This window comes from Camellia sinensis, chromosome 2, assembly GCF_055761805.1.
Source record: "Camellia sinensis isolate YWXY chromosome 2, ASM5576180v1, whole genome shotgun sequence".
In the NCBI taxonomy this organism is placed as follows: Eukaryota; Viridiplantae; Streptophyta; class Magnoliopsida; order Ericales; family Theaceae; genus Camellia; species Camellia sinensis.
The window spans coordinates 25,944,672-26,016,760 of NC_138962.1; the positions used below are offsets into that span (position 1 = coordinate 25,944,672).

Below are 72,089 nucleotides of genomic sequence, written 5' to 3' on the forward strand. Positions count from 1 at the left end.
TAAGATACCTAAGATGACTAACCATGAACCTCAAGCTGTTGACATACATCAACAAATGGATATAGTTCAGTTTGACGCATATTTCGACAAAATCTAATCATGGTGCATTAACTATCTCTCGCATATTTGGATTTCTTAAGAGGGAGGAGGTAATCTACATTAACAGATCAACTATTTACAACATAAAACAGAATGAAGGTAATCACACATGCAATTATAGCAGAAGGTCTACTGATTTGGAGTCACTACTAGACATATAGTTCATGTAGGTCACACAACAGATATAATACATATCAAAAATAAAATAAAAATTAGTTTATTTCACCTCTGTAACTTTAAAAATTGGTTTAAGAAAATACATTCAGAATATCATTTGGCCCAGAGGAAAGAAGAGGGCATCGACCCAAAGAAGAGGACATCAATCTGCCACCCAACGGTGCTGTGCCATTGGCATCCAACAGCTCGAGAAAGCAAAAGGGAGAGGGACTACATTCAACATATCAGAGATAGAGAAGAGAAGAGGGAATCGACCCAAAAAGAGGATGCGATCTGCCGCCGTACAGCGCTGCTGTCAACAGCGCTGCTGTCAACAGCGCTCCGGTGCCTTTCACATTCGGTGATGCAGCAGAGCAAGAGGGAGAGGGAGAGGGAGAGAGAAGAAGAAGAAGAGAAGAAGACATTACCTGGATCGACTTGTGTGTGCCGTTTCAGATGGAGTGAGAAAGTGAGAAGGAAAGTGATGGTCAATTGTTTGTTTATTCACTCAGTCAATTATTTTTGGCAATAAAAAATTAGGGTAAAGGCAAATAATTTATTGGCAACCAAATTTGGTTGCCATAAATATTATTCAAATTTTTGACGACCAAGTCATGCTTGTCACCAAATACATATAATTGGCGACTAAAATTTCCGTCGCTAAAAATTAATTTGGTCGCCAAATTGTTTTTAGCACTCCCGCGCAAAAAATAACTTGGCGCCAAACTCAATAGTGACCAAAATTTTAAATTCGTCGCCAAAAGTTTAGTTTTTAGTGACCACAACTATTCTGTCGCCAATGATGTATCTTTGGCAACTAAATTTTTGTTTGGTTGCTAAAAAGCGTCGCCAAAAATGTTTTTTGTTGTAGTGCATAATCTCTTTATTTTCAATCAAAAAAATCATTATTATTCTCATAATTTTAAAATGTCATTGACATTTAATTTTAAATAATATTTTTATAAATTCTTTTATTTAAAATATTTTCTTTATGTTTAAAAAAAAAATTCCCAAAACACAGGGGAGGCACGTGACCCCCTTGGGCTTAAGGTGCCTCCGCCACTGGCTGCAACCCATCCTCATGTTATGTATCACTACCCTTATGTTGTGTATCACTACCCTCACATCCCTTACCCACATCCTCACCCTCAACTACCCCTGTAATATCATCTAAGTCATTCCCAATGTCATCAACTATGATGTGAATATCAGACAAGTTTATATCAATAATGTCTATGTCAGTACCACATATGGCATTACCACCCTATTCTGTGTCATCACCACCTATGGCATTACCACCCTGTTCTGCACCATTGGAATCTGACAACAACTCACCATTGGACGACAAAACCATAATAGGATCTACACCCTTATCTACATAAACAACTACATAATCCAAACCCTTATAAGCCTCAAGCATTTTCATCACATTAGCATCAATGTACTTTGCTTTCAACCCAACATCTAAACTATAACTAGGCCATGTATAGTACTATCTATGTTTGCTCATTTTCCACCAACTAGGTCATAATAAAGGTCTCTTAACTCAAACATAGACATTTTGTCAAGGTCACAATTAATTATTTCATTCACCCTACCACCCTCATAAACAACATGTGGATGAAAGACAAAATGGCCCCCATGGTGCATTTGAATAGTTATGAATTTGTCTGACATTTTCAGCATTCATTCCTAAAGTAGAAAAGACTTTCATCAATACATTTTGGGACCACAACCCACAACACACAACCCTAAACAAAGATACAGTCATGCATGTAACCAACATAAACTAAAATAATAAATAATCCTTAATCCTCAAACAGATCACACAAAATAGAAACAGAATATAAAAGTGTAAAGTAATAGAATTAAAAAAACCTATTATTCAGGCATAAAGTTAAAAGTTAATTGAAGAAGGAAACAAGCAAAGTAATACACTAAGGATTAGGGATAAATTTCATCTTTTCAGTGCATACCCCACACAAAACACAATGACAATAAACAAACAAAGTAATACACTCACATCATTCACTACAAATAAACAAACAACCATAAGGGACTACAGTATATGAACTTTATATATACAAAAAACCACCATAGCAACAGGATATGGACAACTGCATCGCACACAGTGTCATGACATAAAGTTAACCACCAATGGTACGAAAAAGGGAGGCACGCAAATCCTAATATACAAAACATACAGAACCACAGTATACAGTAACAAAAAGTATATCAACTAACATTTTATATACATACATATATATATATATATATATATATATCAGCAAATCGAACCGAATGAAACACAAAATAAAAAGCAATGATCGAAAAAATATCCTACAACTTATTCTTTGTGAACTTTTGGCTTCGTTTGCTTCGAAAATCTCCAAATCAATGACAATCGAACAATCGAAGCCCTACTTTCTTAAATTTATACACTATTTCGTTCGATTAAAACCCTAATCCGTTCAATCGAACAACCCTAATTTGTTAAATTGTTCAATCGAATAACCCTAGTTCTTTTCACTTTCCTCTTTTCAGATGCACGACTTTTGGAAGTGAAACTAGTAAGCAAGCTTTGATATATATATATATATAAGGACAAATTAATCTTTTTACATATGTCATTCACTGTGTTAACAGTATACATTACTTCATTAACCACAGAAAAATTATGTGGTTATATAGAAAAATTATGTAGTTATATTTAAAAGTGAGGGATAATCCGCACGTGGGTTGAACCAGAGAGGGGGAGAAGCGAAGTTTACCCTTACCTAGAACCCTCACGCATCTTCGCAGTTTTTATAAAATTCGCACATGCAGCGAAAATGAACGTTCTGACAAAAACCTTTTGGGGCTTTCCATCAATGTCGAAACATTGAAATAGTTTTCTTCTCCGATCACTGAAGAAGAAATCGAAATTTAGAGAGAGATGGAGAAGGCTGTGGTGACCTTTGACAAAGGCACGACCTTTTCTTCATGGAACTACTGTGACGAGAGATTGGCTACTGGTTCCATCGATGGAACTTTGGTCATTTTCGACTCAGTCGACCCGCCTTCTTCGTCATTCACTTGCACTTCTACATCCAGGGTTCGTATTTCGTAAGCTTCGTTCTTTGTTAAAATTTGCAATTTGTGTGTGTATATATGGGTTTTGATTGGATAATTATCTGCAATCCTTTTAGGTATGTTTGATTGGAAGGATTAAAGCATGAGATTGGGATTATTAATCCGTGGGCCCAATTATCCTATGTTTGTTTTGACACTTTGGTTTAGGATTATTAATCCAATGGATAATTAATCAAACAAATTTATAGGATTATTAGTAATGGGGTAGGGGTGGGATAGTTAATACACACTAATTTGATAAGATTATTAATACTTCACTAATAGTGAAGTGAATCGAACATGACCTTAGTCTGAATTGAATTCGAAGTTTGGATAATTGGATTCCATAGGGTTTTTTTATGGCATTTCGAATTTGAGAATGGGTAATAATGGTGATAATGTTGAGGATTGTTTATAAACAAAGGCGATAAAGATCAGATAGGGAAGAGCATGTTGTCATTTATTGCATTATACACTGTTAAATCATTTTACATGAACTCTATGGCGGACCCAGAAATTGTGCAAGGGGGGGGGGGGGGGGGGGTTAAAACAAAATTATCTATATTTTAGAGAAATTGAAGTAAAATTATATAGATTTCGGGGACCAAGATACTAATTTATTTTATATATACACAAAATTACATGAAAGTGATGAGATTTTTCAAAGGCTTGGGGTGGCCAAAACACTAATTCATTTTTATAATTTCTGAAATTTGCATAAAAATAATGAAAATTTTCAAAATTTTGGGCAGCAAAGATAAAATTATTTAGATTTTGGATGGGCTGGAGTAAAATTATATTAAATTTTGAAGGGGCCAAAACACAAAACTATTTTATAAATATTCCAAATTGCATGATAGAAATGTGATATTTCAAAAGTTTGAAATGTTACTGAAAGTTGCTTCTAAAATTATGAGTATGTGACAAGGAAAGTGGCTCAAGGGAAGACTAGTCTAGTCAGTGGTGCATCATTGCTCATTGAGTATGAAGTTAAATTTGCATGTATTGATTACAGTTCTTGCCCTGATTATCTCATGTTTTTCCTGTATTCTCTCACACAATTATCATCTTTTTGTCATTCATGGTTATAGATTACAATTACATTTTGGTAATTGGATTTTTTAAACATGATGATGTGGCAGCAGAATTTTCATTGAGAGTCAAACTTCTCAAAGTTTCATATATGTTTCCTTTCTTCTTCTTGTTCCTCTTTTTTTTTTTTTTTTTTTTTGGTTATCATTTTCTTGATTTTTTATTTATTTATATGCATTTTTGACATTGGGCTTCTCATAGGTTCATGAAGTGAGCATTGTGAAAGTTGTTTGGGTTCCTCCAGAATATGGTGGGGGAGTTGCATGCATTTGTGCAGATGGAACTTTGTCATTGTGGGAGGAGGTTGCTGAAGGTATCCAATGAATTTTCTAATGCATTTTCTATGTTATTTACACCCAATATCATAGTCTAAAATTAGGCAGTGTTATACATTGGCCAATTCTTTTTTATTTGCATTTAATATGTTCATCTTAGGAACAACTTTGTAGGTAACTCTTTGCTTGGGGTTTCATTTTGGTTTGTTCATTGTTTGTTCTCTTTACTCTTTTCTCTGATAGATTTTTATATTCTTTTTTTTGTAATCTTTTCATTTTAAGCCAAAAACACCCATCTTTGTGGCTCATGATTAAAAATACCACAACCTCATCATTGTGGAGGAGTTTTCTGTTTAAAAATTCTGTTTGTGTACCATTTTCCTGTCTAATAATCAGGAAAAATATTATTCTAAGGGGTTATTTGAGATGTTCTAAATAAGTGTACTTTTTGACTTTTTATGAAATATGGGTTGAGTTTGAAGTGATGTGGTAGAGAGGTGATGTGACTTAAATAAGATGATGTGATTTAAATAAGATATTAACTTTTTGACTTTTTTAGGGGACTCCAAACCTAGCCTTAGTATCCTAGAGAGCCTCCCATTTTGTGACCTGTGAACAAAGCCTCACTGTTATTTTGAACATTGTTTTGTCATTCTATAGATACAAAACCCCTTCAATGGAAGCTTTGCAAAGGCTTTGAGACAAGTTCAAATCAAGTGCTAGATATGCAGTTTGGAGCCTCATTCACAAGTTTGAAGTTGGTAGGTATTGGCAATGGGTATCACCTCAGTTTTTCTTCATTTAATTTCTTAGAACTGCATATGGGGAATCAAGTTTGCTAGCCCTGTCAATGAAAATATGGTAATTTTTGTATTAATTTGTAGTAAAAAGAGTTTCCAAGCCTATTGATCAAAAAAAAAAAGTTTCCGAGCCCCTTTTTGGCTCTAAATGGCTTTGGGGTTTTCAAGCTTCTATATGTTTCTATATTTTAAGTTGCTTTTTAAAAGGCACTAATTTTCTCAAAGTTTTATTTCACTATCCTTTTAGTTGTAGTGTTCTATGGCAACACAGTATGAAAAGAAATTGTAAATTTTCATTTTGATGATGGCATATTTTGCTATGGTGTTTTGTTTGACTTCCTTTACAGGTTGCTGCATATTCAAACGGCTACGTGAAAGTGTATGAGCTCCTAGATCCATTGGAACTGAAGAATTGGCAACTTCAGGTGCTCTTTGTAATTCTATAATGTTACAACCTATATTACATGGACTCCTAAAAATAAATCAAATACTCATGTGACTTGTTGGACACCCAACACTTGGACAAGGGTGTGAGATATTCTTATGTATTTGTTAACCATCTCAGGCAACTAAATTCAGGTATTAAGTTGACGAACAGTGTTTACCAGGCATTGCCACCAAGCTGCTCTGTTTATGCTACAATATGTAATATATGTGATGAATGCACATACATAATACACATGTATAATGCTTATTGGTTTTCTTTGGTATTTTGACTCATACATATTTTAATATATGTCCGAAACTAATATTTTGTAATTGTTTCTCTAGGCAGAGTTTCAGAATGTTATTGATTCAGTCTCCAAATTTGGAAAGGCTGCATGCTTGTCTGCATCTATCTCTTGGACTGCACAAAGAGGTGAAAGCCAGCAATTGAGCTTTGTTCTTGGTTTCAATTCGAATGTAATGCAACTCAATTCTGCCAAGGTATGTTAAATTCGGTATGTCCTTCTTCGTTGATTCTTTTTGCTAATATATATAAGAGAGAGAGAGAGAGAGAGAGAGAGAGGGGTGACGAAAAGACTTTTGATTGGTTTTGATATATAGTGGAGTAAAGTTTTTTTTGTTTGCTTATAATGTTTTTAGGGGTGATATTTCCCTTACCAATAAGTTGATTATCTAAAAGCTGAATTCTACTTTTTTATTATTAGTTTTAACTTATAATAAACTGCACCAAACAAGACCCAAGGGAGTATTTCGGATTTGTTTTTTTATTATTTTTTTGATTTTTAGTATAAAAAAAAATCATTTAAATTCATACAAAAATTATACTTTTGCATTCCACTTGACTAGAAAAATGAAAAAAAGTAAAAATAAAATTTTAAAATGTCTACTAAAAGATGAAAATTTTGACTTTTTGTACTTTAAGAAATAAAATTATTTAAGTATTTTTTTCTTAAACAAAATTTGGAGTCCCGGCTATCATAGGGGTGAGTTTGGCATCTAATTAACAAACAAAAAAAAAACACATTTTAGCTATAAAACAAAAAGATCATATTTTTATCATTTTTAGTTATCGCTATAATATCTTCATATATTAATTTAGGAAAAATTATCCAAAAATTCCATTTGGGAAAATGTTGCTGTATTTAATCCTGGAAGTTTTCTTTCAAACCAATTAGTCCTTTTATTTATGGTATATTGCGGAGTTTATTTGTTTACTCTTGAGTGTTATTTTGGTTGTAATTTTTTTACTAATGTTTGGTTGGGTTGGTTGTGGCATGGTGTTAATTTTTCCATAATTTTGAAAGAAAACTTCCAAGACTAAATACAACAGCATTTTTCCAAATGGAATTTTTGAGTAATTTTTCCAGAAAGTTATAGAAGGCATATTATGTACGCCTTTTTAAAGGTGCACATTGTAACATTTCCCTTTTATCAAATGGTAATCTTGTGTTGTTTTGTTTTTGATAAGCTTGTGTGAACTTAAAGGTAAGTCTTATGGACCAACCATTTCTCTCATTAAATATTTATTATTATTATTATTATTATTATTATTATTATGTTAACCATATGAAAGCTACTCCAAAAAAATAAAAATAAAAATAAAACTCATGAAAGCTGCTTTAAGAGGATTTAATCTTCTTATAATGTCGTGGTTTTGGCTGGGTCGACCCTATTTATTTCAGCCGACTAAGGAGTGTTTGTTACACCCTAAATGATGGTTTATTTTAATTGAAAAGTTTGTGTTAGATTGTTTAGTGTAATTTTTACTTATATTTTATTAGGTGAAAATAGTTTAAATACTTTGATTATCTAAAAGCTAAATTCTACCTTTTTATTATCAATTTTAACCTATAATAAACTGCACCAAACAAGACCCAAGGGAGTATTTCATATTTATTTTTTTAGTGGTTTTTTTATTTTTAGTATATAAAAAAAATCATTTATTATACTTTTACATTCCACTTGACTAGAAAAATGAAAAAAAGTAAAAATAAAATTTTAAAATGTCTAATAAAGATGAAAATTTTGACTTTTTGTACTTTAAGAAATAAAATTATTTGAGTATTTTTTTCTTAAACAAAATTTAGAGCCCCGACTATCATACTGGTGAGTTTGGCATCTAATTAAAAAAAAAATAAAAAGAACACACATTTTAGCTATGAAACAAAAAGATCATATTTTTATCATCTTTAGTTATTGCTATAATATCTTCATATATTAATTTAGGAAAAATTACCCAAAAATTTCATTTGGGAAAATGTTGATGTATTTAATCCTGGAAGTTTTCTTTCAAACTAGTTAGTTCTTTTGTTTATGGTATATTGCGGAGTTTACTTGTTTATCCTTGAGTGTTATTTTGGTTGTGATTTTTTCCTAATGTTTGGGCGGGTTGGTTATGGTATGGTGTTAATTTTTTCATAATTTTGAAAGAAAACTTCTATGACTAAATATAGCAACATTTTTCCAAATGAAATTTTTGAGTAATTTTGCCAGAAGGTTATAGAAGGCGTATTATATACACCTTTTTAAGGATGCATATCGTAACATTTCTCTTTTGGCAAATGGTAATCTTGTGTTGTGTTGTTTTTGATAAACTTGCGTGAACTTAAAGGTTAGTATTATGGACCAACCATTTCTCTCATTAAATATTTATTATTGTTATTATGTTAGCCATATGAAAGCTACTCCAAAAAAATAAAAATAAAAATAAAACTTATGAAAGCTGCAATGTTCTTATAATGCCGTGGTTTTGGCTGGGTTCGGCCCTATTTATTTCAGCCAGCTAAGGAGTGTTTGTTACACCCTAAATGATGGTTTATTTTAATTGAAAAGTGTGTTAGATTGTTTAGTGTAAATTTTACTTATATCTTATTAGGTGAAAATAGTTTAAATAAGTTGATTATCTAAAAGTTGAATTTTACTTTTTTATTATCAGTTTTAACCTATAATAAACTGCACCAAACAAGGCCCAAGGGAGTATTTCGGATTTATTTTTTTAGTATTTTTTTGATTTTTAGTATAAAAAAAAAATCATTTAAATTCATACAAAAATTATACTTTTACATTCCACTTGACTAGAAAAATGAAAAAAAGTAAAAATAAAATTTTAAAATGTCTAATAAAGATGAAAATTTTGACTTTTTGTACTTTAAGAAATAAAATTCTTTGAGTATTTTTTTCTTAAACAAAATTTAGAGTCCCGATTATCATAGCGGTGAGTTTGGCATCTAATTAAAAAATAAATAAAAAGAACACACATTTTAGCTATGAAACAAAAAGATCATATTTTTATCATTTTTAGTTATTACTATAATATCTTCATATATTAATTTAGGAAAAATTACTCAAAAATTTCATTTGAGAAAATGTTGTTCTATTTAATCCTGAAAGTTTTCTTTCAAACCAATTAGTCCTTTTATTTATAGTATATTGTTGAGTTTACTTGTTTACCCTTGAGTGTTATTTTGGTTGTGATTTTTTCCTAATGTTTGGGTGGGTTGGTTATGGTATGGTGTTAATTTTTTCGTAAAGCCAAGAAACTTTTCCTCTTTCTCTCTCTCTATAAAGCCAAGAAACTTCTCCTCTCTCTCTCTCTCTCTAAAGATATATAACCATCTCTACATCTCTCTTTTTTCTCAAGAAACAAACGAACAATGGATCAGAAAATTCTTCAATCATAAACCCAAAACAATCACAAACCCAACATCTCTCTCGTAATGGATTGTGGGAGCTCGCTCAACGACTCTTTCGAGCTCAAATTCATCGAACGCCAACTTCACTCCGCCATTTCTTCTAAAACCCTCTCCATTCATCGCTTATTTGATCACCACCACCCGCCACCACTTCTGCCGCCGCAACAACTACCACAACCCATCTTCAAAAAAATCCTCAAAATTTTCTTGGTCGTTTCACAAACTTCTTCGATCCATTTTCAGCCTCAACAAGCGAAAACAGGATCGCAAGACCCATTTTTTGCTATTTTCGACGGGTCAGGCCCGCTTTCGACTATTCTAGAAGTGTTAGAGAGTGGCAGTGGCAGCAGAATTTCGCTAGAGTTTAAGTCGATGGCGGCCGCAATGGTGATAGGAAAGTCAGCATTTGAGCGGTTCACCGCCACCACTTTAAATGGTATTTCATGTGCTTGAAAGACCCCCAAAAAAAAAACTTTTATATTATTGTGTGTTCATATAGTATGTTTCCAATTATGTGTGTTTTTAGAATGTTGTTAATTATTATTTAATGAGTTTTAGTTGATTATAATGGTTTTCAACTTTGGTTTGTGATATGTGAATCTTTTCTTTTCTTTTCTTTTTAAAAGATTTGTGAATCTTAGTAATTATACGAAGAAAAAAAAAAAGGTTTTATTTTTTTACATTAATTTTATACAAATTTTTATCAGAGTTGAATTTTATTTTTTTTACCGGAATGATACGATAGCAACGTTATAATCATTAACAATCATTTTGGTCAATTATTTATTTCAATTACGAGGCCCACAATGCAATTACGTTACTTTGTACAATTTTTTTGAATATATATTTATTTGCATGATATTACTCAAATTATTTGTATTATATTAGTCAAATTTTTACTTTGTACAATTATCATTTCATGTCGTTTTTTCAAAACTAAACCTCTCTCTCTCTCTCTCTCTCTCTCTCTCATAGCAACCATTCCAGAAAAACCATCATCAAATGAGGCCAACATTTTGGCCTTAGTGAGCTTAACCCTCTCCGACTTCGATTGCGCCACCATTGGAGGACTCTGCTAGAAAAGAAAACCATGAGAGCCTCTCATAGCCTCAATCCGCCAAGAAATCCGCCAAGAAAACTAAGAAAGCAGGGACGAAAATGAAACAACAATAACAACAAAATCAATCTTTTGAGAAGGAGTTACAAGAAATGCAAGAAAAGCTTCAACAGTTGAGGATCGAGAAGGAGCAAACTAAGGAGCTATTGAGGCAAGAGATGAGACTTTGAAGATGAAGGGGAGGAGCTTGAAACAAGGGGGAAAGAGCGAGAAAAGCTTCAGACGGAGCTCAAGAAGTTGTAGAAAATTAAAGAGTTCAAACCCACCATGGTTCTTTTTTTTTTCTTTCTCCCCTCTTCAATACGATGTTTGGTTACTGAGAAAATGTAGGGAAAATGAAGGAACTTTAGAAAGGGTAATTTTCTTACATTTTCTCAGAAATTGAACCCAGATTGACGGTTCAGAGTTGATGATTCTTGGTTTAGTTTTCCCCCTAAATTTTCCTATATTTTCTCGAAACAGAACAGAGAGAGAGCTAGAAAAGAAAGACAAGAAGAAGAAAGGTTGCCCTCAAATGAAAAGGTCACCTCCACCTTATATCCTATGGCTCAAAGATCAATGGAGGAAAGAGCAGGAAAGAAAAGGATCTGTTGAAACCGAAGCAACCAATGTCTGCGTTTTTCGCGTTCACAACTGAAGCCATGAAGCTGTTGGAGGAAGAGCAGTATCTTCAATTGAAAACAAAGTAAATTCAGTAATTTTCTCTATATTTCTCTCTCCCTCCGTCTTCTTCTTCTTCTGCTCTCTCTCTCTCTCTCTCTCTCTCTCTCTCAAATCTTTGTCTCATTGAATTTCTACAGGAAAGAAAAGGATCCGTTGAAACCGAAGCAACCAATGTGTAGTGACCCTCATTCCTCACCATAGCCTCAGGCATGAGCATTTGTATAATCTTGTTTTGCTAAGTTGCAGTAGTGAATTTTCTTGACTTGTCTTAACTAGAATGAGATTTTGTCTTGGTTTGTACTTATGTGAAATCTACTTGTTGAGTCTTGTTCTTTTCTGATGAGTCTAGCCGAGGTCACCTTAAAGCCAGAACCACCTTGGAACCATTTTGGTTGACCTCTACCTTCGTCCTGGCATGTTGGCCGAGATGTCATTTTCTAGGCGGAGGTGTATCATCAAAGCCGAGAGGTGCATCATCTAGGTCGAGATGTTATCCTTGAACCCAAGTGATCTTGTTCCGGATTGGTGCGACCTAGACCGAGGTGTGGCACATCTAGGCCGAGGTGTGGCACAGCTAGGCCAAGTGTTGTCCGTCCTAGCCGGGATCATAGATACCTCACCCACCGGAGCCGATGTTTTCACCCGATGTTAGTACCTTGTCAGAGTGCCATGCCGCTTTACTTGTTAAACACCCTTTCGCCATACTTTGTCTGGTCTGTCAGCCACCTTTTCAGGGAGAGCCAACCAGCCGTTGCCACGTGTCCGAGCTGAGTGTTAAATCAGCCGGCAGTGAGTAGAACCTTATTTTTTTGTATCATATCTTTGCCTTGAGAGAGAGAAGCTCTAGAAGGAAGAAGGAGTCTTAGAGTGAAGGAGTGGATCTTCGAGCTTGATTCTTAGAGATCTAACCGGTAGATTCGTGTATTAAGGTTAGATTCTTGACCTACTCTTATTGTTCTTGTTAATCATCTAGCGACATTGCATGATCGAACCTGATTTGCAAGCCATGCATTGATTGAAAGTTGGTTTTAGAGAGAGAAAGTAGTATTCATGTGTTCTTGAATAAAAGCCTTGTTTGATCCGAAAGTTCGCATTAAGATTCAAGCTTTTGTGTTTGTTTTCATAAGATCTTCGAGTATGAGTACCCAGGTCCATGTTTTTTTAAAATTCATAGCATGAAGTTCTAGATTTCGTAGTGACAAGTTAAGATTGAGCATTCATGTGTTTCATGTTCTTCATGTTCTTCAGCAGAGGGAAACCCAGAGTTTCCCGACTTCATTTCCTTGAGCGTGGCCACCGGGACCACACCTCGGCAAGAAGGTGTGGGACCTCAGCAATAGCCTGGTTGGTACCCAGTATGTTTTTCCCGAGAGGAGAAACAGTGTTTTGTCTTGGTTCGACTTAGTTTTGAAGGAATGCCGAGAACATTTGCATCCATGTAAAACTTGTTTGAAAGTCCATTCAATAGACTTTGCCATGTGTTTGTAGGACTTGGACTCTCGCTTGACCCCGACATTAAAGAACTATGTGAGTGGTATTTTTGATAAAGCTACGTTATAAAGTTTTGATAAAGTTTTGCTTTGTTTTGAAAAGTATTTACTAAGCATGAATGACTATCCCTATTTGTGTATCAAGTATTAGCTTTGATCTTGACAAATCTTGAAAGTCCGTACGTGCTAGGGGACTATAAGCATTTGTAGCACAATCTTGAAAGTCAGTACGTGCTAGGGGACTATAAGCATTTGTAGCACAATCTTGAAAGTCCGTAAGTGTTAGGGGACTATAAGCATTTGTAGCACAATCCTTGTTAATGCCACCATGAAACTTGAAAGATTTTGATTGATGAAGCTCGATAGATTTGTTAGATGAACTCGATTTATCCCACGTTTGTCATAAGCTATGATTATGCATTGTTTTGTTAAAGATCTCGAATGTCATACATGCAAACCCTTTATTTCTTATACCATTCACTGAGTATCCAAGCTCACCCTCTCTATATATATATGTAGGTGATGAGCAAGAAAGCGGTGATGTTTAGGTGTGACTCGCGAGCTTGTTTTGGGTTTTTGTTATGTCGGCCTAACTTGTATTCATGTCGGTAGTCTTGAAAATTATGTTTCTCGGCTTATAATGCTTGTAATTTACACATGTCGGCTGGAGAAGCCTTTTGATCAAGATGTAAAATGTATTTTGTACTTTATTGTAATTGTATCCAAGTTGCAATATTATGTAGAGTTGTATGCCATTTCATTTGACTTATGCACCGCTCTTATGGACCACTTGTATTTTAGATTATTGCTTCCGTACTTGGGAGTCCCATATATTTATACTCTGATTGTGTGTGAATTTTGAGAGTCGGCCTTCGGTAATCTCGGATTACTGGCCATCACGGCACCAAGCTACTAGGGGCGGTTTGGGGTCATGACACAATGTCTGCGTTTTTCATGTTCACAAATAAGCGAAGAGCAACTCTGCTTGCAGAGAGCAAGAGTGTCTGGAAAGTAATTGAAGAGGCCTTACGTTCAGTTTCTTGAATTCTTGTTATTGATCATATGCTAATTTGTAAAATTGGCATCGTTTGACAGGTTGCGAAGATCACTGGTGAAGAATGGAAGAACATGATAGAGAAACAGAAGTCTTATGAAAAGGTTCAACTAACTCTGTCTTTCTCTCTCAATCTCTCTCTCTCTCTCTCTCTCTCTGTGTGTCTCTGTAACAACAATTTCATATTTTGGGAACTTGCAGATTACAAAGCAAAATAAGGAAAAGTATTTGAAAGAAATGGAGGCTTACAAGCAGAGGAAGGAGGAAGAGTTTGCCAATCTCAAAAAAGAAGAGGATGAGATGAGAATTCACAAGCAAGAGCCTTGCAATTGCTCAAGAAGAAAGAGAAAACCGATAACATAATCAAGGTTTGGCCTTAGCACAATGAATTGTCGATACCTTCTTGTGAAGCTTGGCTTTTGTGACTGCTAAATTATGTGCCTGTTTGGTAGAAATTATTTACAGCTTATTTCAGCTTTCAGCTTAATTTAAGCTATTTTGATGTGTTTGGTTTAGCTTATAGCTTATAACTTATAGCTTTGTGGAAGTCAGAAATCAGCTTATTCTTTGAGTGGGGCAGGAGATGCTTTAAGAATGAGTGGGGCAGGAGATGCTTTAAGAATAAGCTAGAAATCAGCTTAAGCTGAAAGTTATAAGCTATAAGCTGTTTAGGCATAAACTATAAGCACTTTCCCACAGCTCTACCAAACAGGGCTTATGTATGCTCTTGTTACAAAAAACGAAAGAGAATCGCCAGAAGAAGAAGAAGATTGCTGATCCCACCAAACCGGAAAAAACTCGCATCCTCATTCCTTCTATTCAGGTCAGTCATTTTAAAATATGTTATAAGCACCTATATATATATACCTAACAAGATTAAAAGTAAATATCTAAAATTTTGGTCATTTTATTTTTATTCACAATGATGCTGGAATTGCTAGTAGTCGCGGATTGGCCATATGGAGATGAATCAAAGAATTACCAGACATTTACAGTAACAAAATGTAATGAAATTTGCTTTATATTTTGTTATACTATGTTATTTTTGTTGATAATACAGCAAAGAGGCAAGGAAGAACTTGTTGGAAGAGAGGCCGAGAATTAATAACTCTACCCTTAATGCCCTCATTTTAATGAAATGGAAGGTGTGAAATTTAACTGTCTGTTTGGGTAATTCTTTTTTTGAAAATGTGAAAAGAAGTACTAAAAATTTTGGTTTTGTACTCGTAGGAATTGAGTGAAGAAGATAAGCAAACGTAGAATGAAAAAGCTGCAGGAGCCAAGGAGCCAAGATGGAATTGGAAGAGTACAACAAATCTGCAGCAACGGAGGAGGAAAACAACAAGAACCCACAACAGTAAAAAGCAAGCTTGAATATTGATGAAGGAGGCTCTACTTCTGTCAATGTGTTCAAAACTATTTCTTCTCGTGTTAACATCTGTTAACTACTACTGACCTCTCGGACATGTTAACATCGTTGATTTTTACTTTTGTTTTGGCCATTTGAATGTTGAATCTGTAGTTCGAGATTGAATTAGTATGATGATTCAAAGTAGTTTGCAAAATCAACGAAGTTGTGTTTTCCAAACTTTCCAACTTCTGTGTTGAATTAATTTGATGATTCAGATCAAAGTAATTCCCAAATCAATGAAATTGTTTTCCAAACATTCCAACTTGTAAAAGAATCTTCCAAGGGATGTTCAGACTACTATACAACAAAAGCCAAGACAATTCTTTTCGTGTTAACATCTGTTAACTACTACCTTCCAAGGAATGTTCAGACTATATATCAAAAGCTAAGTCAAGTCTTTTCTATGCTTTGGGTCTTTTGCATATATCTAAAGAGTTATCAAGATTAAAATTGCAGACTTGCTTTGTTCAATCTGATGCCAAACAAGAAAAACTCACAGCTAAAAACTCATCATTTAGGCTTCTAAATTTAGATTTTTCAGTAAGTATATGGACACAGCCATATAAAAAATATGGGTTCCACACTCTGATAATATGCATAGCAAGATTATGTCGTTTTTCATCGTTTTAAGGAATTTCAAATATTTTTCGTAATTAAAATGTGTTATGTGGGTATAAATTAAAAAAAAGAGAGAGAGAGAGAGACAAAAATTGTTAATGGCATCCCTCTTTCTCACATAAGCTATAATAGGTGGTATTGAAACAAACTGTTGACACCATTAAATGTAAAAAAATAAATGCAATTAATCGATATAACAAAGTGTTGACTTATTTAGTTTAGTTTATTTTTTAAATGTCATTTTTTTTTGGAAATTTCAACTGGCATCCATTTTTCTCATGTTCACTATAATAGGTATCGAAACAAATTGCTGACACCATTAAATGTAAAAAAATAAATGTAATTAATCGATATAACAAATTATTGACTTATTTATTTTATTTTTTAAAATGTTATTTTTTTGAAGCAAAAATTAAAAATTAAAAATCATCCATTTGAGAATTAACTAGTTTAGTTGGATTTTTTTTACCTTTTATGGAAGGACGGGCAAAAATAAAGAGAATGATATAACCTGTACTGCTTTTTGGCAAAAAACCAAAGTCCAAAACTATGGGTTATTTTGGAAAAATAAGTTAAAGAGGAATTTTTTTAAGGTTCCTATTATTAAGATTTTATAGCATAAAAGACATGTAATATTTTTATAGTGATTGCGGTCCCTCAACATTTTTCCAGAGAAATTTCAATTTAGAGAAATTTCAAACCAGAGAAATTTTTTGCTCAATTTCTTTGATTTTCTGTGTTTTGAAATTTCTCTGGGGGTTGAATTTTCTCTAATTTGCTCACAAATTTCTCTGTGATTTGCTCACAATTTTCTTTGTGTATTCAACTAATTTGCTCTGATTTGCTCATAATTTTCTCTGTGTTTTAACCAAATCAGAGAAAATTGTGTCTTTTCACAGAGAAAATTTACACAGTCCAAAGAAAATTCAACCTGATTTGCTCATAACAACCAAACAGAGTTCAAAAATCAATATCAAATGAAATAAGCAAAGTCATGAAGAACAATTCAAGAAAGTAATTAATCTTTATACCGATTTCAACGCCAAGGATTGTATCCCGGAGACAATGATGTTTGAGACAAAAAGTCACAGCATAGTCTCATGTCCATACACAACAAGCTGACGACTGTGAAGATCCTTGTCGATCTCTGGCAGATTTCTATTTCCCAAAGCCATCTCCAATTCGACGCTACTGCTGGTGCTGCTGTGGTTACTGCTGTTGATGTTCCCTATGACGCCGGCGTTGTTTTTCACATTGCCACTGTCGTCTCCGTCGTTCGCGGTGGCGGAGGCCAAACTACCGATTTGATGCTTCTTGATTAGAGCTCAAATAGGTGAAGCAGATAAAAAGAGCCAGGTAAGAGAGTGACCATGAGAGAGAGAGAGAGAGTTGAGTGGGTCAGTGGTACAAAAATGGATGAGGAACCTTAAACATTATAAAATAATATTATGGATCTCTTCCATGACTAAAAATAAGAGAGGGGCCTTAGACTAATTTTTCTTAAGTTAAAAGTTGGCTTTTTAGTTTTTTTTTTTTATATATAAAATGTGTAAAAAAATAAAGAAGTGATATGACCCAAAATAAATTAAAAGTCAAAAAGTGACTTTTTACCCGCTTGCCAAAACAAGCCATGTTTGACAAGTGCTAAAACAAGCCATGTTTGGGTTCGTTTGGGATGTTGGTTGGTTGTTTTTGGCTTTTTTAGAGGGCTAAAAAGCCTCGTCTAGGATAGCCTTTTTGGTTTTTTTGACTTTTGTGAGAGAAAAATTAAAATTATTATGCTTTGGATGTGACATTTTGTCTTATTAAACTAAAAAATATATTTTGACGTTTTATGACTATTTTAGCCAAAAAAAACCACGTTTATCATATGCCAAACGAATGCTTTGATTATTATTATTATTACTACTTCTACTTTTAGAATTTTTTATTCTAGAATGTAAATCAAAAAATGTCACTAAAGTTGTAAAAAAAAAAAAGAACTAATCCCCACCTGACTTTTCTCAATAATAAAAAATTGTCTAAGCCTTCGTTTCGGATATGGGTTGGCTTTTTGACTTTTAACTTTTTAGTCTGGGGCTAAAAAATCTTGTTTGGGATAGATTTTTTGGCTTTTTTAACTTTTATGAGAGAAAAATTGAAATGATTATGGTTTCAGATGTGACATTTTGTTCTATTTAGCTAAAATAACCAATTTTGTCCTATATGGCTAAATTAGCCCAAACGGACGTGCCAAATAGAGCCTAAGGCATCAATTTCTTTAACAACAAGATCTTTATATTAAAAATAAAAAAATAAAATAAAATGAATTCATAGATTAAGACCTTTGAACTATCACGACTGCCTATTTTGGCAGCATGGTCAAAAGTTAGTTTTTTTATTTTTAAATTTTTTTAATCATATCATTTCTTTATTGGTTTTACTTTTCTTTTTTTTAAAAAAAAAATTAAAAAATCAGTTTTTAACCTCTTTCCCAAAGTATGCATAAAAATTTTCAATTCCATATATCTTTAGGAAGAAATAGTTGTGGATGGTGGTGTCCAAACAATTACAATGCAATAGTTAAAATTATGTGTTAATTAAAAAATAATAATAACATTAAAACTCAATTTGTGCATTAAGTAGAGTTTAAACTTATAGACCTTGTAAGTAGGGGTGTTCGAGGTTCGGTTGCGGTTAAGGAACCTTCAATTCGCCATTCGTCCGCTAAATTAGTGGATTGGAAAAAATCAATTCGCATCCATCTGCCAAATTGATGGATGCTGACTAGCGGATTGGTGGATGGATGCGAATCGATTTAGCGGTTTAAACTTTTACGAATTTTGAATATAATACAATAATTTGTCAACATTTTTTTTTAGATAACAATCTAACTCAACATAACTAAAGGATTATCAAGTAAATTGTCAAATACAAATAATAAATACATATAAGAAAATCATGCATTATCAAAACTATTTCATTATTTTTTTTATTATTCAAAAACTATTTAATTCGATTTTTTTTTTTAAATGACAGAATTAAGCCTTATATTTTCTATACAAAAATATCAAATATCAACACTTGCCATTTGATAAAAGGATTTCCAAATTGAAAACACAACAAAATATCTAAACTCTTTTCAATTGAAAATACAAATAGATTATCTAAACAAATGGAAAACACAAAGTCTGACAAATTACTAAGGGTGCTTGCCGTTTGGCGGGTTCGATTGCGGTCAAAGGTACCTCAAATTTGCCATCCATCCAAAATTAGGTGGATTGAAAAAAATCAATCCGCAACAGTCCGCTTGTCATTATGTAGCTGTCCAAAATGCGATAAATCGATTCGATTCGATTGATTTCGATGGATCAAAGTATTTGCTGCCCATCCCTACTTATAAGTCAAGTTGAAGGACTTTTCTAAGAATTTCAAATATTTTTCGTAATTAAAATATGTGTTAAGTGAGTGTAAAATAAAAAAAAAAAATTGTCAATCTCCACCCCTATTTGTTCTCTTTCTTCTTCTAACGCAGTGCATCGATCCCTCTCTCCTCTCACGTTTGCTTCACAATTCATCGATCCCTCTCTCCTCCAACGTTTGCTTTACAATTCGCTATAATAGGTATCGAAACAAACTATTGACACCATTAAATGTAAAAAAATAAATACAGAGATTATTAATCAATCGCGGTCAACTAATTAGATACCACTATAACATATTGTTCTTATTTATTTTATTTTATTTTATTAAATGCCATTTTTTGAAGCGAAAAAAGAAGTTTAAAAATTAAATGTTTGATTCGGCTAATTTAGACAACAATTTTTATTTTTTTATTTTTATACAAAACTAACCATGTTTGATAAGTGCTAGAAAAGTTGCATTTTTCCCATATGTTTTTTTTTTCTTTTATAAATTTTAATTTTTTTATGGTTATATTATTATTGTTGTTGTTGTTGTTGTTGTTATTACTAATTTTGAGGATCTTTTATAGAACTAAAAAAGGAAATCAGAAAATGTCACCAGGGCCGGCCTTAGGGCATAGGCCACAAGGCCATGGCCTAGGGCCCTTCAAAATAGATTCAAAAAAAGGATTCCCTTCTATTATAATTTAGTATAATATATTAGGTATATTTTAAGTTTAAAAAAAATTAAAAAGGCACAAACTAACTTAAAATAAATTGACCCATTAAAAAATTGAAAGGCCATTTAAAAAAATTAGCATTGTTATCCATTGAAAATAGACCCAAAAAAAAGGGATCTCTCTTATTATAGTTTAGTCTAATATATTAAGTATATTTTAAGTCTAAAAAAAATTAAGGAAGACCCACATTAACTTAAAATAAATTAATCCATTAAAAAATTGAAAGACTCATTTAAAATAATTAGCATTGTTATTCATTGAAAAGAATTTTGCAAAAAAAAATTAGATTATGTAAGTATGATTGATTTATTTGCTTTTAAAAATGCAAGAAGAGTGAGGATCAAGTGATACTTATTAGTTATTGTAATGTAATGCTAAGCCTCCGTTTGGGAAGTGGGTTGACTTTTTGGCTTTTTGGCTTTTTTGGCTATTTTAGCCTGGGCTAAAAAGCTTGGTTTGGGAAGGGCTTTTTGGCTTTTTGGCTTTTTGGCTTTTTTTTGTGAGAGAAGAGTGTAATGATTATGGGTTGGATGTGATGTTTTGTTTGTTGTGGCTAAAATAGCCTGTTTTGTCTTTTGTGACTATTTTAGCCCCAACCCACTTGCCAAACACCACCTTTTATGATTTTGACATAAATCTTTTGTCCTTTACTTTTATTTTTTTTTTCTTTCAATGAAAAAAAAAATGTAAAGGCCCCCAGAAATTTATTTGTTAATTATCGACTTTAGACCCCAAAAATCTCAAGGCCAGGCTTGAATGTCACTAAAGTTTAAAGAAATTCAAAATCCCACCTGATTTTTCTCAACATCCTTATATCAAAAATAAATAAATAAAATGAACTCATAGATTAAGACCTTTGATTTATCGTTTGGACTAATTGCACTTTAAGAGTTCGTTTGAGAATTAATTATTTTAGTTAATTTTTTAAAAAAATAAAAAATAATATGATAACTTATAGTAATATTTTAAACTTTAAATTTTTTTAATCTATTAACAAACAAGGCCTAAATGATCTTTTCGCAAAAGAGAAATTTACAATGTGTACCCTTTTAAATGGTGCACATTATAAAAAAGTTATGATTTTTTATGAGGAATGTTATAATTGTTTGTGATGTGTGTTATGATATTTTATAATAAAATTATAAATAGTGAATTTATAATGTATACCCTAAAGTTAGGAATGATAACATTATGACATTTTGTGATTTTTATTACAACATTTTACGATTTTATTATAACATTTTGAATTTAAATTATGAATTTTTATGAAAAAATTATAAAAGAGATGTCATATATACCTTTTTAAAGGCACACATTGTACCATTTCCCTTTGGCAAATGGTGGTCTGGTGTTGTGTTACTGTTTTTGATAAACTTGAACTCAAAGGTAAGTCTTGTGGACCAGCCATTTCTCTCATTAAATATTTATTATTATTATTATGTGAATCATATGAAAGCTACACCAAAAAAATAAAAAATAAAAAATAAATAAAAAAAAAAACTTATGAAAGCTGCTTTAAGAGAATTTATTGTTCTTATAATGCCGTGGTTTTGGCTGGGTTTGGCCCTATTCATTTCAGCCAACGATGGAGTGTTTGTTACATCCTAAATGATGGTTTATTTTAATTGAAAAGTTTGTATTAGATTGTTTATGTCAAGTTTAGCAAGTTGAAAAAAAGTCAAAAAGTTACTCAAAAAGTTATAACTATTCACCAAAAGTTAAAAATTACGACTGCATAATTTCTAATCCTAATTTTTCCCTACACACTAATTTATACTAGTGTAATTTTTACTTATATCTTATTAGGTAAAAATAGTTTAAATAAGTTGATTATCTAAAAGCTGGATTTTACTTTTTTATTATCAGTTTTAACTTATAATAAACTGCACCAAACAAGGCCCAAGGGAGTATTTCAGATTTATTTTTTTAGTATTTTTTTGATTTTTAGTATAAAAAAAAAATCATTTAAATTCATACAAAAACTATACTTTTACATTTCACTTGACTAGAAAAATGAAAAAAAGTAAAAATAAAATTTTAAAATGTCGACTAAAGATGAAAATTTTAACTTTTTGTACTTTAAGAAATAAAATTATTTGAGTATTTTTTCTTAAACAAAATTTAAGTCAAGTTTGGCAACCCAAAAATAATCCATCTTTTTATCTTTTTTTTATTACATCACATCTTTACTTTTCTGCGTATCTTTTCATAAAAAAATAAAAAGTGCACTTATTTAGGTCATTCCAAAAAAAATCCAGATTATCATAACAGTGAGTTTGGCATCTAATTAAAAAATAAATAAATAAATAAAATGCACACACATTTTAGCTAAAAGACAAAAAGATCATATTTTTATCATTTTTAGTTATTGCTATAATATCTTCATATATTAATTTATTGTAAATTTTAATTTGCAACGATTTCTTTCTATATTAACCTGTGTAAGTAAATTTTAATATAAATTTTTGTTATTGATTATATATGCAAATTAAAATTGAGATTATTTATTTAATTTTTTTTTTTTTATAAATATGTATAAAGTTCCATGTTTGAAATTCCCCTAGATGCCATTTGGAAAAGAGATTAAAAACTACTTTTTGATTTTTAACTTTTTTTTGAATCACATCACTTGTTTATTTTTTTTACACGTTTTTAAAAAAATATTTGAGAAACTCAAAAAATTAACTTTAAACCTACTTGCCAAAAAAACTCATAATCAATCCTACCTTTTGGTCATAACTTGCTTGAAGAGCACTTTCCATTTTATAAAGTTTGTAGTTGCAATTACTTAAAATATATAAAAATAAAAAATAAAATCAACTTAATTTTGTCTTAATAGAACTTTTTTCAAAAAAAAAAAAACTCATAAAACTTTAAAAATAACATAATAAAATAAAATAAGTCACTTTTTTTTAGCTAAAAACCCATAAATCAAATGAGTTTACGACCAGTAACCCAAAGTAATGAAAGAACAGGTTGCATTTTCATATGATTTCATTTTATAAATAGACTAAAAAATTGAACATTCTTTTTTTTTAATCACTTCACCCCTTTTTTCTTTAACACATAATACATATAAATAAATAAATTTTTATAAAATTTACAAATTAGGTTCAATTATAATAAAATAAAATAAAAAAGTCATATTATATTTTGTATTTGATAACAACGGCAATAAAATCTCGCTTTTAGTCATAATTAACGCTTTTGAACCTACTTACCTTTCAGATAAAGCGAAGAAACTTCTCTCTCTCTCTCTCTCTAAGGATATATAACCATCTCTACATCTCTCTCTTTTTTCCAAAGAAGCAAACAAATAATGGATCAAAAAGTTTTCCAATCAGAAACCCAAAACAATCACAAACCCAATAACTCTCTCGTATGGGATTGTGGAAGTTTACTACTTCGAGCTCAAATCCTTGCCAACTTCACTCCACCATTTCTTCTTGAACACCCTCTCCATGCCTCGTTTATCCGATCACTACCACCAGCCACCACTTCCGCTGCCGAAACAACCACCACAATCCATCTCCAAAAAATCCTCAATTTTTTTGGTCATTTCACAAATTTCTTCGATCCATTTTCAGCCCCAAATTGTAATGACCATGAAAAAAAAATTTAACTTTTTATTTAGATTCTAATTCTATAAACTTTTTAAAATAGTTTCACAATTCAGAAACTTATAAAAACAATTAAAATGATGTTCCCATTTGAAGCTAGTATATTGGGCAAAATTTTTAGAATGAAAGGATGAATATTTAATTTATAAAAATCATGGACTTATCGGTGTTTGATTAAGTGACATAACAGAATTTTTATGATCCAATTTTGATTTTGTGTTTATTTTGAGTGTTAGATCATGACTTGAGATAAAGTTTGTCGGGTATAGTTTGATATATATGTAGGCCATGTTTGGTTTATGGATGAAAATTTAATTCAAGAGCAATGATTTATAATTAATTTAATTTGAGTTTGTGTAACTAATTATATGAATGGTGGGGCCACTTCGGGTCTATTTGGTTTATTTTTGCTTAAGTCTCAAATTAGATAGCTACTTCAAATTATTGAACTTTACTCATATCGGATTCAATTGATTGTCCATGTCTTGATTTTATATATATATATATATATATATATATATAAATCATCATAAGAAGATTGTAAATATTTATGGTGTGTGTGACACCAAATTGTAGTAAGATTTATGAATGATGAATTTATGATACACCATAAAATCAAAGTTATACTTTTTTTTTAATCATGAAAGAATTTTATTTATTAACTTGTACCTTTCACCAAATAAGAGGGTCTTGTTTTCACCTGATTAGTTTATTATATTAAAATTTTGATTTCTTTCTTTATTTCTTGTGTTGGTGAAATCTATTTCATATTAGAACAATGTTAGAGGATCATAATTTTTATGGTTACAATGACTCAAAACTGTCAAAATAACATTATTTTAGCATATTTTATACTTAAAGCGTCATCATTTTGACAATTTTAAACCATTATAACTACAAAAATTATAACCCTCAAACATTTTCATTCGTATTATAAAGAAAGAAAACTTCCTTTCTCATTTCCCACGGTTAATGGCCGACCACTCACCCCGTTCTTTTTCAATTTCTTTCTTTCCTTTACTTGATTGTGCTGAGACAAGACTCAAGATATTAAAATATAGGGTGCTGTTATGGTGTGCATCCCCTTAAGATTGCACATCATATGCAACCAACACAAAAGGTGTAAGTGGAAGGTATAAACATAAAACAGGACAACAAACAGAAATACGTAAATATAAGGTGTAAGTTACACACTTAAAAAAAATCCTAAAATATATATATATATATATGTATTAATTGATAGGTGTGCCCATTTCTTTTGTGATATTTCATTACATACGTAAAGAAGCATTAAATGAGATGTAGACATCACTTCTCTCCCTCTCGCCTCCCTAGGGTTGGATCTACTTCTCCACAGAGAGAGCTCCTTCCTATTCATTTTGTTTGGTGTCCTCCCTCAATACAAAGAAAGAAAAACAGAGACAGTCCCATCTCCTTTCGTATTTTTTTCTGTGCAAGCCGTGAGACTTCTCCCTGTTTTTCCCCCCTTTAAAATTCTTCTTCTTCCATTGTAGAGACCTTGGTGTCCTAGCATTAGCCTTGGTTGTTCAGACGCAGGGTTTTTCTTGAATGGTTAGTGAGATAGAGATTTGAGAGAGTTTTGTGAAGAGAGCTTGCCGTTCTTGAAGGGTTCTTGGAGGATCTTGAAGCTAGGATGGTTTGTTGGCTTGGACCTACACTCTTCACCTTTTCATTTCTTACTCATATCTTGAGGTAGGACTTTCTTTACTTCTCTTCAATACTTTGCTATAAAACAAAAAGATCGTATTTTTATAATTTTTAGTTATTGCTATAATAATATCTTCATATATTAATTTATTGTAAATTTTAATTTGCAACGATTTCTTTATATATTAATCTGTGTAAGTAAATTTTAATATAAATTTTGTTATTGATTATCTATGCAAATTAAAATTGAGATGATTTATTTAATTTTTTTTTTAAAATATGTATAGAAGTTCCATGTTTGAAATTCCCCTAGATGCCATTTGGAAAAGAGATTAAAAACTACTTTTTGATTTTTAACTTTTTTTTGAATCACATCATTTCTTTATTTTTTTTACACATTTTTAAAAAAATATTTAAGAAACTCAAACAATTAACTTTTAACCTAAGTCAAAAAAAACTCATAATCTATCATACCTTTTGGTCATAACTTGCTTGAAGAGCACTTTCCATTTTATAAAGTTTGTAGTTGCAATTACTTAAAATATATAAAAATAAAAAATAAAATCAACTTAATTTTGTCTTAATAGAACTTTTTTCAAAAAAAAAAAATTAAAAATAACATAATAAAATAAAATAAGTCACTTTTTTTTAGCTAAAAAACCATATATCAAATAAGTTTATGACCAGTAACCCAAAGCAATGAAAGAATAGGTTACATTTTCATATGATCTCCTCTTATAAATAGACTAAAAAATTAAACATTCTTTTTTTTTAATCACTTCACCCCTTTTTCATTTAACAAAGCATACATATAAATAAATAAATTTTTATAAAATTTACAAATTAGGTTCAATTATAAAAATAAATAAAAAGTCATATTATATTTTGTATTTGATAACGATGGCAATAAAATCTCGTTTTTAGTCATAATTAACGCATTTGAACTTACCCACCTTTCAGATAAAGCCAAGAAACTGCTCCTCTCTCTCTCTCTAAAGATATATAACCATCTCTACATCTCTCTCTTTTTTCCAAAGAAGCAAACAAACAATGGATCATAAAGTTCTTCAATCAAAAACCCAAAACAATCACAAACCGAACAACTCTCTCGTATGGGATTGTGGAAGCTCACTCTACGACTCTTTTGAGCTTAAATCCTTTGAACGCCAACTTCATTCCGCCATTTCTTCTAGAACCCTCTCCATGCCTCGCTTATCCGATCACCACCACCCGCCACCACTTTCGTCGCCACAACAACCACCACAACCCATCTCCAAAAAATCCTCAAAATTTTCTCGGTCGTTTCATAAACTTCTTCGATCCATTTTCGGCCCCAAACAAGCGAAAGCAGGATCGCAAGATCCATTTTTTGCTCTTTTCGACGGGTCGGGTCCGCTTTCGACCATTTCAGAAATGCCAGAGAGTGGCAGCGGCGACGGGATTTCGCCAGAGTTTAAGTCGGCGGCGGCAGCGGTGATAAGAAAGTCAGCCTCTGAGCGGTTCACCGCCATCACTTCTGTCGGTATTTCATGTGCTTGAAAGACCTAAAAGAAAAGAACTTTATATTATTGTGTGTTTCCAATTATGTGTGTTTTTTAGAATGTTGTTAATTATTATTTAATGAGTTTTAGTTGATTATAATGGTTTTCAACTTTGGTTTGTGATATGTGAATCTTTTTTCTTTTTTATTTTTATTTTTATTTTTATTTTTATTTTTATTTTTAAGATTTGTGATTCTTGTTAATTATATGAGAAAAAAAAATTTCACATTAATTTTATACAAATTTTCACCAGAATGATACGGTAGCAACGTTATGATCATTAACAATCATTTTGGTAAATTATTTAAGGGTTCGTTTAGGAAGTGGGTTGATTTTTTGGTTATTTTAGTCTGGAACTAAAAAGTCTCGTTTGGAAAAGGCTTTTTGACTTTTCTGTAAGAGACTTTTCTGTAATGATTATAGGTTAAATGTGATGTTTTGTTTTATTGGACTAAAAAGCCTATTTTATTTTTTTTATTGGCTATTTTAACCAAAAAAATCCCAAACCTAACTTTCCAAACGAGCTCTTATTTTGAATTATTAGGCCTACAATGCAGTTACGTTACTTTTTGCAATTTTTTTGAATATATATATATATATATATATATATTTATTTGTAGACTAATGTTTGGGGCTTCGACAAATTGAGGTTGGAATGCCTCGAATTTTTTTTTCTTCCTATTTGTTGGGTTGTGTTGGTTTGGTTGTTGTTGTTGTTGTTGTTTTTTTTTCATAAACAATACCAAAGTCATTTTAATTTCCTCTGAGTCTTCCTGATTTAAAATAAAAATATAATAGAGACTCATACAAAATTATATGAAATTAATAAATTTTAACCAGCAGCCCAACTGATCAGTCAATTTTATTAATCAACTAGTCCAACCCAACTCACTCACCTTATTAAATCACACAGGCTGAGTTAGTGCGAGATGTCTAATTTTTTAGCACACCCTACACATAATCACCCTTTCACAACAACAAAAAAAAAAAAAATGCGAAGCATTCGAGCGTTGATTTGTCGAGATCCCTAGTATTGCTGTTATTTGTATTATATTAGTCAAATTATGTGTAAACTCATTTCATGTGCTTTTTTTTTTAATAGATGGTGAACTCATTTCATGTGCTTGAGAGACCTAAAAACTTTGACTTGTGAATAATATAATATATTATGTGTGAATAGTGTGTTTGTAATTATGTGTGCATTTTATAATATAGTTAATTATTATTTAATGAGTAGTGGTTTTGAACTTTGGCTTATCCTATATTGATAGGGATGTTCTAAAGTATAGGTGCCGTTTGGTGACATTTACGTTTTTAGTTTCTTATTTATATTTACAAAAAATTTAAAAACTCAAATAAAAACTTGTTTGGTAAATTTTTTATTTATAAATCAGTGGTCTCAGTTTATAAATTTAGCCAAAAAATGTAAACTCAAAAAATGTGTTTCCGTTTTGAGTTTTGAGTTTTTTTTTTTTTTACCACCTAACACTAGCCATCACCCGCCACTATTTTCCACCACCGTCTTCCGCCACTATCACCCACCCCCCATCACCACCTGCCACCACCACTCACCAATCACCACCCACCGCCCACCACCAGCCACCTACCACCCACTCACTACCACCACCCACCCATCGCCACCACCACCACGACTACCACCCACCACCCACCATCTACCTGCCATCCACCCGCCACCACCCACCACCCACCACTATCATCCACCGCCTGCCACCACCACCGGCCACCACCACCAGCCACCTGTCACCCACCCGCCACCACCACTCACTACCACCACCACCACCCACCCACCACCCACTTGCCACCACCCACTCGCTACCACCCACCACCTACTCGCTACCACCCACCACCCGCCACCGTCACCCACACACCCACCCACCACCCACTTGCCGCCACCGCCACCGCCACCGCCACCCACTTGCCACCACCACCACCCACTCGCTGCCACCCACCACCCGCCACCGTCACCCATCCATCCACCATCACCACCCGCCGCCACTACCACCACCACTACCACCCACTCGCTACCACCCACCACACGCCCACCATCACTACCCGCCACCACCATCCACACCAACCACCACCCACCTGCCACCACCCGCCACCACCACCACCACCACCACCCACTCACTACCACCCACCACCCGCTACCGTCACCCACCCACCCACTACCACCACCCACCCACCACCATTCGCCATCAGCCACCCACCTGTCACCACCCACCACCACCACCACCACCACTACCACCCACTTGCTACCACCCGCCACCGTCACCCACCCGCTACCCATCACCTACCACCACCCGCCACCCACCACCCACCGTCACCACTTTCCACCACCGTCTTCCGCCGCCACTTGCCATTTCTCACTCTTTTTTATATTTTCTAAATTTTTTAAACATTTTGTCAATTACCAAACGCGTTTGTAGTTTATGTTTTTCTAAAAATAAACAAAAATCAGTTTATAAAATTGTTGAGGTCAATTTTTAGTTGGAGGTTTGGTAAGGAACAGATGAAGTGTCTTGGGTGTCATGTGAACCATCTTACCAATAAAAGGGGGCATTTTGATCATCAAACATTTTTTTAAAAACTTTTTTTATTTTAGTTATTGATGGAGAATTGCAAACAAACTCGAGATACACATGATCATTTTCAAATTACACATATATTAAGATTAAGTAGTTTATGTCTCATGAGAATTGAACATGATATTTATTGAAACAATAATGTTATATGCACAAAATTAAGACATAAAATGGTGAACAAACTCACATAACACTCAAGATAGTTGTCAAATTGCTTATTATAATTTTTGTAAAATACACTTCCATATAATATATATATATATATATAGTTAGTGATTTCTATTTGAAAGATTCCAGTTGATCATATGGCATCTGAGTTCTTGTTAATATATGTTGTACTTTGTGTCATGTGTTGAAGGTCTTCTAATTTGAGATAGGTATACCAAATTGTTCAATAAATTGTTCACATATATCAATTTCACTCTTTGTGTGTGTGTGTGTACTTTGTGTCATGTGTTGAAGGTCTTCTAATTTGAGATAGGTATACCAAATTGTTCACATATATCAATTTCACTCTTTGTGTGTGTGTGTGTGTGTGTGTGTGTGTGTGTGTGGGGGGGGGGGGGGGGGGGTAATAATCCGATATTCAAATTAACTTGTGCTTTATTCTAAGTGCTTAAAGTTAATTTTATTCACTTCTTCTATCTGGTTATCAAATCTTTCCACTCTCTCTGAGATAATTTTTGGATTATAAATTAATCCGATATTCAAATTAACTTGTGCTTTATTCTAAGTGCTTAAAGTTAATTTTATTCACTTCTTCTATCTGGTTATCAAATCTTTCCACTCTCTCTGAGATAATTTTTGGATTATAAATTTAAGTACAGATTTAGAAAAAGACGGAGAAAATGTGAAAAATATGAATGAATTATAAGTTTTTGTTTCCCCTTCATTTCTCATTCACTTTCTAAATTCATAATCCAAATATGAGGTAAGAAAAAAGTATGTGTTACTTTTAGACTATAAAAATTTTTAGTGATATAAAGGAATATTATTATCACTATTTCAACATTGTTTTTTTTATTTGTTTTTCCGAATTTGTTCAATCAGGGTGTTTTATGGTTTTTTTAATTATTATTTAGATTCATATAATATTCAAAAAAATAATTGTGTGCTTCATTATTTTTTGAATTATGATAAATTTTACATATACCCATTAAATTAATTCATTTAAGAGATGAGAAAAAAATTGTGAAATTCATCCCATGGACATGTCACATTATTTTCTAAAGGGTTATTAACATTTTTAGTAATCCTACCATCCTAAAAAAGAAAAAATCAGAAAAATATTTAGAATTTAATATCGGTGGCCAAGATTTACTTAAAATATTACCTTACAACAAAATTTTAAAATATGTATCATAAATTTAAATATTTTTCTGGTACCCATAAACTTTTTGAACTGTGATGGGGAAATGTAATTGTTTTTTTTTTTTTGGCCAACGAGGAAATGTAATGGTTGGTTCTTACTTTAATCAGCCACTTGTGATTTTAGTACACCATTCTAGTATTTTTTTTTTCATATTACTTGCCATAATTTGGATCCATCCTTGTAAAAATTTCCTAAAATGAAGGGAACTGAAAAATTAAAAAAATATATAAATAAAAAATAAAAATAAAAATAAAAATGAATGGCTCTAATACGTAACATCTGATTATGAAGATGTAAGGGCAGAGAAAAGTGATAACGACACATCATGTGCCAATAGTTAAGAACCTGGGCCAATATAAACTAATGTGATATATATGGAAATTAATACTATTCTCTATGAAATTTGAATTATATATAAATCGACATATGTTCAAAGGGATTCTCCAATTCTCATTTGGACTAGACAAAAATTGTTGGGACTCGTGGAATCTATTACGTGTCTTGTTTTGATAATTTGAACTATTAATTTTTTGAAACTCTTCGTACATATTATTCGTAAAAGAAAATTAAGTCGATTTAATAATTATAACATCTTTTTTTATCGTTTTTGTCATAAAAAAATGAATGGTTTATTTTCAAAAACACATTTGCCGTTTATTTATTTAGTGACAACATAATAAAATAAATATGTTACGATTATTGGATTTATCTAATTTTTTTTTATGGATAACATACACAAAAAATTCTAAGAAACGAACAATTTAGATCATTGAAATATTACCTATAGTGAGTCCCATAGGTCTAAACGCCTCTCTAATCCAGATGAGAATCGAAGAGAAATCTCTCCCATGTTGTAATTAGTAGGAACAGTTAAGCTATGAAAAGTTCTAAAACCAAACTATGGTCCTGTTTGGTAGGGCTTATTTTCAGTTTATTTCAGCTTTTACCTTAATTTAAGCATTTTGATATGTTTGGTTCAACTTAACGATACAGATTATAACTTTTTATAAGTCAAAAATCAACTTATTCTTTGAGTGGGAGAGGAGAAACTTAATTTATAAGTTAAAAATCAGTTTATGTTCACAATTATAAACTATAAGCTGTTAAGGTATAATCTATAATCACTTTTTCACACATCTACCAAATGAGGCCTATAATATGGTGACAGATTTTACTGTCTAAAAGGATATTCCTTATTGAATTTTTATCTTTAGCAAATGACATTGTGGTCATGTCACTTTATCAATAGTTATCTTTAGTATATTCCTTATTGATTTTTTTTTTAACTCATATTTTTTTAACCAAATAAGGATTTCTTGGTGGGGCACAAAAGTTACCATGCATGTAGTGGGTGTAGAGAAAAAAATTAGTGAATATTTAAAGGCTGACAATGTTTAGATTTTGAAATTCTATAAGTTTTTATAAAATTCTTTAAAATTTCATGTAAATTATTTTTCTAAACCAAATGAATAAAATCAAACCATAACATATTGTCTATGTCGATTCTTCAATCATCAAAATTAAAAATTTTAATTTGATACTAACCTTTCTTTCATTATTGATCGAACTGAATCGTTTACACCCACCAATACTGTTTGAAAGGCCCATGAAGACCCCTTGGGAGCTCTTTCACAAACCTCATAAAATTGTTGAAGCTCATCTAAACTTTAATGTGAGAATTAATGAGAAATTACTAAATGGGCCATGCTCGGCCCAATTGAGCTTGTTTTGTACCAAGACATGAAAAAGAGTTTTTTGATAAATCATCTTTCTAAGAGTTTTATTTTATCTAACCCACAAGAAGACCAAAACACCCTCAATCTTTCATGCTCCTATTAATGTTGATATTTAATGTTGATTATCATTATGTTTTGGTAGTTCACATGCATCAAGATGTTGACTGTCATTATACTCACATTAATTTGAAAATGAATTTTTGTCATTGAGATGCCAATTACATGATGTGAATATTCATAATAAAACATACGAATGTGAATGTTCACATGAATTCTGGAATATAGATAAAGACACCATGATCATGGTGACGTGTGAAAGTTTTCATTGGGTCAAAAAAATAGACAATATTAAGTAGAAATATATACCTTTCAATGGTAATCTTCATATTATATCCACATACAAATGTTAATGTTCACAATGTTATATCAATATGATCATGGTGACGTGTGAAAGTTCGCATTGGGGCAAAAAAATGGACAATATTAAGTAGGAATGCATACTCTTCAATGGTATTCATATTATATCCACATACAAATGTTAATGTCCATAATGGTAATGTCGAGATTCACATTAACAATCTTTGTTTTGAATATAAGAATGATGTTAATGTTCACATTGTAGCTTACAAAGTACAAAAATATAACAGCATCAACAATGCATTAACCACACACCACTATCTTTTTGGGTAATCAAACATGATGTGAATAAGAATATACAAATGATGTGAATGTTTACATCACAACCCTAGCTACACACATAGACAATAATATATCAAATCACCATTTCATTATTTTTTGAAAAACAAAAAACAAAGGGTTCATATCCTTTGAACACCATCAACACCAATAGCAACCACAATCACAAAAAGGGAAAAAATAACATATTATCGCTACTTAAAAATAAGAATGTTCACATGTTGTGAACGTTCACATCACTACATTAGATGAGAGAGAAAGGTGTTGTGAACATTCATATCAGATGAGAGAGAAAGTACAAAAATATGATAGCATCAACAATGCATTAACCACACACCACTATTTTTTTGGGTAATCAAACATGATGTGAATTAGAATGTACAGATGATGTGAATGTTCACATCACTACATTAGATAAGAGAGAATTTTTTGAAAAGGTATTGTTAACGTTTACATCAGATGAGAGAGAATTCTCAGGGCGTTAAAGCCATTAAAGAACTTTTTGGAAATGTGTCCATTTTATAAGATTAGCAATTTTTTTGATAAGTTTGATGAAAAGGTAGCTTTTTTGGTTTAGGGTTTAGGAACGTTAAATATCAGCATTAAAGTTTGATGAAAATGGAGTTTTTTTGGTTTAGGGTTTAGTGACATTAAATATAAGGACATAAGAGTTTAAGAAAATAGTGTAAATCAAGAAAAATGACTTTAAGGAATAAAAGTATACATACAAGGGACTAAGTGGGTTAAAAAATTCTTTCATGAACTTCTTGGGTTAGAACACTTCTAAATGGGATTTGTCAACAAAAATTCCTTTGTCTAAAATACGATTTTTTCTCTATAATTTTGAAAATTATATCCCGTCCCTTGAAATTTTTAATTTTATAACAAATAGTTCATTTTATTAATAAATCATTAAGTCAATTAACAGTTTTTAATAATGTTAGACATTTATTTCAATTAAAATTTTAGATAATTTTATCATTGTATAGAATAACAGTTAAGAATTTTATTTTTTCAATTAATTCTGTTCAATAAAAAATTATGACAGGGAGACATTTATAATTTTTCAATCTATAAGGAGCAATCTATATTTTAAATAAAATCTCAAAAGTATATTTGTAATTTATTTATTTAGTTATTTATTTATTTATTTGGGAGCACAGTGTAAATAATATTATAGAGATTGATCATGAGACTGGATTGGTATAGTTTTGGGGTTTGGCCCAATCATGGACTCAACTTTAATGACTTGAATTGTTTAATTTATTAATTATTCTATGTACATAATTTTTTTTAAAAAAAAATAAGATTGATTTGATAATTGTAATCAAATAATTTTGTTATATTTGTCTTTGAAAAATATATGATTTTAAAAATAGACCGCTCAACATTTTAAAAATAAATATAATAAAATAGCAAATCAATTAGTTTTTTTTCTTCAAATATGATCAACACATTGCGTTTCATAAAATGAATGGTTCTCATCAAAAGTTTTCAAAAATTCACTAAATAAAAAACATACAAAACAAAACAAATTTAGTACATTTTCATGTTTCTTTTAATATATTTATTGAAATTTTCTTAAAATTTTTCATAAATATTTTACTTTTAATTACATTTAGATTAAGTATATTTAAAAAAAAATTTATTTTAACTAAGATATGATTTTTCATTAAAATTAATAAAACAAGAAAAGCAAAAAAAATAAAAATTTAGACCAAACCAAACAATACCAACATTGTGAAACAACTTATAATAGTTGTGGACATCAGCTCAAAGCTCGCCCAACTTACATAAAATTTTTAGGATTTAAAATTACAGTTTAGGCCCATAAAATAAGACTATAAGGGTATGTTTGATTGGAAGGATTAAAGTATGGGATTGGGATTATTAATCCGTGGGCTCAATCATCCTATATTTGTTTTGACATTTTGGTTTAGGATTATTAATCCAATGCATAGTTAATCCAACAAATTTGTAGGATTATTAGTAATGGGGTAGGGGTGGGATAGTTAATACCACACTAATTTGATAAGATTATTAATACCTCACTATTAGTGTTGTGAATCAAACATGACCTAGATGTATTTTAAGGTAAGACTTGGAATAATAATACTTGAAGGCCTACAAGACCCACAAATTACATAATATATGCATATATTCAAATTTATTGTTAGATATGAAAAATAAATGTATATATCATTTATATAATTTTTTTGAATTTTTGAATAAATAAATTTAAAATAAAATCAATTTCAACAATTTTTTCTTTAAATAATATTTTTCATAAAATAAAAATATATTTTCTATGAAAGACAAAATCGATTTTAACCCTAGCTAGCTTTACAATATCATCATGTTATAATAATTGTTTTTTAATAAGGATAAACTTTTTGATTTTTTTTAATATAATTTTTATTTTGTGAAAATAAAAAATGGGACAATTACAAAAAAAAAAAAAAAAAATCCAAAATTTGACCCTTACATGAAAATAAGACCTAAATTTTTAATTTTGTCAATTTAAATCCTAAACTTTTGATTAAATCTAAATATTTATCTATTTTTATTAAGTAAAATCAACTAAAAAATGATATTTTAGTCATTAAACTTAATAAAAATGATATCTTTGATATTTTATACATACTTACATTGAGTTTAATAACTAAAATATTTTTTTTAATTAATTTTACTTAATAAGAATAAATGAATAATTTAATTTGTAAACAAATCAAAAAATTAGAATTTAAATTAACAAAATTAAAAACTCGTGATATATTTTGTTAAAAGACTCAAACCTTAGTTTTTTTTTTTTTTTTTTTTGGTAATTGTACCTAAATAATACTCCATCCGTCCCATTTTAATAGTTCTTTTTAAAAGATTCTAACTTTTTTAAGAGACATATAATCATTGCATTTGAATTTAAATTTTATTGTACTTATTCTAATAATACGTCCTTGTGTTTCAATTTTTAATAATATTTCTAGCCAGTTAAAATTAATAATTTTAGAAAACTAAATATTTTTTACTTTATCTTTTCAAATTGAACAAATATTTTGGAACATCCTAGAATGAAAAAAAAATAACAACAAAATGGGATAGAAGAGTGTATGAAAATGTTACAATATCAAAGTATGCCCCCTTTATATATTTATATATATATAATTAAAAATAAATAAAAATAAAAATTGCGAAGATGCGTGGCGGGTTTTAGCTAAATTCGCACATGCAGCGACAATGAACGTTTGGACAAAAACCCTAGAGAAAGGGTTTTGGGGATTTCCATCAATGTCCAAACATTGAAATAGCTTTCTTCTCCGATCACTGAAGAAGAAATCGAAATTTAGAGAGAGAGAGAGAGATGGAGAAGTCTGTGGTGACCTTTGACAAAGGCACGATCTGCTCTTCATGGAACTACTGTGGCGAGAGATTGGCACAGTTTTTCTTCATTTAATTTCTTAGAACTGCATATGGGGAATCAAGTTTGCTAGCCCCTGTCAATGAAAATATGGTAATTTTTGTATTAATTTGTAGTAAAAAGAGTTTCCAAGCCTATTGATAAAAAAAAAAAAAAAAGAGTTTCCAAGCCCCTTTTTGGCTCTAAATGGCTTTGGGGTTTTCCAGCTTCTATATGTTTCTATAATTTAAGTTGCTTTTTAGAAGGCACTAATTTTATCAAAGTTTTTATTTCATCCTTTTAGTTGTAGTGTGAAAAAACTAGAACTCCCCTAGATATTGATTTGTGATTATGTATCAATTTTAAGCAGAATATAACAATCCCAATCAAACAATCAAGACAAAGAGACAACGATTTAACGTGGAAAAAACCACAATTGGACACCTCCAACTGTGATCAAAAAACCACGGGCAACAGCCACAAGAACAATCCACTAAGAAGATTTCAAGGAATTACACAGGTATACTCTCAATTACCTAGCGAATCCACAACGCCTAATTGAACCAACCTCTATGTGCCTCTTCCAACCCCATCTTCGCCACGGAATTGTCTTTCTGATGAGCCACTCCGGATTCCACCAAAGCTTCAGGCTCGAATTCTTCAGAATCCACAACTGAAGAATAACTCTCTCTTTTGTGTATAACAAACAAATCTTTGATGTACTCTCTTTAAATCATGAGTTGAAGACTCAATAAAAACATCAAAGAAAACAAACAAAATATCCCCAGATATAAACTTTAAGAACCAAAAGGAAGATCTGGAGGACTTCAATCAATCACTTAGTTTTGGGAGAAAACCAAGTATTTATAGAGAATCAAAAGTAATCCTAGATTGGGAAGAAAACAAACTTCTTGAGAAATCCGGATTCTGAGGTTCGCTCGAGCGAAGCTTTTCTGGCTCGAGCGAGCAGTGTATTTTTCATGATTTCTACTAGTGCCTTGGCTCGAGCGACGGATCCTTGGCTCGAGCGAGGAATACACTCTTTCAGGTTTTTGTATGGACGCAATCCTTGGCTCGAGCGTGCATTCCTTGGCTCGAGCGAGACCTAGCTCGAGCGAGAACTCCTTGGCTCGAGCGAGCAACGACGGACATGCAATTTTGAATGCAATTTTGCATTTTGCTTCGGCCGCGAGCTAACCGGGCAGCTCGACCCCCGTAATAATCAGCGAAGTGGCAATCTTGAAAGCATTAACATCACAAACTTCTCTGCATGGTTCGATTCGGGTTTGGATTCGCATCTAAAAAACTCATAGCCTCACTTAAATAAAAAGTGCGAAAATAAATACATCTGAAAGGAGTTTTGTCAAACGGGGTTGCCAAGAATAAAAACCTAACATAGTGTTCTATGGCAACACATATGATAAGAAATTGTAAATTTTCATTTTGATGATGGCATATTTTGTTATGGTGTTTTGTTTGACTTCCTTTACAGGTTGCTGCATATTCAAACGGCCACGTGAAAGTGTATGAACTCCTAGATCCATTGGAACCGAAGAATTGGCAACTTCAGGTGTTCTTTGTAATTCTATAATGATACAACCTATATTGTAGGAGATCAACCCAAAATTGAGTTGGCAGCCACATGGAAGGGTGGCCAACCCACATGGTAAAAGGAAGGCAAAAGAGGTTGGCATGAGTTGGCAAGCCATGAGGCTTGAGTTGGCAGCCATGAGGCTTGCCATGCGCCAGCAACAAAGGAGAAAGCATGGAGTTGGCCATGTGAAGTCTTCACATGGTGGGACAAAGCTTTCAACTGGACAGCAGCTCAAAGGAGAATATTGGGCTGGCAGCCAACACACCCATGAGGCCTCCTCCACCTTCTGTTTTGGTGTATAAAATGGAATGGTGATGGTGAGTTGAATACACGGCAAACATAGCAAGCAAGAGAGAAACACACTGCTGAGAGAGAGGCACAAAACAGAGAGAGCTAGTGAGAGCTATATTCTGTTTGTGTATCAGAGAGTGTGAGAGAGTGTGTTATATAGAGAGACAGTGGGTTGAGAGTGTGTAATCTCCTCCATTTGTTGATATATAACAACATCGCTCCCGTGGACGTAGGCCGGTTTGCCGAACCACGTTAAAAGTCTTGTGTTTTTTGCTTGTGAGTGTCCCCTGGTGTGCCCAAGATCCGCAACAATTGGTATCAGAGCCCGGGTGGAGAAAAATCGAGTTTTTTTCGAAAGTGTCCAGATTTCGAAGTGGTCGAAATCCACTTTTGAGCATACCAGGAGGAAGGTCAGGAGGAGAGGAGTCCAAAACTTCAAACCACAGGCCAATCGGAGCTCTAACGCGCCGCCACGCGCCACCTGAAGATCGAGAGTGAAGGCCACTCGCACCCACGCGCCGACGAAGGAAGAAGACGAGTGGGGGCGCGCGTGAAGTTGACGTCAGGCTGACGTCATCCTGAGTCGAGCCGAGCCGTCGAGCCGTTGACCGCGCCGCTGACCAGGCCGAGCCGCGCCGTAGCCGCGCCGCCAGCCAAGCCGCGCCTCTGAGCCGCCGTTGACTGCGCCCCTGCGTCGTTGACCGAGCCGCTGACTGCGCCGTTGACCAGCCGATCCGAAGGAATTATCTGGTGCTTCTCAGGCGCACCAGATTCAGCAGATCTGAACCGTTGAAACTGTTTTGGCTAGATCTAGGCCATTCGGAGTCCGTTTTTGGCGATCCAATAATGAGTTCCAACTATTTGGAGTATTCCGGACACATCCGTACGGTTAGTTTTTGAATCGGAGGCATTCAAACTCTTTTGGCTAGATCTAGGCCATTCGGAGTCCATTTTTGGCGATCCAATTGTGCGTTCCAACTATTTGGAATATTCCGGACCCATCCGTACGGTCAGATTCTTAAATCGGAATTTCTTTAAAAAGGGAAGAAATTTACAATGGCAGGAAAAGGCGCAAGTTTCATGATTGAGCCTTTTAATGGCAGTAATGACTTTACCCTGTGGCAGCAAAGGGTGAAAAACATTTTAACACGAGAAGGTCTGGTGAAAGCTCTTCTCAAAAAGTCCAACAAACCGGAAGACATGAAGGATGACAAGTGGGAGGAGTTGAGGGAATTGGCAAACAGTACAATTCAGTTGTATCTCGGGAACAATACACTCCGGGAAGTCATCAGTGAAGTAGATCCGGCAGAGCTATGGGCAAAGTTAGAGATGAGGTACAAGTCAAAGTCTTTGACAAACCGGTTATCTCTGAAGAGGCAGCTATATACACTTAGAATGCCAGAAGGTGCGAACCTCACAGAACATCTGGACGAGTTCAATAGGATCACAATGGAATTGGACACCATTGGAGACAAGACCTAGGAGGAAGATAGGGCTATGATCTTGCTGGTCTCTCTACCTGCATCATATGAGCATCTCAGGACAACTCTATTGTACGGGAAGGATGCTCTTGGACTGGATGAGGTGATTGCTACGCTCATTTCTCATGAGTCGATGAAGAAACAGGAAGGTAGCAGTAGCAAACACCCAGAAGGAAATGCCATGGTTGCCTCAGAAAATGAGCAAGGCAGAGGTAAGTCCAATGATAGACGGGGTAGATCCAAATCAAGAGGACGTTCGCAATCAAGGTCAGGCTTCAGGAGAAAGTGTTATTACTGTGATCAGGAGGATCACCTCATAAAAGACTGTGCAAAGCTCAAGGAGGACAAGGCACACAAGGAACAGGCGAGCTCATCAAATGTCGCTGCTGCAGTAAATGCTAAGGATGAGTATGCATTTACAGTTTCGTCGAGTATGACGAAACCTGACTGGATCTTAGATTCCGGAAGCACATATCATATATGCATGGATAAGAAACTTTTTTCTACCTACCAAGCCAAGGATGGAGGTATTGTTCGAGTGGCTAACAACACTGTGAATAAGATTGTTGGCATGGGAACAGTACGGCTGAGAATGGAAGATGGAAAAATTTTCACGTTGGATGGAGTCCGACACGTGCCAAGACTGAAGAAGAATCTAATTTCCTTAAGTATGCTAGACATGAAGGGTTATAGCTTCACATCTAGCAAAGGAAATCTCAAAGTCATCCATGGAGATACGGTGATGCTACATGGACGACTGGAGGGGAATCTGTACAGGCTTGTGGAGAAGGTTGTGACAGACGGAGCTACTGTCACTTACCGGGCAAGACGTACAAGACATGCACAGAAGAGACATAGGGCCCAGCAGACATGGCAACCAAAGTGTACAAGAACGCATGGAGGCAGTTCGGAGGTGCACAAGACGGAGCCATTGCGGCCAATTTTAAAGACAGCTCAGAGCAAAGAGACCAAGACAGCAAAGCATGTCCCAGGGAAGAAAGTTTCTTTTGCTCCTGAATTAGAGACATATTGGGATCTCTCCAAGACTGGATGGAAGGAAGAGATGCCATCTCAAAGAGTTGCAAAGTAAGCTTTGCATGGCACCCCAGTGAGGGGGTGCCGGGCACTCCAAGCAGGGGGTGCTATTATGAATCACCTCATATGGGTTGAGGGGGTGATTTGTAGGAGATCAACCCAAAATTGAGTTGGCAGCCACATGGAAGGGTGTCCAACCCACATGGTAAAAGGAAGGCAAAAGAGGTTGGCATGAGTTGGCAGCCATGAGGCTTGCCATGCGCCAGCAACAAAGGAGAAAGCATGGAGTTGGCCATGTGAAGTCTTCACATGGTGGGACAAAGCTTTCAACTGGACAGCAGCTCAAAGGAGAATATTGGGCTGGCAGCCAACACACCCATGAGGCCTCCTCCACCTTCTGTTTTGGTGTATAAAATGGAATGGTGATGGTGAGTTGAATACACGGCAAACATAGCAAGCAAGAGAGAAACACACTGCTGAGAGAGAGGCACAAAACAGAGAGAGCTAGTGAGAGCTATATTCTGTTTGTGTATCAGAGAGTGTGAGAGAGTGTGTTATATAGAGAGACAGTGAGTTGAGAGTGTGTAATCTCCTCCATTTGTTGATATATAACAACATCGCTCCCGTGGACGTAGGCCGGTTTGCCGAACCACGTTAAAAGTCTTGTGTTTTTTGCTTGTGAGTGTCCCCTGGTGTGCCCAAGATCCGCAATATATATTACATGGACTCTTAAAAATAAATCAAATACTCGTGTGGCATGTTGGACACCCAACACTTGGACAAGGGTGTGAGATATTCTTATAAATTTGTTAACCATCTCAGGCAACTAAATTCAAGTATTAAGTTGATGAACATTGTTTACCAGGCATTGCCACCAAGCTGCTCTGTTTATGCAACAATATGTAATATATGTGATGAATGCACGTACATGATATACATGTCTAATGCTTATTGGTTTTCTTTGGTATTTTGACTCATACATATTTTAATATATGTCCGAAGCTAATATTTTGTAATTGTTTCTCTAGGCAGAGTTTCAGAATGTTATTGATTCAGTCTCCAAATTTGGAAAGGCTGCATGCTTGTCTGCATCTGTCTCTTGGAATCAACAAAGAGGTGAAAGCCAGCAATTGAGCTTTGTTCTTGGTTTCAATTCGAATGTAATGCAACTCAATTCTGCCAAGGTATGTTAAATTCGGTATGTCCTTCTTCTTTGATTCTTTTTGCTAATATATATATATATGAGAGAGAGAGAGAGACGAAAAGACTTTTGATTGGTTTTGAAAGTTTTTTTTTTTTTTTTGCTTATAATGTTTTTAGGGGTGATATTTCCCTTGCCGATAAGCAAATGTTCAGTCAGGGATAGTGTATTCTGCTTGTTTGAATTTCTTCCTCCACTGCAAAGTCATCTCTGAAATGATTGGGATTTAAATGAATGTCTGCCACAATGATATGTTTTAGTTAATGATGAAGCGTATCTCTGTAGGTTTGGGAATTTGATCAGGATCATCAAAGATGGCTTCCAGTTGCTGAGTTAGCTTTACCTGAGGACAAGGGCGACCCAGTTTATGCAGTTGCATGGACACCAAATATTCCTCACTCTGCCAATGGGCTTTTGGTGTGCGTTGGAAATTTATTTTGGTAATGTTTGGGTCTTGGATTTGTGGGGAGAAAAAGAAATGGAGGGAAAAGTGAAAAATTTAGCTTTAATTTCATTTACTTTCCTCATTCATTTTCTTTTCCCTCCAAAAATCCAAGTTTCAAAGTCAAGTTGCGTGTTTTCTTTATATCATCTAGTGGCACAATCTCATAATTTGGATAGCATATTTATGGAACATAATTGGTGTGACAAATATATTGAAAAGATGCTGAGCCACTGCCAAATGAACTTATGCCATGCATTTGTGTGTCTGTTTGTCTGACTGTGCTTCTATGCATAGTCATACATTGATAAAGGACTCATTTGAAATTATTTTACAAGCAAGGAGTCCGTTCTTAAATGCCATATGAAGCTTCATATGAGCTGATGATTATGTTGCTATGGTATGTCAAGATGCCCACTGAAGTAGCTGGTTGCATCCTTGTCAATGTTCTCTCTCTCTCATGTAATGTCACGTAACATATCTTTGTTTTGTGATTAGGTTTGGCAGACGGAGTGGGACATGAGTGGAATGACACTAGCAACCACTGGAAGCGAAGGTGCCGTGAGGCTGTGGCAGTCTAACTTAAATGGCATTTGGCACAGGCAGGCGGCATTTGAACCCACCACCTAGTCCCTGTTATTCCATCTGATATAAATTTGTGAGACTGAATAGTTGCTGTTTCCTGTATTTATTTTGCCAGATTACATAGCTTCAAATTTTTTAAATTACCAGCTCTTATGTATAAAATTTCCTCCCAGTATAAGCTTACTGGGTCTGGGTCTTTCTCGGCAGATATGGAGTGGAATGCAGTCATCGTCATGGTCCTATGTTTATGTTGTATGCAAGGTTTCTGATGAATTATTGAATTCCAAGGCTACAGTCATGTTTTAATCAAATATCATGGTTATTTTTTTATTTTATTTATTTTTAACCAATGGTAAGAACTTCAATTATGGGAAGCTGCAAACCCAACACAAACCCTATTCAGGGGCACAGTAGTCCAATGGGAATGAGGGCATTTTGGGAAAAATGAAAACTCATATGTTTTGGATTTAGAGTGCTGCTATTAGCACCTATTTTTTCCCTTTGGACCCCACCTCTTCTATATATTTTTTATTACAACAATTTTTATTTTTACCCATCTAATGTAGGCCGAAAGGTACCACATTGAGGCTACTAAAATTATATTTTTAGTCTTTCAATATTGTTTATTTGGTGGAGATGATGTGTTCTGTGCACTTGTACAAATTTGGTAAATAACATGCAAATTCAATCAAAAAGTGCATGAAAACTGATTCTCCGAGCAAGAAGTGAAAAATCCGAGCTAGTCACCTCACCGCACGTGCGGCCCATTACTGCTTGAGCGGCCCACCTAGGGATGTGTGCGCAGAATTTTGGGTCTATTTTGCTGAGAATAAAACGGAAAAAAAATAGGCTAACTTGGGGTTCGAAAATATTTCAGAGAAAATGGAGAGAGAGACTAGGGTTTGAAAAAAAAAAAAAAAAAAAAAAAAAAAAAAAAAGAAATAGCTTGGAGAATGTCTCCCATGGGGACTTCTTCCTCCTCGACTTCTTCCCACTCCTCCATGAGTAGCTAGGCTCTTCTTTTCTAGGGTTTTGATGAAACCCTAGCTATGTAATTAGGTTTTCTCTTTGATTTTGATTATGTAAAGGTTTGAACACTTGTATGGTATTTTAGAAGTTTCAAATATATTTTTTCCACTATTTCTTCGAGTATTCGGCTTTCTGTGATTAATGAATGCTTTTCATACAATTGTTTTTATTTCCTTTCATATTCAAGGTATGAGACGAGCCATACTACGAGGGACGAGTCGTTTGCTACCCTAGTTTAGAACGAACGACTCGTATTACTTGGTTAGTTAGTGCCTATACATTGAACGTGATAATTCTCTTGATAAATGCTTCGAACTTGTAGTTGCGAAGTATTATTTAGTTCGAACCGTAGCATAATTGATTTCAAATTGAAACCTTATTTACGTAACTAGTAGTGAACTCATTGCCCTAGGTTTTCCCCAAATCAGTAAATTCATCTTTATTTATGATTGCTAGTTCTCTTTCGCTTTGTTTAATTTAATTATTATTATTAGGTTATAAACAATCAATCTTTTTATCAAAATTAAATTAGTTTAATTTCCCCGTTTGTCCCTGTGGATCGATACCTGTACTTGTCATTATTCTGAAAGAATTTGGTACAGTTTAGTGTTTAATTTGGTGCATGAAACGACACATCAAATTTTGGCGCCGTTGCCTAAGACTTCTAGCGAAATTAAGTAATTTAAATTTACATTCCTATTTTAATTTTTAGTTTAGGATTTTATATTTCTGTGTTGCTAAGTGTGCAGAGTGTTTGCAATTGGAGCCATCACTGAAGTGCAAGCGAAGCAAAGCCAAGTTTAAACAACAACAAAAAAACCACAACACCGAAGTGCTAAAAAAAAAAACCAAAAACAAATACTCGCAAGCAAAGTACCAAAGTGCTAAAACTAGAGAGCTCAAGTGAAAATTGGGGATAACGTCTACACGTCAAGCACCCGCAAAACGAGTAAAGCGTTTTCATTAAATCGTTGTGAGTATTTCTCCCTTTGGTATTTTGCTTTCATAATTTAGTGCACATAATCAGAACTTAGTGTGTGTGTGAGTAGTGTATGCACGAGCGCTGTTCTTGTCGCCCTGAATTATGGAATTTGGACCTTGAACTAGAAAGAACTCTTAGGAAACTTAGAGTCTCTTCCCGTGTTCCCAGGCTTGAATATCCATACCCATACCTTGAACCAATTGAGATGGTGAATCCGAATGGCCTAAATGGGCCCAACCGAACCCTTAAGGATTACTTCACACCCACTGCATATACATCACCATCATGCATCCAATTACCCGACACCACTGCTGCTCATTATGAGATTAAGTCCAGTACTATTCAAATGCTCCTATCATTCCATGGACTAGCTCATGATGACCCTTACAAACATTTGCATGAATTTCTGGAAATTTGCTCTACAGTGAGAATCCAGAATTTCACAAATGAGGCCCTAATGTTACGTTTGTTTCCATTTTCATTAAAGAACAAAGCCAAACACTGGTTGAACTCCTTACCTACCAATTCAATCACAACTTGGGACCAATTACAACAGAAATTTTTGAAGAAGTACTTTCTCATTGGTAAGACCAACCAACTTAGGTGAGCCATCACCAATTTTGCTCAAATTGATGGCGAACAATTTCATGAGACATGGCAGAGACTTCGTGACCTTCTCTAACAGTGTCCCCGCCACTAAGTGCCTAATTGGCAACTTGTGCAGGCCTTTTACTATGGCTTAAATGAGCCTCACTGCCAAATGATGGATTCTTCTTGTGGTGGGACATTTATGTCCAAAAATGACGCCGAGGCATGACAACTATTTGAGAACTTAAGTGATAATTCCCTTCACTATGCCTCCGTAGCTCAGCAAGTTTGGCAACCTGTAGTTGAAGCCCCGAAAACCAGGGGCATTTATGAGGTAGGGCCAAACCTAGAGTTAGCCCAACAAGTAGAGGCATTGTCCTACAAGATGCACCAATTATTAGCTTCGGGACATGCCCTTACACAGCAAGATCAACTTCAATTTCACGAGGCGTGTGTTATTTGTGCGAGCCTTGCTCATGACTTGAGTGAGTGCCATTTGGCATCACAATTTCCGGAATTAGTCCAAGAGCATGTGAATGTGGCTCCAGGATTCTCCAACCCGGTTAATGACCCATATTCCAACACGTACAACCCAAGATAGAGAAATCACCCTATTTTTTCATGGAGACCTCCTTCACAAGGCACTTTTTACAATCCTCCACCACTAAGGCAGAATTTTAATAATTTTGCCAACCAATCTTCTTACCGACCACCACAACCCACACCTGTTCCTCAAGGAAACTCGGCCTTTGAGACTCAAGTGTTAGAAGTTCTCTTAGAACTTAAGGGGTTAGCACTAGTAGTTCACTCCCACACTCACTCTATTGCCAAGCTAGAGGCCCAATTGGGTCAAATGGCTAATAACATGAATATGAAAGAGGAGGAAAAATTACCGAGTCAGACTGTGGCCAACCCTAAGGGTCAATATGGGGCAGAGGGGTTGGGTGGGAATGGAAAGCACCATGAGTAGGTGCAAGCGGTGATTACCTTGAGAAGTGGAAGGGAGTTAGAGCCTTGGCCAGTTATGTCTGACGCAACTAAGGCTAAGAAGGGTGACCACGATGGTATGTCCAATGAGAGCAAAGGTGAAGGAGAAACACCTAAGAAGGATGACTTAGTCCCTAGCACTTCACATGAGCCTGAGGCACCATATGTGCCTAAGGCCCCCTTTCCCCAATGCATTGATACACCATCCCCTTTAAATAAGAAGGCGGTATCCATGGAAGCGATGATGGAGGTTTTTAAATAGGTGAAAATCAACCTCCCCTTGTTGGAGGCGATTAAGTAAGTACTCTCCTATGCTAAATTTTTGAAGGACCTTTTTATGCAAAAGCGTAAATCTAGGACACATGTGTCCCAAAAGGTCGTACTCATAGAGCAAGTAAGCTCCATTTTATTGAATGACACATCCCTTAAGCTTAAAGATCCGGGTGCCCCAACCATTGCATGCATTATAGGGATCATTTCATTGATAGGGCCTTGTTAGATTTAGGGGTCAGTGTCAATTTGTTGCCGTACTCTGTGTACGAGGAATTCGGGCTTGGCGAATTGAAGCCCACTATTGTTACTCTCCAGTTGGCTGACCAGTCCCTCAAAGTACCACATGGCATGATTGAGGATGTGCTAGTAAAGGTCGATAGGTTTTATTTTCCTGTTAATTTTTTGGTTTTAGATATGGAACTGGTAGCCAGCTCTAGGAAACAAATCTCGGTGATCTTAGGTCGACCTTTCTTGGCTACAGTCAATGCATGCATAAATTGTCGTAGCAGGGTAATGGAAGTTTCATTTAGGAATATGCAAGTGAAACTCAATGTTTTCCAAGCATCCCAACAACCTCATAAGAGAGATGAGTGCTTATTTGTAGATGTTGTGGATGGGATTGTGGCGGAGGCTTTACCCTCCATTCTTGTAGAAAACCCTCTAGAGGCTTGTCTAGCTCATTTTGGATTTGAAAATTTTGATGTTGACGGGTCAGTGGAGGAGGTAAATGCCTTACTTAATTCTTCTTCGACGCCGGATTTTCCTCCGTGGAAAGCCCGGTTTGAGTCCCTTCCTCCTCTATCTCGAGAGCCCACCATACCATCCTTAGTCACACCACCTACACTTGAGTTGAAGCCACTTCCGGCCACAGTCAAGTATGCATTTTTAGGGCCTCAGGATACTTTACCAATCATAATTGTATCTGACTTGACTGCTAAGCAGGAGAGTCAATTGCTGAGTGTTCTCGTGGTACATCGGAGTGCTATAGGGTGGTCGGTGGCTGATTTGCGATGGATAGATCCCTCCATGTGCATGCGTTATATACATTTAGAGGAGGACGCCAAACCTTCTCGAGAAATGCAACGAAGACTTAATCTCAACGTGAAAGAGGTGGTGAAAAAAGAGGTGGTGAAATTATTAGATGCGAGTATTATATACCCGATCTCGGATAGCAAGTGGATGAGTCCTACACAAGAGGTGCCCAAGAAATCGGGCATCACTGTTGTTGAGAATGAGCAAGGAGAGTTGGTCCCCACATGAACCACTACTGGGTGGCGAGTGTGCATTGATTATAGGAGACTAAATCCCATGACTAGAAAGGACCATTTTCCATTGCCATTTACTGATCAAATTCTTGAAAGGTTAGCGGGGCAGAGTTTTTATTGTTTTCTTGATGGATACTCGGGGTATAATCAAGTCCCGGTGTACCCCGCTGACCAAGAAAAGACCACCTTCACATGTCCTTTTGGCACTTTTGCTTATAGGTGCATGCCTTTTGGGCTATGTAATGCACCGGTGACTTTTCAATGGTGTATGATGGCCATTTTTTTTGACATGGTGGAGAAATTTTTAAAGGTTTTCATGGATGACTTCTCCGTGTTTGGGTTGTCTTTTGAGGAATGTCTCTAGAACTTAACTAAAGTCCTTATTTGTTATGTGGAGACAAACTTGATTTTGAGTTGGAAAAAAAGCCATTTTATGGTTCGTGAGGGTATAGTGTTGGGATACATTGTGTCCCCTCGAGGCATAGAGGTAGACAAAGCTAAGGTTAACCTCATTGCAGGCCTCCCTCCACCCACTTATGTACATCAAGTTAGGTCTTTCTTAGGGCATACAGGGTTTGACCGTAGGTTCATCAAAGACTTTAGTAAAATATCTCGTCCTTTGTGTAGTTTACTTGCTAAGGACCCACCTTTTATCTTTGATGAGGCATGCTTGCAAACCTTTAAAACACTGAGAATGGCCCTTACTACCGCCTCAATCATGAAATTACCAAATTGGTTGCTTCCCTTTGAAACACTAAGAATGTCCCTTACTACCGCCTCAATCATGAAATCACCAAATTGGTCGCTTCCCTTTGAAATCATGTATGATGCCTCAAATTATGCTGTTGGGGCTGTGTTGGGCCAAAGGGTCAATAAGGCACCCTATGCTATATACTATGCTAGTCGCATTCTTTCGGATGCACAATTGAATTACACTACCACCGAGAAAGAATTTCTAACTGTGGTCTTTGCCCTAGATAATTCCGGTCTAGGTTCCAAGGTCATAGTCTTCCCCGATCATGCCGCTTTGCGGTATTTACTATCAAAGAAAGAGACCAAACCTAGGTTGATTAGGTGCATTGTACTCCTTCAGGAGTTTGACCTAGAAATCCGAGACAAGAAGGGATCCAAGAATGTAGTTGCAGATTATCTCTCCCAAATCTTTATTGAGCACATGAGTGATCCCTTGCCCTTGCACGACTCATTTCCTGACGAGCAACTTCTTGCGGTATCACGCATGACCCTCCCGTGGTTTGCACACATAGTGAATTAGTTGGCGGTTGGCCAAATTCTGAAAACTTGGTCCAAGCAAGACAAAGACCGATTTTTCTCACAAGTTAAGCACTATTTCCAGGAAGACCCGAAATTGTTCAAGTATTGTCCGGATCAAGTGATTCGGCACTATGTGCCTGAGAGTGAAACCTAAAGCATTCTCACATTTTGTCACTCTCATACATGTGGCAGCCATTTCAGTGGGCAGGAAATGGCTGCCAAGCTTTTACAATGTTCTACTGGCCCTCTATCTTCAAAGATGCCCATAACTTCTGTAGAGCTTGTGAGCATTGTCAACACGTGGGCTATATGTCACGATGAGATATGATGTCGATGACCCCTGTTCTAATTGTTGGGATTTTTGATGTTTGGGGCATCGATTTTATGGGTCCCTTTCCACCATCATTTGGATTTGAATACATTTTGGTGGCTGTGGACTATGTCTCCAAGTGGGTGGAGGTAGCGGCCACCATTCACAAAGTTGTGGTTAAATTTCTCCACGAGACCATTTTCTGTCATTTTGGGTTCCCACGTGCCATAATGAATGACGATGACAAACATTTTTGCAACCGATTCTTCGAGCCATTGGTGCGCAAATACATGATCACCCACAAAGTTGGCACTCCCTACCATTCCCAGACTAGTGGTCAGGTACAGATTTCTAATAGGGAAGTTAAACACATCCTCGAGAAAACTGTGAGGCCCGATAGGAAAGATTGGTCACGTTGGGCCTATCGCACTACATATAAGACACCTATTGGGATGTCTCCATATAGGATTGTGTTTGGAAAACCGTGACATCTCCCTGTTGAGTTAGAATACCGGGCTTTGTGGGCCATTAGGAAGTTCAATTTTGATATGGCCAAAGCCAGTGACCATCGAAAACTCCAACTTAATGAGTTAGAGGTGCTCCGCAATGATGCGTATGAGAGCTCTAAAATTTAAAGGGTAGGACTAAGGCATTTCATGATAAACATATTTCTTGTAAGTCTTTCGAGCCTCACCAAAAAGTGTGGTTGTTCAATGCCAAATTACGTTTGTTCTCGGGTAAACTCTGGTCTCAGTGGGATGGCCCATATGAGGCTGTAGAAGTCTTTCTGCATGGGGCGGTTGAAATTAAAAATTCACAAACTGGTACGACCTTCAAGATCAATGGCCAACGATTGAAACATTATGTTAATGGTATTGAGAAAGGGGGGATGATTGAGGTTGTCCACTTAACGAACCCAATATATCTTCCGTAGTGATTACTTTGAGTCTAGGAGATTTTAATTCCTCTAAAGGTGTAATTCCTTTGGTGTTAGCCATGCCCAAACAGCATCTGATGGTCTGGTATAGCCACCCAACTGTGTTTGTAGTGAGTTCCTAGGAGCCAACATAGATGGTGAAAACTAGAGTTCGAATGACAAAGCCTAGAATGCAAAAGTTTGAAAATTCTGAGACTAGAGTCTGGTTTAGACACCCAGGGGTGTGGAGATTGCCTTAAAACTACCCCGGCTTGAACTCTATATGGCAGCCCCATAGGTCAAGTTAGCTTTATGCACCTCGATTCTGGATACCGAATCAACCTAGTTTGTAATCCTATTAGAGAATAGGGAAAGTTACAAATATTGTTAGGGAGAAAAGTAGTACCCGTGGTTTTCGCGTGAAGATTATACCTTTGTTAGATATTCTGATATTTTCATAGTGGTATATTTATTTCGGCTATGAAATGAGGTAGAAATGGTTTGGCATGTTTTAGGGTGTGCTTGGTTTTAATTATTGTTTTGAACATATAAATAAAAATAATAATAATAAAAAAAAACCTTTGCACATTTCATTTTATTTATTTATTTTTATTTACTTATTTTTTTATTTCTTCAATAATAATAATAATAATTTGTAGTTTCTTTATTTACTTTTTATTTATTTATTTAATTTTTACTTACATTATTTCTCTTTAAAAAAAATATTAATAATAATAATAAATAAATAAATAAAAAGAAAAATAAAAGCTTGCAGATTTGATGTTTTTTTTTATTATTTACTTATTTTATATTTCTTTAAAATAATAATAATAATAATAAAAAAATAAAAAAACCATTCCTTTAAGCCAAACCCTAGACTCACTTGTTGACCATCACTTTCCCAACACACTCTCTCTCTACCTCTCATCTTCTTCTCCTCTCTCTCTCTCTCTCTCAACCTCACAAACCCACAAACTCCTCAAACCCCACCATCACCCATTTCTTCTTCCTACTTCCTTCCACTTTTCACTCACCACTACCTTCCACTGGCACATCACTATATTTTTCGAGCCGTGACCTTCCGGCGGCCATTGTTTCCGATGAATCTCCCTTCTTTCTCTCTTTCTTCACTCTTTCAAGGTAACTCCTTTTTGCTTTAGATTTGTGTTGTTGTTCTTCCAATCTTATATTTTAGTTTAATTGATTTTAGTTTTTCTTTTTTGTAGTCCCTATTTTGTTCATTGTTCATCTAACACCCACAACAACTTAAAAAATAAATAAATAAATAATAATAAAGCTAAAAAGAATGAATCTGGGGAGCAACAGCCGCACGTGCGGCCCCCGTCGGCGCATGTGCAGCGTTTTGAAAAAAAAATAAATAAACAAATAAATCTCAAAAATAAAAGTAATAATAATCATAATAATAATTTAGCTTGTTGTAGTCTATTTCTGTATAATGTAGTTGTTTAGTTTAATTATTCAATTAGTGATTTTTATTTCTTTAATTTCAATTTAATTGTTAGTTTAGTTGGTTAGTGGTTTTTATTTTGTTTTAATTGTTTAGTTAGTGATTTAATTTTAACTTTATTTAGTGAGTTCATTGTTAGTTTAATTGTTTAGTAGTTTAGCTTTTATTTTAATTTTTTGTATTTTTATTTTATTTTCTATTCTTTTCTTTTCCTCAACTAACTTATTTATTTATTTCTTTTATTGCATACTTTGGTTTGCATTTTTTTTCTTTAAGTTAGTTAGTTCTTTTATTTTTATTTTCTTAATAAATAAATAAAAATGTAATATGGTGGTGTGATGACAATGAGGTTTTAAGTGACTTGTGGATACATGCCGTATTTGATGACCCAAACGGCCTCGCAATGCCAACATTGCATTTAGGGATATGCCAACCGACACATGGGCCAACTAACCAATTGCCTGTGACATATCCTTTGATGTCGACTTCTTCTAGTGCCATCAAACCACTGCGTGGAGTATTCGACAACTTAAAGACCGGGGCCTCCTGGGCATCTACGCCGTCACTGAACCGGCGTATCCTCGCATTGTGCGAGTCTTTTATCAGAACATGTACATCAGTGACGAGGCCTCGGGAGCTCTTTTGTCCATTGTTGACGGGGTGGAGTTAGTGGTCACCCCAGCTTCTATTGCCAAGGTTCTCCACTGTTCCATGGACACTATCAGTGAAGAGCAGTTCCTGGTGTTCACTCGAGAACTCACAGTCCCGGCATTAGTAACCAAATTTTATGAGGGGCGGCAGGATGATGACAATCGCACTTGCATTCATCGGGCTAACTTACCGCACTGCCTCATCTTTCTTGATGTGGTTTTAAAAAAGAATGTCATCCCTTTAGGCCACAAGGAAGAGCGGCAAGGGGACTTCCTCCGTGCCTCACACTGATTTGACTTTGGATTTTGGGTCGACATCCCTATTTTGATCTTCAACTAGATGCACCGTATCCTTAATGAAGTCAAAGTACGCAACACCCGAGACAGTTCTACATGGGCCCTCCATTTTGCCAACCTCATCACTGTACTCATCAAAGGCCTAGGGACATACCCACTCGAACCTAATGAGGTTCAGCTTCCGCCGACACCGCCTTAAGGTAAAACCCACTGGCGCCAAACCACTGCTCGTCTGCCGCCTACACTGCTCCTCCCCGATGCCCCGGCCAATCCTAATGATGTTCCAGTCGAGCCCGCCGTCGCGTCAACCACCGACCCACTACCATTCCATATGACGCGGGCGCAATATCAGGCTCTTTTGGATAATCAAGCCGTTATTCAGCAATCTGCGGTTGATCTCCAGCCAGATAATCAAGCCCATCGGGATTACTCGTATATAGCATTTGATGGGTATCAACAACCAGTTGCTTCTCTACAAACTAACTTCTACGCATACCGGGACACGAGCCAGCAGCGATTTGATCAGCTTGGTGCTAGGGTTAGTGATGAGGCATTTAAAGACTCGGACACTGATGCATGCCATATTTGAGCAGCATTTTCCGCCACCATCGGATCCTAATCAGTGATCTTCATGTTATTTCTTTATTTATTTTTGTTTTATTTTATTTTATTTTTATTTTCCTTTTATACTGTACAGTTAAAAAAAATGCGTATGTGTTTGGTGTGTCCTTGCCTCGCTAGATGTGCGCCTATGCCGTCTAGTAAGATCCTCTCTCTCTCATTTTACTATCTACTTTCAAGTGCTTACATTGAAGACAATGTTGTATTCCAGTCGGGGGGGTGAGGGCTTTTATAAAAACAATTCATGTTTGTATTTGTTGCAGTTGATTGCACCACTTCACTTGATATTCACTTTTATGCCAGTATGGTAGTGATATGAGCATATGTTAATTGGGGAACATCGTGGGTTTGCATGAAAAGGGTTTATTGGGTAAATACTCGCATGTGATGTTTGCACTAGAAGAGTTATATGTATTTGTGGGATTAGTACACTTGTCATGAGTATGCATTGATTCACATGAACACTTTCATAGCAGTGACCTCTCTATTCCAATCCCTGGTGTAGATCATTGATAATTAGTAGTGTTGCAGAAAAGAATAAATGAGTAGCCAAGATTCTTAAAAATATATATATATATATATATATATATATATATATATAAAACACTTGACTTGTTTGGGTTCGTAGCCTCTTTAACTCGAGTTATTACGCCCGTAGGGGTGTCTCTACATCTAGTGCCTTAAAACCGTCTAGTTTAGGAGTCATTGGCCCAATACTTGCTACATGGGTTAATTAGAAAGCTTAAGGGACGTAGACATTGCACAGTTAAGGAAAAATAAGGAGAATGACTTGTTCAGATTCGTAGCCTTTTAAGCTCGAGTTATTAAGCCCGTAGGGGTGTCTTCACACGTAGTGCCCTAAAACCGTCTAGTTTGGGAGTCATTGGCCCAATGCTTGTTACATGGGTTGATTAGAAAGCTTAATGGACCAGGACATTGCACAGTCTTTCAAAAAAAAAATGAGAATCTTGGTTGCAACAGTTTAGTTTTTCTGTATATGTTGGGTGTTATTATGAGTTACACTGGGCTATTGTAGTGGACAGTTAACTAATATGGAGATTGCACTTTACACCGAGGGTACTAATGATGTGTCTACTAGCATTCACAAGTACAGGGGACTTTACTTTTGTATTAACTGAATTGTGGTTTGGGCTCAATAGATTCCTTCATGCTTGTCCACTGTTCCTTCAATGACTCATCATGTCTTAATATCACACTGTAATGGCACATAAGTTGATTGTTAGGTGGAGTAGTGTGGTTAATTATTGTTGAGCATATATGAATTTGTCGACGTTTGTGGGTATCACTTCTGGAAACCCTCACGAGAGACTATACTCGTCCACTTGGGAAAACCTTGTGGTTAAAAGGCTTGTTGCATATGCTAAATGCAATCGTGATTCTTATGAAAGTGTCTTAGAGTTATTTTACTTTTCTTAATTCTTTTGTTTTGCTCGAGGACTAGCAAAATGTAAGTTGGGGGATGTGATGTAGGCCGAAAGGTACCACATTGAGGCCACTGAAATTACATTTTTAGTCTTTCAATATTGTTTATTTGGTGGAGATGATGTGTTTTGTGCACTCGTACAGATTTGGCACGTAACACGCAAATTCAATCAAAAAGTGCGCGAAAGCAAATTCTCGGAGCGAGAAGTGAAAAATCTAAGCCAGCCACCTCACCGCACATGCAGCCAAGCCCCACGGCACGTGCGGGCCATATGGGCGCACAAGCGGCCCACCTAGGAATGTGTGCGCAGAATTTTGGGTCTATTTTGCTGAGAATAAAAGGGAAAAAAAATAGGCTAACCTGGGGTTCGGAAATATTTCAGAGAAAATGGAGAGAGAGACTAGGGTTTGAAAAAAAAAAGAAAAGAAGAAAAAGCTTGGAGAATGTCTCCCATGGTGACTTCATCCTCCTCGACCTCTTCTCACTCCTCCATGAGTGGCTAGGCTCTTCTTTTCTAGGGTTTTGATGAAACCCTAGCTATGTAATTAGGTTTTCTCTTTGATTTTGATTATGTAAAGGTTTGAACACTTGTATGATATTTTAGAAGTTTCAAATATATTTTTTCCATTATTTCTTCGAGTATTCAGCTTTCTGTGATTGATGAATGTTTTCCATACAATGGTTTTATTTTCTTTCATATTCTAGGTATGAGACGAGCCATACTACGAGGGATGAGTCGTTTTGCTACCCTAGTTTAGAACAAACGACTCGTACTACTTGAGATGGTTCGTGCCTATACATTGAACGTGATAACTCTCTTGATAAATGCTTCGAACTTGTAGTTGCGAAGTATTATTTAGTTCGAACCGTAACATAATTGATTTCAAATCGAAACCTTACTTACGTAACTAGTGATGTACTCATTTCCCTAGGTTTTTCCCAAATCAGTAAATTCATCTTTATTTATAGTTTCTAGTTCTATTTCGCTTTGTTTAATTTAATTTAATTATTATTAGGAGGTTATGAACAATCAATATTTTTATTAAAATTAATTTAGGAATTTAAAAATTAAATTAGTTTAATTTCCCGTTTGTCCCTGTGGATCGATACCTTGACTTGTCATTATTCTGAAAGAATTTGGTACAGTTTAGTGTTTAATTTTGGTGCATGAAACGACACATCATATGTTTTGGATTTAGAGTGCTGTTATTAGCACTTACTTTTTTCCTTTGGACCCCCAACTCTTCTATATTTTTTTTATTACAATAATTTCTATTTTTACCCATCTCTATCCTTCCAACCCTAATCCTAACCATTCACCTCCACCTCCACCTCCACTCCACTCCACTCTCTAATTTCCCAAACCCTAACCCTAGCCATTCCATCACCTTCAACTGCTGCCGCCGCTCTCCCTTCCCATCACTTTCTGCTACCCTTTTCCTCGACCTCTCTCTCTCTCTCTCTCTCTCTCTCTCTCTCTCTCTCTCTCTCTCATAAACCCAGATCTCGTCGTCTTAGTACCTATGATGTAAAATCCCATTAGCAATGTTCTAGCCATGGAAGAAGTTCACTATCTTATCTGTTGAATGATCTTACGCTTGTTATGGCCAGCAGCGAGGTTATCAAGATTGACAATCTTCTTAATATTGGCCTAACGAAATTCTCGTGTTTCAGGTCGTCATCGGATGCCGATGAGCCATCAAACTCTGGTTTGGCTTGTGATGCGAGGAAAATCAAAGACTGGTCATTGGGGTGTGGAGGTCGAAGATAGTGGCAGTGGTCACCAGAGATGCGAATGTTAGGTGTAAGAGCTGTAATGGGCAAAGGTAGTAGGATCACCGGTGAGTGTAGAGGTCGCCGACGATGAAAGGTTACCAGTGGCTTCGGTGAGTGAGCTATCGGAGGTGGTGGTTAGGAGTGGGGACTAGGGTTTGGATTTGGGATTAAGGATATAGTTGGTATTAAGATAGGGATTCAAAGAAAACATAGAGGGTTTCATTTTGTTGGGCGGGGGTTCACAGAAGTAAGGGAACCAAAGTAAAAAGCAGGAGGCAAATAGCAATCCTCTTGGATTTAATAATTAATTAGTACACGTGATCAATATAGTTTACTTGATACACATATTTTGTGACTATGAATATGTAGAGCTTGTCGTGTAGAATTGATCTAATGTGGTAAGGGTAGTAAAAAAGGCTAAGTTCACATAAAAAAAATATTAAATTTTAATTTTTAGGTTTTGTGAAATAACTTTTAGGGAGCTGTTTGGGTGTGCAACCCATTAAAGGTTGCACATTATATGCAACCCAATTATCTGTCCTTGGATTACAAACAATTGATCAGGACCATTGAATTGTTTAATGGTAAAAAATGGGAAACCTGAGCAACCCGTTAACTCTCTCTCCTCCTATTTTCCTTTCACTCCCTCACACCCACAACGATTATGCTTCTCTTTCTCTCTTTTTTGTCTCTCACTCATTCCTCTCCTCTGCTGCTCTTACTATCTCTATGTAATCCTTAATTTCCAGCAATAACTAGTAGCCTCTATTGAGTTCCAGCCACGACGGGACTACAAGCCTCTATTGGCTTTCATGGTTGAAGTGAAAAGGTTCTCTCCAACTAGATAGATATCAGGTATATATAGACCCCTCTCTCTCTCTCTATTTTCCATATTCACTTCAATGATTTCCCTCTACCAAAGCCTCATCCTAACTCCAACCCCTCTACCACTTTCAAAACTCAAAATCCCTCCATCTGCAACAATAATCCCCCTCTCTTTCTCTCTATCAAATCGATTTTTGAGAAGCCCTAAAAATCTCTTTCTCTCTTAATCAATTTTTGGCATGCACCGACTTTCTATTTTTTTCATGATTGATCAATTTCTCCATCTCTTTCACACTTCTAAAATCAATTCTATTTATGCTCCTTGTAGTCATAGTGTCATTTTCCAAGTTAATTGTAGAATATGCAGTGTGCTTTAATAATTCAAAACACACACATGCACACTTGCATTGCATAGTTGGTTTGTTAACCCAACTCTATTTGTACAAGCACAAAGGGAAGAAAGGGGGAATTGATATTGACGAACACAAGAAGAAAAAAGGCAAAAAAAAAAAAATGACAAAATGAATGAAGAAAAATAAATGTAGGAAGGGGGTGGGTAATTGTTTGTGTTTGGAAGGACATTGTCAATTCTTCCTTAATGGGTTTAATTGGCTATATTCTTCTCTATTTGGTGATAATGGGTTTAATGTATTTTTTGAAGAATATATGATTTTAACATTTATAAATTTTGCATGTTATGGTGATTTGGTTAGAATTTAGTTGAATTCATGACCATTGTTGAATTTAACAAATGGAATGTGTGGAAAGTGAAAGATATATTCTATGTGAAGAAAAAGTGAGATTATTGTGTTGTTCAACATTACTTGAATTGAGATCTTTTAATCTGTTGTTGGTGTATCTTAATTCCACGGTCTACCAATTTATTGTCATTGTTGAATTAGTAAGCTTTTGGCTTCTATAATTTTTGGATTTCAGCTAGATTTTTCTATATTGTTCATATTGAATAAAGAACTTGGAAATATTATCAAACATCAGGGGCCCTTGATTGGGTTTTGATCCTCACTAAAGTAACTATCATTGTGTATTGTAACTCTTAATTGATTGGACAAGCTAAAGAATTAAATTGACAATTTCTCTTGTAGTGTGGCAGGTATAACTATCATTGTGGATTGTAACTCTTAGTTGATTGGATGCGTTGAAGAATTAAATTAACAATTACTCTTGCAATGTGGCAGGTATATATGAGCTTAATATATGGGATTCAGGTCTTGTTGAGCCAAGTTTCTATATGCAACCTTGTTGATTCTCATAATTATGCATACTTTTTTGCAAATAACTTCTTTTTTATATGCAGCCTACCCATGGTGGCTAGTTAGTAACTCATTCTTGAATAGAAAATTGATTTACCGAACAAGTCTAGAAAATGAAATAAATATATCAAGAACTCAATAAAAATGCAATTATCTCCAAGAACAAAATGTTTGTTATGCTTAATAGCTTTAGTTTGATCTATATTTGTATGAATTATGCCCTTTACTCAAGTAGTTTTATCTTTGATAAAAGACATGAAGTTTCTTGTCACGGATGTTACAAAAATGCAACTTTGTTGATTCTCATGGAACCTTGCATAAGTTTTTTGCAAATGACTTCTTTTTTCTTTTAAATGTCAATCGTATTACTTTTTAATTATTCTTCATTTTGATGAGTTTGATCCAATATTTTTTTTTAAGACTAGAAATAGTTGGAATGAGTTATTGACCTGCTAGATGGAACCTTTTCTCTCTCACATATTATAACCTTTTCTCTCTCACATATTATACTCACTTTCTCCAAGTTTCTTGAGAAGGCACATATTAATTTGTACATGATAGATATTACTAGGTGTGCATTTAATTGTTGATTATTTTTCATTGTTGAATGTATGATCAAGTCTATTTACTAAATTCTCTGGCTTTTTATGAACCAACAATCAATTGCTAAACGAATTATTTATATATATATTTTTAATTTTTGTGGTGTTGATATACTAATTGGGGTTTGTGAAAAATATTATAGATTTTTGAGGGTCGTTGAATTCGGTGGTTAGTGCTAATGCACCTAAATGAGTTATCTCTTCAAAGTGTCAATGGTTTCTTTATTGAGTTACAATATGTTTTCTTTATTGAGTCTCAATGGTTTCTTTAAAGAGTGCCTATATATTGTCTCAATTAATTTATAATCTCCATGGTTGCTTGATAATGAGTTTCAATTTTTTTTTTCTTCTCAATTATGCTACGTAAGGTCCCAAATTTCATAGTGGGTTTTTCTATTTTTGTTCTCGTTCTTAATTGTAGTTTTCACTACGTTCGTAACTCAAAGCTTTGTCTTAAGACCTTTACACGTAGACACTTTGTACACACTTCTCTCAAAGCAAATATAATGGTTTGTGGTTTGGCTCATTTTCTCTTTCATTTCCTCTCTAAATCCACAGTTTGAGAATTTGATTCAGTGTATTTTGTTTATTTGGGTATAATCATTTTTTTTTTGGGTTATGTGTGTGTCTCTATATGCAATATGTATACTTTGTATTCTATAAAATGCTTCACCTAATGCAGTACATGTTGTTGCCCCTATAATTGCTGGAATTTATAAGGTTCTCTAGAAGTATATTGTTTTTTTGTTTTCTCTTTTGAATATGTTCTATTTTGTCTATTTTTGTTAACAATGGTGATATTTTATGCTTATTTAAATTTCTTTTCATTATTTAGAGACATACTTTGGACTTGCTGAGTAGAATATTCATGCAAAAAATCAAGATGATTGGACATTAGTAGCTATATGTTCGAATCATATTTGTTTTAAAATAATGGATGACAAATATAATTTCAATAATAATCATCCATTTTTTGTAATAAAATTTCATATATTTACTTCGTTAAGGTTGGCTTATACAATAAAATACGCGTATGGAGATACACGGCATGTAATTAGGACGTGTAGGTTGAAAGTTAGAGTAAAATATGCCTTAAACTTCATCGAAAAAGGGCGTTCGGGGGTGAAAATGCGAAACAACCCCTAAACCACTCTGGGGATGTCACGAGAAGATTGATCGTGACAAATACGACCTATGGGAACAAAAGATATGTAATTAGGACACTCAGGTTGGAAGTTAGAGTAAAAAACGCCTTAAACCTTGTCGAAAAAGGGCGTCCGATGGGCAAAAATGTAAAACAGCATGCGAACCACTCTGGGGATGTCACAAGAAGCTTGCTTGTGATAAATACGACCTGTGGAGATAGACGACATGTAATTAGGACATATAGGCTGGGGGTTAGAGTTGAAAACGCTTTAAACTTAGTTGAAAAAGGGCGTTGGGGGGGCAAAAATATGAAACAGTGCCTAAACCACTCTAGGGATGTCACCAACAGCTTGCTCGTGACAAGTACGACCTGTTGGGACATATGGGATGTAATTAGGACACGTATGTTGAGAGTTAGAGTAAAAAAGGCCTTAAATTTAGTCAAAAAAGTGCATTAGGGGGGCCGAAAATGCAAAACAATCTCGAACCACTATGGGGATTGCGCAGGTAGCTTCCTCGTGCCTAATAGAACATATGGGGACATATGGCCTATGAATAGGACATATACGTTGGGAATTAGAGCTGAAAATGCCTCAAACTTAATTGAAAAATTGCATTTCGGGAGGGGAAAACTTGGGAGAAACTTGTCCGGACATGCAACATATGATTACGACTATAATTATACAATTTTGAAAAGATTATATACATTCGAGTTTTATATAATTTTCTTTTATAATTTGAAATGATGACGTTATTCAATCAATACTAATGGTTTATTTTATTTTTACATATGGTTTTTGGCGTGGAAATGTGGATATTCCTTATTTGTGTGCGGAGGACATTATTTTTTTATAATCCGTTATTAAGTTGTTCTTTGTTTTTTTTTTAGATTACTATTGTTCGTACATATAATTATTGGCGCGGTACAAATTACTTTTGGCATACAACATATTACTTTTGGCGTGGTATAGATTACCATTTGACATGGCATTGTGGATATTTCTTTTTTTTTGTGTACGGGAGACATGATTTTTGTATAATCCTCTGTTTTGTATAGAATTATTATTTTAAGTTGGATTATGTTTGATTTGTATGGAATTTCTATTATATTTCGAATTTGACGTTAAAAGTTAAATTTTCTTGGATTGTTATTATTTTGTTTATATACAAGGTACAGGTTGCACAGAATAAATACAAGTTGTGGAGAAATTAATATAAAAAAAATAAAAATAAAAACACTAAAGAAAGTTTTTGACGACTAAACATTAAGTAGCCAAAAATAAGTGAAGTTGTTGGCGACTAACCAATTGGTAGCCAAAAGGAAATCAAGGCTTTTTCGCAACTAAATATTTGGTAGCCAAAAGAAAGAAAACATTTTTGGTGACTAAATAGTTTGTAGTAAAAAAAGAAAAAAGATGAAAAATAAATTTTATTTGGTAACTAAATATTTAGTAGCCTAAAAAAGTTGAAGTTTTTGCCTACAAAAAATTTAGTCGTCAAAAAAACCGTCATTTTTTTTACGACTAAACATTTAGTTACCAAAAAAGGCTGCAATCTTTTGCCTACAAAAAAGTTTGGTCGCTAGCTAAAGGAGTCAATTAGATGTTTGGCTACAAAATTAATTTGTCGCTAATAATGGAAAAAAGAATTGGCGACTATATATTTTAATCACTAAATAAAATATAGTAGTGACAAAATTTATCTACAACTAAAAATTTAGTCTGGAAAAGTTCAAATTAAATTTATAGAAAAATTTATGGCGACTAAATTATTAGTCGCCGAATGGTATTCATTGGCTACTAAAATAATTTTAGTCACGAATACTTTTCCCGACAATTAGTCAACGACCAACTGGGTGACTAAATAATTTAATCGAGAATTACATTCGTCAACTAAAAATGATTTTTTGCGACTAAAAATTTAGTTTCCAAATGTGCAATTTCTTGTAGTGTGTGACTAGTTTATTACTCTAATTAATTTCAATAGACTTGATTAACTAATGGTAATTTTAAAATTGAGTGAAATTTTTTTATAATTCGGTAACTACTTGGTACAAGTATGTCATGTTTGTCGACATACCTAGGCTTCATAGTTTCAAGATAATTCTAAATGAGAATTTTTATATTTTTTTGCAAAGTATATATTATTTACAAGCCATTCACATAATTTGGTGTGTTGGTGTAAGAGGCGGTACCCTTTCTTCAATCCATTTGAATCCAATTATAATTGAGTTTGTAGGATAAAAGTCATTTAAATTATGACAAATTTCTCACATAAAATTACATAATTATTTAATGCTAATTGAATTTATAAATATTTAAACACAAACATCAACATACACCATTATAACCTCACAATTGCTGCAATCATCACTACTGTTGTTGCAACCATCATCACCGTCATTGCCACCACCATTATGAAGCCACCACTGCTATTACTAACACTTTCATTATCATTGTCATCGTTATCATAAAACATACCATCATTTGAACTACTGAAATTTAACCTTAATATTTATGTGAAATTATTAAAAAAAAAAAATGAAATTTCTACTAAAGAAGTAAAAATTATAGAATTAAAGGCAAAGACGCAACTAGCGAGTAAATGGAAAACTTATGAGTTAAAAGAGATGTCACTAGTGGTTTCATTGGAGCAACAACTGGTTCTCACTATATTTTTAATTAGCTAGTGATAATTTAATTTTTTTAATTAATTTGTTGCCTAATTAATTCTATAATGTGTGTAATTACCAAAATTTTAATATTGTTTTAATTAAAACTTGATAGTACTAATTATTTCATTACCTTTAACTAGTGAAATTTCATTATCTTCAAATAGTGAAATTTAACCTTAATGTTTAGGTGTAATTCAACTATTAGGTAAGTGAAATTTATAGTAAATGAGTAGAACTTATAAAATTAATTGCCAAAAACGGAATAATGGGTAAATTAATATATTTATTGAAGGGTTTAATTGTATCATTTTATGGTTTAGGTAGTAAAATAATACTTTGTGATAGTTTCAGAGGGAGAGAGGTAAAGTGAGACTTTATGCTAGTTTTAGTGGAGAGGAATAAATTGATACTTCATGATAGCTTTAGGAAGGTCAAATAATACAGAGGGTGTGGGACATTTTCGCATACTGAAAGAGAGGCTTACTATGACGCAGAATTGCAGAAGAATCACGAGTTCAATAAGAGAAAAGTATATTTTGAACCCTTTGACAATTGCCTCTATAAATTTTAATTTTTCTATTGACAAAATAGAGACAAAGAGACATAAAGAGAAAGGTAGAAAAAAAAAAACAAAGGCTTGTGATGGATCTAAATGAGTGTCGGTAGATCTAAAATCTTATTACTGCAACAATAGCGATAGACAATCATGAGACAGAGCATGTATGGTGATGGACAATCGTTATGGATATTCAATTATTTATTTATGACAATAAAAAATAATATATCTTTTTTTAATTTCAATTTGAAAAACTAATACTTTTTAGAATTATAAAAGTTATTTTTGAATTTTCAATACATTTTTTTTGTTTTAAGTGAATTTTATTAATATTTTAATTTTTAAATTCAGTTAATCTAGATATAATTTAAAAGTAAAATTTTTATTAAAAAAATATATAAATACAAAAAAATAAAACGAAATGATTTTTTTTTATATTTTTATATTTGGTGTAATTTTAATTTTTTAAACTGAGTCATAAAACTCTAATAAAATAAAAATTATAAACAATAAATAATAATTAAAAAATTTTAATTTAACAAGCATAACATATTTTTTATATCTACAAAAAAAAATTAGGAACAAATTTTTTCACAAAATTCTATCTTAATTTAAAATTCCAAATCAAAATTTAGGACCCTCCAAATTTTGCCCCAATTCCCTCCATGTTTCTCATGTCTCTTTCTCTCCCTCTCTCTCACGCAACTACTTCCTATCATTCTGATGATTTTGTTGATCCCATTCCCACCGTTGTACCGCCTGAAATCCAAAGTTGACACCGCCGATTCATGAACTTGGACTATTTCATTCTCACCAGATAAGTTGATTTCTCTCTCTCTCTGGTTCTTATTTTCTGCCCTAATTTATCACAAATCGACTCCCTCTCTTAGCAATCTCTACCTCACACACTTTCACCGCACCACGCCATCGTTGGCACCTTCTCTCTGAATACAGCGAAACCCCCTCCGTCACCACAGTCCCCACATTCGCACGACCCATCGCTACCTCCGGCCAATCCCACCAGTAAGCCCGCTTTCCATTGTTTTTGTTGTCCCTCTACATCCTCTCTTGCTTCTTGCCATTGTGCCCTAATCCCTCTCTCTCTCTCTCTCTCTCTCTCTCTTAGCCACCATATTTCGTTCTGGGCATATGTTAATTTCCAGATTTGGTAATTCGAGGAGTATTTTGCACTGAGCATGCTTGGCAAGGATTGATGTTAATAACTTTTGATTCTACGTAAAATTCACAATTCTATTGTTCTTTGGTCTTTCTCATCTAATTTTTTCATACCATGTAGGACCTTCATTCTCAACAGAAGGAATTAATTCCAGAACAACAGGTACATTATACTAGGTTTGATAGTTGTATTGATAATAGTGGAATTGTTTTGTTTAATTTTTTATTCTGATTGGACATGAACTCAATCACATTTCTGTTTCATGTCTCTTCTATTACAAGTTTCATTTTTGAATTCCAATTGGTTGAGTTTCTTATTTGTTTAATATGTGTGCTCATGTCTCTGTTGGCTAAAGTTGAATGCTTGAGAAATACTTTTCCTTTTGAATTGTTGATTTGAAGATTGTAGTTCATTTCAACATTTAAAGCTTGAGAAATTTCACATCACATAGTAATAGATAAAGTTCTGAGCTAAGAATTGAATGAAGTAGACTTGTTATAAGCAGTTGTATATACTACTTTTTGGGTTATATGAAGTGTTGATTGATTTTTTTTTTTTTTTTTTTTAATTTCTTTGTAGATAACTGAGAGTAGTTGCAGAGAATTGTGAACCACTTTGATTTTGGTATTCCTTTACTTTTACTTTCATGCATTTCAATCAGTAACTTTGTAACCTCTTTGTAGCATGTTTGTTTGTGTGGTGTTGATTAAAAAAAAAAAAAATTGGGTATCTTTATGGATAACTAACAGAGTAGTGCAGAGAAGTTGGGCAGAATTATTTGTTTCTTTATGGTTTTGATTTCATTTATTTGAAAATGAAATGGGTTGCAATTGTCTGATTTATGTGAAATAGGTTACTATGATATGAGAAAAGTATTTTTCTATGAAATTGTTTGATTTATGTTTTTATAATTTATTATACTTTGTTGGGTTTGATTTTTGAATATTGCAAACACATTAAGATGGAACTATTAATGGTGCATATTTAACTTACCCTATTTTAAAATTGAATGTGTAAATTGCAAGGGTTGTGAGAGAAGGTGTAATGTGGCAACATGTTTCTTGAGTTTATTAAACAAATAAACAAATTTCTAGAGTGTGTTTGTTGTTTTTTTTTTTTTCCTTTAAAAAAAAAACTCTTGTCTAATTGTTTATTGAGTTCAACAAGGCAATGGTGGCAGTGAATTCTATGGATGTCTCCAACAATTATCCTAGATTAGTAAGGCATTGAAGGATTTTTTTTTTTGGTGACAGGGAATTCAATTTTGATTATAGATTGTAAATCTGTTTATAAAATCTATTTTGTGGCAGTGAATTTTATTTTGTAGTTCAAGTCTGATTGTAAAATTTGTTTTGATCTTAGATTTTATTTTTTTAATTATTGTTTTGTGATTCTGTTTTGTTGTGTGGCTTTAAATTTTATTTTTCTTCATTTTTTTTCGAGTATCGTTTCTTTTTGTGGTTTTAATGGAATTTATGCTAATCTGACCCTTTTAGATCTAGTATCCAGCACCTTTGTTTTGAAGGAAAATGCTCCATTGCAGCTCCATGTAGAGGAGGGAAAGAACCATCCTAAAATTCTTAATGTGAGTTTGCCTTATAATATTTTTTTCCTTTTCGTTCTACAATATATGAGCCTTTCAAGCCATTCACTACTCTCTCCCAATCTCTCTTTCTCTAATGTGTTTTGTTTTGATATTGTAGCACTAAACTTCAATTACAATAGAAAATAAGTGTGAGCAGCCATTTACAGCTATTATGGTGCATTTGATATTGATGATGAAGCTTCTAAAATTCGTTGTGAGCCCAAATCAAGTGATATGAAAATGATATCAAAAGTGAAAAGAAAGGTCCCTTTTTTTGCCCCTAATATAAAATGTTTTTACACTTTGTTTCATTGATTTTGCTGCTATTGTTTGTTTTATCTCTCCTGTATTGTGCAAAATCTTTCCTTTTTTTTCTTTTTTTTTTTTCTTTTTTTTTTTTTTTTTTTGTGTGTATGTGTTTCTTCTAGGTTTTGATTTGCTTCCTCCACTAGATTAGTTTTTCCCTGAGTTAGGCATTCCTTACCCCCCTAATCTTTCTTTCTTCTAAATGGGGGTGTTGTGGAAATGTAGCTTTCATGTTTTGGACTATATGCAGTGCTTTGTTATCCATGAAAGATGACTATAGTTCTTGGTTTAGTTATGTTTGGGTTGAACTTTGTTATCATAAAATAATTGTGATTTTCCATATGATTTGAGATTGGATTTAATAGCTAAATTTTGGAGCCCTCAACAGATTTTCTATATGAATTTCTCTTTCCATCTCTTCTTAATTGCTCGCTCTTTTCAGCCACTGATGTAGCCCCTCTCAATCACCGCTGTAGCACCTCCAGCTCGACAATTGCAAAGGGGTAATAGCGAGGGCTTCATCTAGGGCTTCGTTGTGCCTGAGCTTGATTTGAAAATAATTGGACAGGGGTAACTACTGTATTTATACCATTTGGAGCATTAATTATGTTTTTCTCACTCTCTATTTGACTATTCTTTTTCTCTACTTAATTATGTTTAATTCAGTTTCATTCTCTTTCATTTGTGGTAAGTATCTTTTATAAGCATTTGGTTGTAATCTTTGTTTTAAAAAAAATAGTCCAATTAATTTTATTTAATGAGCCTTGGATTTAATTTTAGTTAGATTTGCCCGTTAACATTGATTTCAATTTTCGTTCTTTTTTGTTGCCTACCAATTGTTAGACATAATGTTTCAACTAGAAAATGAGGTGTGCATTATCACATGAATGAAAACTCAAAGGAGCGTGATCATCCAAAAATGGATACTCCACGCAAGGTACGCTTTAATTGTTTCAGATTTCCTATTCCTTATTCATAAATTTGAATTTAATTTTGTTTGGTTTTACCATCTTGACAAATCCTTCTTCATTATAACAAGACTCTCTTGGTGGTGGACAAACCTTCCAATCAATTGGTGAATGGATTAAGTTGGCAAAGCCATCCAATCCATTGGACAATCGATTGGAGTGTGTCCAATTCTTCCAATCAATTAGTTAATTGATGTTTTTACAAAATTTTAGAGCATCTCCAATGGTTAACCTTTTTTTTCATCAAATCTGAGTAAAAAAAGGACCATTTTCTCAATATGATACAAGCTGCTCTAATGGTTGTCATCAAAGGCAGGGGTCGACCAGCCGGTCGACCGGTAAGGCAAATATTTTTTTTTTTTTTACTTGTTTGAACCTGAATATTTGAACTGTTTGAACCTTTTACCGGTCGATCGATTGGTCAACCGGCCGGACGTCCAACAGGTTGATCGTGGCCCCACTTGCAACGTTACAGCACAGTGAATTGGTGAAGGCTCACGCAGATTCTCAATTTGATGAAAAATTTGCTCCATTCTCAGTTTGATATTGGTTTGGTGAAACCATTGGAGCAAAAAAAGTGACTTTTTTCATCAAATTCAAATTTGATACTGAATTTGGTTCACCATTGGAGATGGTCTTAGATGTGTAATCGATTAGTTAACAAATTTTGCTGACTTGTAGAAAAGTGATATTGGGTCTTTACAATGCTGGTGGCTACCAATATTATGATAGGATACATGGCATTAGAACCCATGCATCATCTCCAATTCATGTATCATTACTTAACTAAGGTATATATTATGCCTTTTAAGCGAATTCTTATGAAAATTGTTAATCACAATTTACTAATTACCCAAGTGTTAATGTTGTTTAATTAAAATTTGTCTTACATGTAATAAGCATTAATTATTAAATATAAACTATTAAGAACATAGTAATTGTTATTTTAAAAGATAATTATTGAATTTAAAAAAGTAATTCATTGGTTAAATTAGTGTTAGTTATAAAATATTAATATAATTTGTGTTAGTTTGAGAATTTTAGTTGTTCATTATATGCTATTATTTTAGCTTCCAATTACAGTAGAGAGCGAGCAAGCTCTTGTAGTTTCATTGTAGGGGAGATCATGTGAATCCATGAAGCTTTTGGGTTCTCTTCTTGCCACATTTCTCATGAATAATAAATTAAATTGCATCTAGTTTAGACTCTGTATAGATTGCTTAGGAGTCATCATTGTAGATGGAAAAGAAGTTAACAACTAAGTATTGTTTGATAGGGCAAGGAATAGGTTTCTTCTTAGTACTTGGTTTTACACCTACTTGTGCATTTTTGTTATTTATATTAGAAAGTAAAATTCATCTTGTGCATTTTTATGATTTTGATTTCGAACAACAGGTTGGTACTTGGTGTGCGGAATTACATTGATGCCAAAAAACGAAAGCCCAGTTATTTAATGATGGAATTTTAGATTTATTTATTATTTAAAATTTGTATTGGGACTTCAATGCTTATTTGATTTGAAAATCAGAGGAAGTAATTTATTGACAATAAAAAACTGAGATCAAATATGAGGAAATAATGATTGTGTATTAAAATTTAGCATGAATTTTATTCAACTAGATAAGTATTAAATGCCATGTCGGGGTTGAATTGATGGGGAACTTTAGTATGAACTTTTTTTAATTTTTTTTTTCAATAAATTTGATAGATTTGTAGTAGCCAATAGTAGATCTAACAACATTTGAAGTTTTCAATGGTAGTTTTGGGAGTTTTGTCTTTGTTTTTCACCCCCTTGATTGGATCTCACTTTTAGTTCTCTAATCATCAAGTTTAAATATGGTAAGAGAAGTAAAGGGTTGGAGATGCTCTTTAATAATCAATTTCAAACATTGTGGTTATTTGTTCTTGAGGAACCGCACACCGAGTCATTCAATGTCTCTTAACTACCAAAGTTTAAATTTTGTTTTAAAAGCTGTAGTAATCAGTGACTTCAAATTGCCAGAACTTATGTTTAGAAACAAATGTATCTTTCAATGCTGAAATTCATGCATAGTTGACGGAATTGAACTTGAAACATAGGAAACCCAATTCAAATAGCTGAAATGTTGATGAATCAATTTGTGGACATTAACATGGATGAATTGGTTTACAGAAACTAATGGTCTGAAATGTTGATGTTTCATTGATAGAAACAAATGCGTAAAAGCTTGAAAATGAGCCCCAACTGTCAGTAGAGCACTGTAATTGGTGGCATAGTATTGGCGAGTGTGGTTAAATTATTAGTTGCTTATAATTAATTGATATCATAGCATTGGCAAGCGTGCTTGCATTATTATTTTCTGTCTTGGTGGAAATTAACATGGATGAATTGGTTTATAGACCAAATCAAACGCACAACACATGTACATATAAGGAATTTACTTATGAAATTTTTAAGCCATGGCGTTATACTTATGGAATTTACTTTTCTTATGAGCAGGCTACTTAAGGATTCAAGCGATTATTTGAAGATACGTATAAATCACGCTTTTGCTCATGGCATTTTATATGTATGATGTCAAGAAAGACGTATGGACAACTTTGATATTTTGGTTTTAAGTGCAACTAGTGTTGTGTTTTGTGAAGGGTTGGCACCCTCTTTGTAAGGGGTTCAATTTTGGCTTTTGTTAAGAGAGTTTTAATTTTTGAATATTTAAAAGTGATACATACCACTCTTGCTAACTAGATTTTTTAATGTGGGAGTTAGATAACCGATATGTGAACTATTGTATGCCTAATATTTTTTTGAGAGTTGCATATTAACTATTTTGTAAATGTATTGTATATCAACTATTTTATTGAAATGAATGAAATATGCCCCAAATTCTCTCAAATGTTTAAATATTACATTTATTGGTGTTCACATGATTTTTAATTTCTCTGATGGTTTGCTAATCAATTTTTTGTTTGAACAAGATAATTGGATTTTGTGTATGGATTGACATGGATGATATTAAGTGAAGGTCCACAATTGATTAATTTACATTTGCAATTTTGGGGGCCTTTTGTGCTCAATTGATTGGCATACTTGAAAATTTTGGTTGAATGTTATTTTAAAATTAATTGTATAATCGATTCAAAATGAATTTGTTAGGCATTGGACATATTATAATTGCACAATTTATTGGGAGTGAATATTTATGGTTTGGATTTGGTTGATATTTGGTCCATGACTGATTGTGTAATCAATTGGCCTATGATATTGTAATATGAATTCTTTTATAACCGATTGATTTTGCAATTGATTGGTAGTGAAATTATAAGATATTTGCTTACCAATCAATTGTGCAATTAAATGAGAATTAATTTGATAAATAGTAGACAATTTCACAACCAACTGATTGGGAGTGAAATTGAAACATTTGATCATCAACCAATTGTGCAATTAAATGAAAATGAATATAAGTACATGACAATTTCATAACCAATCAAGTGGAAGTAAAATTGTAAACAATTTATCACCAATCAATTATGCAATTGAATGAGAATGAATCTTATAGGTACTTGATAATTTCACATGCAAGGATTTTTTTACAATAACTTGGCTTGCACATGTGCAGCATAAACAATTTGGTATCTAAATATCATATACACAGATTGGCATCCAAAAAAAATTTACAATTTGGACATATATCAACTTCTTTATAGATGGATT

The 72,089-nt window shown here is 34.0% G+C and overlaps 2 protein-coding genes, 2 long non-coding RNA genes and 1 pseudogene across 15 annotated transcripts; all 5 read left to right on the forward strand.

Annotated features, from left to right (window-relative positions):
* The first annotated feature begins 2,982 nt into the window (after positions 1-2,982).
* On the forward strand, positions 2,983-15,584 carry LOC114285032 (protein SEH1-like). 6 transcript variants are annotated; one of them, XR_014360705.1, is made up of 11 exons: positions 2,983-3,349; positions 4,660-4,771; positions 5,394-5,494; positions 5,881-5,958; positions 6,305-6,460; positions 13,462-13,546; positions 14,038-14,100; positions 14,198-14,364; positions 14,743-14,819; positions 15,057-15,141; positions 15,227-15,584. XR_014360705.1 is itself a non-coding variant. In XM_082913949.1 (8 exons), exons 1-7 carry the CDS (start codon positions 3,191-3,193, stop codon positions 14,357-14,359), a joined length of 831 nt encoding a protein of 276 aa, XP_082770075.1. In that variant the 5' UTR covers positions 2,983-3,190; the 3' UTR covers positions 14,360-14,364; positions 14,513-14,636. The 6 variants fall into 6 exon arrangements, 2 of the variants coding, with proteins under 2 accessions (XP_082770075.1, XP_082770076.1); XR_014360703.1 differs by lacking the exon at positions 13,462-13,546; XR_014360702.1 differs by lacking the exon at positions 13,462-13,546 and having other exon boundaries at positions 14,198-14,819.
* A 9,419-nt stretch (positions 15,585-25,003) lies between these two features.
* Positions 25,004-27,087, forward strand: LOC114285036 (uncharacterized). The gene is made up of 2 exons (XR_003637134.2): positions 25,004-25,481; positions 26,397-27,087. It is a non-coding gene; the product is annotated as an uncharacterized LOC114285036 (long non-coding RNA).
* A 9,667-nt stretch (positions 27,088-36,754) lies between these two features.
* On the forward strand, positions 36,755-43,718 carry LOC114313321 (protein SEH1). 2 transcript variants are annotated; one of them, XM_082913956.1, is made up of 4 exons: positions 36,758-36,892; positions 38,271-38,348; positions 42,208-42,363; positions 42,666-43,718. In XM_082913956.1, exons 1-4 carry the CDS (start codon positions 36,890-36,892, stop codon positions 42,822-42,824), a joined length of 396 nt encoding a protein of 131 aa, XP_082770082.1. In that variant the 5' UTR covers positions 36,758-36,889; the 3' UTR covers positions 42,825-43,718. The 2 variants fall into 2 exon arrangements, with proteins under 2 accessions (XP_082770083.1, XP_082770082.1); XM_082913957.1 differs by lacking the exon at positions 38,271-38,348 and having other exon boundaries at positions 36,755-36,892.
* A 4,061-nt stretch (positions 43,719-47,779) lies between these two features.
* On the forward strand, positions 47,780-50,131 carry LOC145812378 (uncharacterized; annotated as a pseudogene).
* Positions 50,132-64,992: 14,861 nt separating this feature from the next.
* On the forward strand, positions 64,993-71,268 carry LOC114285037 (uncharacterized). 6 transcript variants are annotated; one of them, XR_003637136.2, is made up of 8 exons: positions 64,997-65,382; positions 65,657-65,698; positions 66,116-66,160; positions 67,033-67,121; positions 67,240-67,385; positions 67,870-67,997; positions 68,271-68,364; positions 70,875-71,268. It is a non-coding gene; the product is annotated as an uncharacterized LOC114285037 (long non-coding RNA). The 6 variants fall into 6 exon arrangements; XR_003637137.2 differs by lacking the exon at positions 66,116-66,160 and having other exon boundaries at positions 64,993-65,382; XR_014360712.1 differs by lacking the exon at positions 64,997-65,382 and having other exon boundaries at positions 65,559-65,698.
* The last annotated feature ends 821 nt before the right edge of the window (positions 71,269-72,089 follow it).

Excerpts from the sequence above, each read along its gene's own strand:
- LOC114285032 (XM_082913949.1), top strand. The coding sequence starts at position 3,191 with ATGGAGAAGGCTGTGGTGACCTTTGACAAAGGCACGACCTTTTCTTCA. Across the intron at positions 4,772-5,393 it reads GTGGGAGGAGGTTGCTGAAG|ATACAAAACCCCTTCAATGG; the intron begins GTATCCAATGAA and ends GTCATTCTATAG. Across the intron at positions 6,461-14,037 it reads TGCAACTCAATTCTGCCAAG|GTTGCGAAGATCACTGGTGA; the intron begins GTATGTTAAATT and ends ATCGTTTGACAG.
- LOC114313321 (XM_082913956.1), top strand. Across the intron at positions 38,349-42,207 it reads CGAAGAATTGGCAACTTCAG|GCAGAGTTTCAGAATGTTAT; the intron begins GTGTTCTTTGTA and ends TTGTTTCTCTAG. Across the intron at positions 42,364-42,665 it reads TGCAACTCAATTCTGCCAAG|GTTTGGGAATTTGATCAGGA; the intron begins GTATGTTAAATT and ends GTATCTCTGTAG.